Below are 72,089 nucleotides of genomic sequence, written 5' to 3' on the forward strand. Positions count from 1 at the left end.
CCACAAGCTATAATGTTAATGATAACACTGAGTCGCTGTAACTCTTATGTTCTCCACCCCTTAGGATTCAGTTTCTCACAGCAGTTATCCAACTGGTGAGAAGACCAAGCACAGCCACGCGTCCCTATCTTCTGGAGGTAAGACCATGTGGGCAAGATCTTCTGTTCGCATCTTGTGTCATCCGTTCTTCCTAGAAATATGCTCGTCTCACACGTCCGCTTATCAGTCTATATTGGTCTCCCTGGACAGACAATACTTTCTTGAGTGTATTTCCACAAATATGCTAATAACATAACCACATCAAAGAGCACTTGCCCGCGATAGGCAAAGATCCCGAGTTCGAGTCTCGGTCGGGCACACAGTTTTAATCTGCCAGGAAGTTTCATATCAGCGCACACTCCGCTGCAGAGTGAAAATCTCATTCTGGAAACATCCCCCAGGCTGTGGCTAAGCCATGTCTCCGCAATATCCTTTCTTTCAGGAGTGCTAGTTCTGCAAGTTTCGCAGGAGAGCTTCTGTAAAGTTTGGAAGGTAGGAGACGAGGTACTGGCAGAAGTAAAGCTGTGAGTACCGGGCGTGAGTCGTGCTTCGGTAGCTCAGTTGGTAGAGCACTTGCCCGCGGAAGGCAAAGGTCCCGAGTTCGAGTCTCGGTCGGGCACACAGTTTTAATCTGCCAGGAAGTTTCATATCAGCGCACACTCCGCTGCAGAGTGAAAATCTCATTCTATAACCACATCAGCTTCGCTATAAACCGAAACCAATAATACGTCGTGTATCCTTATTCGTATGCATTTCCCTAATACCCCTCATTTCAGAGGACACGGGTGAATGGTGTAATATAGAAATTTGGAACCCATCCTTGCTATAGGTAAGCATCGCTCCGCTATAGGTAAGCATCGCCCCATCCGTTCTGTCCTAGCCGTATGAAAAAATAATGCTACATTATTTTCTGTCACTTCTGCCATATGTCTTAATACTGCTGGGAACTGCTTTCCTGCTAGGCACGATCCCAAGATAAACTCATGCTGGAATTAAATACAGTGCTGAGCTGTCCGTTTACATTGCTTGCTGCTACATGCTCACCTCACCCCTTGCATCACCCAGCCGATCTGCAAGTGCTTGAAACAACCTTGCAATGGCCAACTTGTTACCCAGCAAACCTAATTATTATACATGAAATCTGTTCGCAGTTGCGAATATGGAGAACCTTCGGTTGTATAAGGAAATAACGACGATGAAAATTTGTGCTGGACCGGGAATTAGAGCCGGATATCCCACTTTACGTGAGTCGTCATCTTAATCGCTTTCCCTATTCACGCACGACTCACGGCCAGACCCAAACTTATGTTCGTCGTCGTTCCTGAATGACAACCTATACTCACACATTCATTATATAATTCTCATACAGGGGAGGACATTTTAAATGAAACTCACTCCACGGTATCGACGTGTAAGTACGATATTGCAGTACCTGCGTTGTTAAGAATAACGATTCAACACTCCTTCGGACATGCATGTCATCAGCCCCTTATAGAGCTGATAGTTGATCATATTCGCACAAGTGAATACATCTCATGTATTTCATAAAGTCTGTAGTCGCCGCAGTACCTTTTCATTCGCACATGCATTGCTCTTCTTGACAACACAAGCACTGCTATATCGTAAACCTAATTGATGATGATGATGATGTTTGGTTTGTGGGGCGCTCAACTGCGTGGTTATCAGCGCCCGTACAATTATCCAATCTTCGCTCAGTCCAATTTCGCCACTTTCCTGGATGATGATGAAATGATGAGGACAACACAAACACCCAGTCATCTCGAGGCAGGTGAAAATCCCTGACCCCGCCGGGAATCGAACCCGGGACCCCGTGCTCGGGAAGCGAGAACGCTACCGCGAGACCACGAGCGGCGGACGTAAACCTAATTGTAGCTGTATCTGCCCCACGTCGTTATTCGACATCTTCTTCTTATCACCGGTATACCAAGTTAACTCCATAGCTGACTCCAGTACTCCTGTTGTTTAATACTCCCTGCTATAAACTGTACAGAGTTGCGTGCCATTCTACGACAACCTTCAGCTAACTCGTCCTTTACAGGCTCTGACCAAGTGTATAATTTAATTTCCAAACAGTCTGCTCATGCGCTGTCCCGAACACTGTTTTTAGTAATTTTCCTCCCGCATTTAAGCAACCTCCTTACCTCACACCCACGGTCCATGGTACTATATCCACCAACTGTGATAACTGTGCTCTTAATTTGCCAGTGGTAAACTGTAACTCATGGTACTCCCCTTTGCACTTCATAAAAAGTCATTCCGCTGTGGCTCTTTATAAAGTTCTGAAAAAAAAATCTTCCAATCTCCGAACTTCAGTCCAGATTTCCCAGAGTTCTACTGTTGATTTAAATGTTTACTAATGGCTCATAAGCGAGATATCCGATTGCCTGGTGAACAACACAGCTGATTACAGCTCTTGAACGGCAGTTAAGGGTTTTGCTCCTCTCCTGATGAAGTATGACCAACTCAGGACCATTCCCATCATCCAGGATTTCCTACTGAGGGGCCATCTGAGGAAAGGAACTATCCTTCATTCCCCCCCTCTCCCCCCTCCTATAGCCCGGAGTGAGTAACTAACGACAAGTAGAAACAAGAAAACACAGCAACAAGAACTTGAAAATAATCCTACAATAACAAAAAACAACAAATAACAAAAACCATATACGTGGCAATGACATGAAAACGCAAAATCCACCCGAACACATCACAGTCAAAACGTATCTATAACACAAATATCATAAATAAATCTAACACCAACATAACAGTGCAAAGAATCTGACAATGGAACTAAGTACGTGAGCTCAAAGCACAAGATACTCCTTGTGCCTTGTGCTGTGTAACTTCTAGAGCTTCCTCCTTTCTACCTACTGCAACTTTGGGGACACACTCGATCGCAGCTAACTGCGGTACCTCACCCACCATACGCTTAAATGTTTTCACCCGACTGACGTGCACGACAGACATTTTGGTAGGAAACTGTACCTGGTGACTTCATCGCCACGACCTGATTGAGTCCATGGTATTTGGTCTAGAACATTTTCGTCTTTCTCTTCGGTGTATAAGGATTAGTGGCCAATACCTGCTCCCCTATAGGATAGCATGGTGGTCTGGCCATGTACCTGTTCGGTTGTTCCTGCCATTCCAGAGCCTTTGTGTTCAGCTTTTGTATGTTACTCCACACCTATCGCATTCCCTTCACAAACTTTTACACTGACTCGAACTTAGGTCCTAATTTAGGACTTGATAATGTTCGCATGGCATGGAAAATGTGAAGTTGTACTGGCAGTACACTTAATGAATGTGTAAACCATGGTTCAGTTACATAAATTTCAGTTGGAGGATATTAGAAGGTAATTAGCTGCTTGTGGAACTGCTCTTCTAACCTGTTAAGTAAAATACCTAACTGGTGTGACACTTCTTCATCATCCCTGTACCTTTTTCGGTACGTATGGTGGCATGTTGTATGAATGAAATTGAATTCAGAATGCGAAGGGCTATTCCAAAAATAATTAAATGATGTAGCAGGTCCTTTAAAAAGAAACCATGGAAACTAAACACAGGGATTGCTTGAGAGATCTCAGAAACGTCGGTTCTGCGTAGTGTAGAGGATGGAGGTTGGCCTTCAGCCAATAGGAGCGATGCAGTTCACACAAGAGCCTAGTTTCTGGTAGGTAGCTATGATGGGGCACAGTTAGCTGGGCCGCACTGAGGGCAAGAGGCATTTTGGATTCGCTCCGCCTGTATGATGTAAGATGTGCTAAAAATGCAATATATCATAACTGATGCGGTTTGAGATGTATTAGATTCGTTTGTTGTGGCTACAGAATTATGTAATTATGTCGCAATCGTGATTATTTTGACCGAATGGAGAACTTTGTGGGTGTTGGCTCTAACGGTTTTGTTCTAGAATGAGCCATCACCACCTTACGCTATATCATGAACGGTAGAAGCTAAAACTTTTTCTCATTTCGTTAACGAGTAGAAATATCACTACCGCAGTATGATTTTCTGGGGCAAACTTAACTTTTTCAAGTAATTCTCTTTGTAGCTTACAAGGGAATGGTCAGACTTGTCATGCCGAAACATGTGTTGCTTTTTTTAGCACTGTTATTTAACTGTGCAAAAGGTCCGTATGCAAAATTGTAGCTGCTGACATGAACTGGAAGTCACCTAAAAAAATCACGAACATGGCTGTGTTTCCTGCTTGGCGCTTTCAGTGACGGCTGGCCACCCCGGTAGCTGAGTGGTCAGCGTGACGGAATGTCAATCCTAAGGGCCCGGGTTCGATTCCCGGCTGGGTCAGAGATTTTCTCCGCTCAGGGACTGGGTGTTGTATTGTCCTAATCATCATCATTTCATCCCCATCGACGCGCAGGTCGCCGAAGTGGCGTCAACTCGAAAGACCTGCTCCAGGCGAACGGTCTACCCGACGGGAAGTCCTAGCCACACGACATTTCATTAGCCCTGGAAATGGCGAGTAGCGAGCGTTGTGCGCATGGTCAGAAGTGCGGCCGTCTTATCGTGGCGTTCACTAAACAGGAATATCGCTGCACGGTTTTGGTGGAAAGGGGAAACGAATATTCGTCTCTGTGGCATACACGTCCTTTTAATTTCTGGTACGTATTTCGAAACATACCGTCCTGAAACTGGTTAGAGATGTGAAAGAGTTTCTGTACATGTTCATCTATACTCCGCAAGCAACTTTACGGTGAACATTCAATCTCCCCTCACAGGTAATGGCGAACCCTGTAAATGTTTTGCTGCTTGCCATGGAGATACACCACAGACGCCAAATGAAGCAATCAACAGAAAACAAGCGTAAAGACTATGTGTTGTGCGACATGGTTGTTGAACTTCTAGATGAGCATGTAAATGGCGCAGACATGTGGCTAGAAACAACTGAAACACTCGATATTGCAGATTGTGAATCTACAGACGGCGAAGACACCGACGAAAGTTGCACTCGTGAAGACTCTTCGAGTGATAGTGCCACGTACCATCATCAGTTATCTCCGAAAGTAACACCAGCAACAACAATTACCTTATCAGACAAAGAAAAAGCGGTGACGTATTGGTTGAACGAAAGTGGTAAGAATCGCCTACGTGTCAGTGCTGTTCAAAATAATTATCGCTTTGTCCGTTCTGAACGTGAATTGTATAGATGGAAAAAGAAAGTCGCTGGACGACGAAGAGTCGACTGGACATTGCGACGGAGATAAATGCGCGACTTTTTGAGCTATTTACCGATGCCAGACAACAGTCATTTAGTGTCAGCGATACAACTTTGCGTGATTGGGCGTTAGAGATTGCCAAAGCGATAGGCGCTAAAGAATTTACAGTTTTTCAAAGTTGGATTAGTCGCTTCAAAAGATCACAAAAAATTGTGGCAAAAAAAATAACATAAACAGGTCGGAAAATGAAGTGACACAAATCGAAATGATAGAAGCTTTTCTTGCGAATGCAAAAAATAAGATCGCTAGTTTTAGTGAATCGTAGGTGTACAATGCAGATCTGAAGGTTTTCAAAAAGAAATGCGTGCGAAAAGAACACTGTCATTCAAAGGGGAAAAACATATTGAGGCGATTGCGCAGTCCACGACTGCACTCACCCATTCATACACTATAATGCCCATAATTAGTCTGGATGGTTCACTGCTGCCTAAACTATATGTGTGTCTTCAAGAACCAACTGGACGTTTTGGACCACGTGTCAAAAAAACAATGTTCTATGCAAACAATCTTGTGGTAGACGCATCGAAGTCTGGAAAATTGGGAAATGAAAACGTTAAACTTCTCATGCGTCATGCTTTTCTTCCGTTCTGCGGGAACAAATCTCTTCTCCTTCTAGATTCGTGGTCAGATCATAAAAGGTCTGATTCATTAAAAGCTGTATTTCGAGCCCACCCTGACAAAGAAGTAGAGATACTTCAGATTGCACCCGGCACGACGAACGTAATTCAACCTTTAGACAGAGAATTTTTCCGTCAGTGGAAGGCATTTAACAGAAAACTAACAGAGAAAATTATTGTGTGCAGATCACTGCAATTTCCTGTCTATCGCCGTGACAATATTCTCAAGCTGCAACCAGTAGTATAATATCAATTTTTCTCGCCACGGTTTCAGAATTTGATTAAATATACGTGGCACTCCTCGAAATATACTGATACTAGGCCTGATTCATTCCTAACACCAGCCCAGTTTTGTCTACGGTCATCTAACAACGTCTGTGATTCTCAGGGCTGTCATATGTCGTCTTTGCTTGTATGTTACTGGTGCACAAAAATCTATGTTTTGAACATTGTATCAATATTTCGCATTTTTGCGGTAATTACAAGAAATAAAATTTGGACGTGTTCTAAACCGTATATTTATTTGTGTCTATTTCATAGCTATTTGGAAAGAATGTTGTAGATAACATATCAGCCATATTTGTCAACGAATGTTTAATTATCATACGATCGCTTTCACTGGGGGAATCAGCTCACTGCTGTGGCAAGAGAGCGGCGCGTAGCTAACGCCACCTTGTCCCTAGATGGCGTTGGTATAACGTAGCGAGAGATGTCAGGGTTGTACAAGAGGCAGTTATAAGCGCGGAAACCATGCGACAATAATGTCTTACTTCATAAAATTGTTTACAGACTTCCAGGTCATGTCAGCAGCTAAAATTCTGCATACATACTTCTTGCAATGTTAACTCACAGTGGTAAAAAAAGCAACACAGGTTTCGACATGACAAGTCTGACGATTCCCTTGTTAGACGCGAACACATACTCGCGCCATTTCCATGAGGCACCTTCGCTGTGAGAAATGAAGATTTTTGTGACCAGAATAAAGTAACAAATACTTGCTGCAGGTAACAGAAAACGGATCGCTTTTTTTTTTTTTTTTAGAAAAAATCATTTTGTGCATTTTGGCGGTTTCCTTTGGGTCTTACGTATGCGCCACGTGTACACACCTCGTGTGAATGGGCGCCATAGCGGCTATAGAATCTCCGTTTTGCAACGTTTAATTACGTTGAAGGGTTAATATATTGATTCCAAATTAAGGGAGGTACGTTTTGTGTAATTATGTTATTTTTCTATTGATTTTTGTGTGTGTTGATGCTATCAGTTTTCTTCTTTTGCTGGTATTTCTGTGGCAATATATAAATGCACTGTTTCATGGCTCTTTAAGAGCAATTTATTGAAAGCTAATTTTGTGAATATTAAGGTACAGTGTCTAGGTGTTTGAAACAGCCATGTGAGTGGTAATGATCTGAATAGTTCCTTTATCCCCTATGGTTCGCTTGCAATCCGATCTAATTCACAATCATCTGACTATGAAAATAACTTTCAGTCAGCTTCCCCCCCCCCCCCCCTCATACCCACTCAACTGCAATTGATTGGCGGCGTATTTAAAGACAGAACACTGTTTTGGCCGTTTCCACCAGCGCGTATTTGAATTAGATGAGAGAGACACATATCACGTCAATCACGTCATTCCCACTGATGACGCACATGCATATTACCACAATTGATCAAAATTAGTGTCGTCTAAATTCTGTAACGCGTCTCGAGCGCAGATGAATATTGCGTGTACTCAGGCATTTCAGTATGTAGCTTCCCAGTGCTGTGTGATCGTGCTTTCGATTTAATTTATGCAGCTATGATATTTCGCATAATGCTTCGCTCTATATTTCAGTATGTTGATGCATGAGAATGTTCTGCTGCCCTAGAGAGAGAGAGACAGAGAGAGAGAGAGAGAGAGAGAGAGAGACCGCTACTCCACACCACCCAATCTCCTTATAGCGTAATTATAGAGTAAGCGTAAGAGAACAATCAGAAATTTCATCACGTACCAGAGGTAATAACAATGTATGCTAATGAGCATAGTGCATGTTCGCATATGTAGTATATTTTCAGTTACGTGAAATGTATGTTGTAGCTGCAGACAATTATTATTCCAGATGTTGAAATACGTGCGAATTCCTAAGGGACCAAACTGCTGAGGTCATCGGACCCTAGACTTATACACTACTTAAAATAACTTATACTAAGAACAACACACACACCCATGCCCGAGGGAGGACTCGAACCTCCGGCGGGAGATCGAAATGGTTCAAATAGCTCTGAGCACTATGGGACTTAACATCTGAGGTCATCAGTCCCCTAGAACTTAGAACTACTTAAACCTAACTAACCTAAGGACATCACACACATCCACGCCCGGGCCATGATTCGAACCTGTGACCGTAGCGGTCGCGCGGTTCCAGACTGTAGCGCCTAGAACTGTTCGGCCACCCTGGCCAGCTTCCGGCGGGAGAGGCCGCACAATCCGTGACATAGCGCCTCAAATCTCACAGCCACTCCGCTCGGCTAGTTACCATTCCAATCCCAATTACTCGATGATCATTTCACAGTTGTGAAGAAATAGCAGGCCGCTGTATAAATCTCAAGTGATGCTAAGTTAAATAGCTATCCCCCCCCCCCGCCCCATTGAGAATTCAGTAGAAATTTATTGTGAATAAAGCAAGCGGTTACCGCCCCCATTACTGAGCGCGTTTGTTTTGCGCTCGTGCCGCATGATCCTTTGCATAAATTTGTCTTTGTCATTAATTAAAATTAGGGGCGCTGTAATTATTCATACAACAGAAAGAAATTTTCACGAACACTTAATCTCAGCACCCAGTGCTCAGTTCACTCAAGGCATTCTCTCAACTGCTTCATATCTAAGCGCAAAGCATTTAAAAGAAAAGTAAAAAGACACAGAGAAGTATGCAGTAACCTTGCATACGCTGTCTTCGGTCTATTCTCAAATGCTACTTCTAACTTATGGTAACCACTTCACACCAAAACCTACATTCTTCGTTACAGGCAATGGTTTATTATGAACAATTACTATGTTCGCTCTCCAGGGACTGTCACTAGGTTCCGTGAATGTATCTAGTAGTGGCTGCTCAATGAACTCTTCTATTAATGACTGAAAATGTCCAGTCAGACGACACGTTTTCCTGTAGATCGGGGTACTATCCACTCTTGGAATGTTGAGTTACTGGTAATCTACCATCCGGAAAAATCAAGTCGCTGAACTTCAACAATACTTTTTCTAAAGCTGTACAATCTTTATCCTTTAAAAAAAGCCTTGAAGGCCCGTCTTTACCAATCAGTCTACCGGCCGTTGTTAGTATTCGTGACGGTGGCCCTATTTCTCAGTCAAGTAGCTCCTCATTTGGTTTCACAAGGGCTGAGCACACCCCGCCTGCCAACAGTACTCGGCAGACCAGGCGATGACCCAAATGAGTACAGGCCAATCCCGACAGCACTTAACTTCAGTGATCTGACGGGAGCCGGTGTTACTACTGCGGCAAGGCCATTGGCAATCACTATCCTTCAAGCGACCCAGATTCTCGAGCAACGCTGCCGTGTCAATAGTTTGCTTATGGCTGCTATCGAAACATGGCCTATCAAAGTCTTCTTCCTCTAATACTTCCAGAGTGACAGTAACTATACCGTTTGACAGACTAATCTCACATCTTCCCAAATTATTTGTGTCAACAGGAACTGCGTATGCCCCATTAACACTGCTTGCTCGAGCCAAGCTTCTGCACACAGGACAGTGTTCTTTACTTGAGATTGGCTCGACCACATACAAAGCCCCACAAGGCACGTCAGTGACCACTGAAAACCACGCTATCTTTCCCATGAGACACGGCTTCGTTTGCAACTGTATCGCCCAAGTTAAAAAGAGTTTCACTGAACTCAACTACGCGTTGTTAAAGATGGATCCTCGCACGATGTTTGTCAAGAAAATCCAGTACATGCGTCACTGAATATTCTTCACCCACGTAAGGCAAACTTCCACATCCTCTGTAGACTTTGCTTCCCCAGTAGTAAACTCAAATAAGGTCGTATCCAAGGACTCAACATTAACTTCGCCAACTGCAAGTAAATCTTATCGTGGTGGCCCCATCTCCTCCTGCTCACCACTTCCAAACTGATAACGGACACGTGCGCCCCCATGTCTACTAGAAATCTCTCTTCCACACCACTCACTAAGGCGCATTCTGTCTGTGCAGTAACTTGTCCGGTGCTACCGTTGATTGTGACTGCTTTCCGAGGGTCAAAACTCCCGTTTGAGTTTAATGCCCGGTTCTTCCAAAGGTGCTTCCCGTTCTTCCTCCTGCGACAATCAGAAACTCGCTAGCCCACTTCCCCACACAAGTACCTTCCTGCCTGCTTACACAGTTTCTTCATGTGGCCGTTACTTCCACACCTATAGCATTTAACCTGTGGAATGAAAACATGGTTATGAACACTTTGCTTCGTGGCAAAACGTGTTTCACCCAGACGCGCGTCAATTCTAAGAACTGCTGTTGAGTCATTCGGTTTTTTAATACGAACTCTTTGTGACACTTCTGCGGGAATTCCGCGCAGGAAAATGTTCAGTGACCGTTTTCTTCCTTATTCTCTTCCGCGTTCTGCATGGACAAATACGATATGAGCAGTCACTTTACGAATTCTGTCTGAAAAGCCGGCCGCTGTGGTAGACCGGTTCTATACCCTTCAGTCCAGAGCCACGCTGCTGCTACGGTCGCAGGTTCGAATCCTGCCTCGGGCTTGGATGTGTGTGATGTCTAGATGATGATCTGAATGACACAAGAACCGTAGCCTTCACTGACACAGAATCAAAATCAAATCAATACACAGTACAAAAGAGAAATCCGGGAAGTACAAGTTCAGCTGACACAGGTAATGCAAGAATTACGTATTTCAGAGGACACTCGCGCTCCAATACGGGAAGAGGGACATAGAAATACGCAACAGCCACAAATTAATAACACAGGGAATTTCGGTAATTATGAAAGGAATTGGCAAGGTGGACCGAATTTTGAGATGGAACCGCCGACACGACGTAACAATGACCGATATGCTACTCGCCGATACGATGACTTTGACTATAAGCTGTTCATTACTACACGTAAATTCAAAACGTTTAAGAACTCTGCCAACGACATTCATCCACAAGAGTGGCTCCATCAATTCTCTCATTGTTTTCCTCCCAACTGGTCATTGGAGCACAGATTAGAATTTATGTGTGGCTACTTGGAGAATGAACCAGCTGTAAGAATGCGATCGGTCATTCACGATTGTCACAGTGAAGGAGATTTTTATCATGCCTTCCTCTCAGCGTATTGGTCTCAAGCTACACAAGACCGAGTAAAACATAGTATCATAATGATGAAACGTTTCGAACAATCTGAATTTTCCAGTCTTATGAAATATTTTGAAGACATGTTGCATAAGAATCAGTATCTTTCAAACCCATACAGCCCCTCAGAACTCATCCGCATTTGCTTGATCAAATTACCTGAACATTTACGGCATATTATTTTGGCAGGACGTTGCAAAGACGACATTGAAGCTTTTCAGGGACTCCTACAAGAATTAGAAATTGACACAGACAGTCGCCGGATGCGAAAACAGGAAAACAATCACTACAGGTCACATACGTCACAATTCCGTGACGACAGAAACAATAACTGGACACGACAAGGCTATTCTTACAACGCAAATCGTGATCAAAACAGACACCACACATATGACAACCACTGGCAGAGTAATAGTAACAGGGAAAGATCACCTTTCCGCGGTAATGACTATCACAGAGACAATCAGAGAAACAGACAATATGGGAACCAAAATAATTATTATCAAGGGAGACAGAATAACTTTAGACGCAACGGTCCAGCACGCAGTTACGACTCAGGGAGAAATTCTTCACCACGTGACAGACAAAAAAGAAACGGCAGTTTTACTGTGGTGAATGATCAGGACTGTCTTTATGGACTGTGAGAAAATTTTAGCTTTTGACCAACATTGTATTAATCAGTGTGTGCATTTGATATCTTTCTTACCGTAATTAAGAAAAAATTTTTCAAATCTGTATTGGCCACTGGCCAAAAAATTTGTAAAATTTTTTGTGGGGAGCATGGGAGCTATGTAAGTAGGCTGTTTATGTTTTCTTTATGTAAGTTTGCTGTTTATGTTTTCTTATTGGCAACGTTACGTAGCGCTCTGTATGAAAATCACTGGCTGTGCTGTGTGCAGTCTGTGGCTAGTTTGCATTGTTGTCTGCCATTGTAGTGTTAGGCAGCGGCAACTGGATGTGAACAGCGCGTAGCGTTGCGCAGTTGGAGGTGAGCCGCCAGCAGTGGTGGATGTGAGGAGAGAGATGGCAGAAGTTTTGAAATTGAACTGGTATATATATTATGATTATTAAGGTAAATACAGTGTTTGTTCTCTATTAAAATCTTTCATTTGCTAACTATCCCTATCAGTAGTTAGTGCCTTCCGTAGTTTGAATCTGTTATTTAGCTGGCAGTAGTGGCGCTCGCCGTATTGTAGTAGTTCGAGTAACGGAGATTTTTGTGAGGTAAGTTATTTGTGAAAGGTATAGTTTAATGTTACTCAGGGCCATTCTTTTGCAGGGATCTTTGATAGTCAGATTGCGTTGCGCTAAATAACATTGTGTGTCAGGTTAAGCACAGTCGTGTATAATTGTTCTAAGGGGACGTTTCAAGGTTAGGTTTAAGTAGTTCTAAGTCTAGGGGACTGATGACCTTAGATGTTAAGTCCCACAGTGCTTAGAGCCATTTCAACCATTTCTGTCTGAAAATATTTCCACTCACTCATTACCCTTGAAAGTCAAAAAAATCGTGAGTTATTTTATTTTTGGTAAGGCTGGCATAGACCAGTACTTCTATACTTTTGAGGGTTTTGGCACACGGAGGGCTACTACGTCTGACCAACCGCTCATTGCAGCAGTAGCTGTAACATCATTGATGGAAACCGACACATCTTCCGTTGTGTTACCTGAAAAGGGACTGGTAAGTGCGGCTATTGCTGGAACGATAGAGGGGAAAATTTTCCTCTACTGTTAGCCACACTTGTGTTAGAACAGCGACAGTCTCTGTAGTGGTAGCAGCACGTGTTTCAACAATTTTGCGAATTTTACCTCTACTGCATTTAATACCATAAACGCAAATAACCCACTAATACACTTCAATAATTACTTTTCTCCACGTATCATAACCAATCTACACCGCTGACAATCGCGAGCCAAAATGGCGCAACATGTCTACACGTATAACATGTGACAGCTATAATCATAGTGCACAACAGTCCGTGCCCTGTAAGACTGCAGAACTGACACTGGGTTATCGGGTCCACCATGACTCTTAAGACTCCACTGGTTCATGTGGTTTCACAAACGTAGCCTTAAATATCTTTATCCAGTACTCCACACATTAGGTGTAATAACTGAGAACAGATACTGAATTGAACATAAACAGACTGCGACTCATCACACCGCACTGTGCTTTGGCGATACTGATGAACTGGAGATACGCCAAGTACGACGTCTCGTACATAATTTACTAATGTACCCGTTGTTACTGCTGGACACAAAACTACAATGTTTGGGTGTCAATATTTACCCAACAATTACTTCTCTCACCAAACCGGAGCGTTTGAATAGTGGACGAATACCTGCCTATACAACCTGTGCCATTAACTGTAACGGTCACCTGCTGATACAAACTCTAACGACCCAACCAATTCTGGGAGGCTACACTTCACAATGGGTCAGAGAGATAGTGAGAGAAAGGACGGCTTTGCGCCGCGGCATATAGTCAGACAGTGGTAGTGTTGACAGGTGTTTATTCAAGCAGCCCTACACAGACAGCAATCCAGCCAAACTGCCTGCTTGCAAACGCAGCGGAATGAGCCGACGCCCGGCCGACGCCGTCCGTTGTCCTGTGCCGCAGGCAGCAGCTGCCATGATGCCGAGCAGCCCACCAGCAGGCGACGCGGCACGTGGCTCCAGCGGTGAAGAACGAGCGTGGCCCGCCCCAGGTCCTCCAGAGTCTTGCCGACAACGCACCCCCGTGCTTACTCCAGATAGCCATATCGTGCGCTTGGGTGCAGTAGCCGATACCAGATGTCTGTTGCCCCACCAGGGTCGACCACGACGACGGCCGATAACGCCTAGGTGGCTAAGAGGCCTCGAGGTTCTACCTTCCACAGTTGCCAGTATGAGAGTATTTTCAGTCCGTTGGTTGAAGTTCCTCAGAGGCTGGATCCTGGTTGCACACCAACACCCTTCATCAGTGAAGATTACCAAGTCCCATTTCTGCTGCGCCACTGGTAGGCATGTCTCGGCGGAATTTGATGAGTCAGTCAAGGGGCAGGCAGTCGGCCAGTCTTCATCACCAAGAATGGGTCATGGTTTCTGTGAAACTCAATAGTCCGTCTCTCACTCCGCTTCAAGACGCAGACAGAATGGCTGCACAACTGAATGCCTCGAGCCCCTATGCTCCATTATTTAGATCGTTGTAGCTACGCTTCCGACGAAGTCCTACTGGAAGGGGACTAGTAAATTTGTTTCCTATTATTTGTCAGATTTTCCTTGCCAGTGCTGCGCCGAACAAGGGTTTCTAGGTCTTGTTAAAGTTTCTAAGTGTGAGTTCAGCGGTAGCACGCAAGTGCCTCAGTTACAAAATATTACTTCACTTAGCTGTTCCATGTAGTCAACCGCTGACCGGTGTCGCAAACTTCCGTCTGCCCGAAGTATTTTCTCGTAATGTCTACAATACCAGCCAGTGCCTTACTTGATTAGCACATCGGTCAGACTGGTCTCTACCGCTGAAACGCAACAGGAATAAAACATTAAAAATTCACAATTACCAATCCTTACTTTTCTAGAGCACATTGCTATGAACTATTTCGCTACCGGTAGTGCAGTGCAACACCCCAAACGGACACAGAATAATACAGGATAATAGAAGCGCTTAACCTATGTACATAATTTTAAGGGAGCTGTTGAAGGTGTGCGCTTAAAGTTGATGATGTCAGTACAGCAAACTTTAAATTTAAAGAGAAATAAGTTCTGATGCATGATAGTAGTGTTAATGAGTTAATTACTTTCCCTGAAAAAATTAATGTGGTGGAAGGTTGGATGTGATATGTCAAGGCACGTAACCGTTAATACTTTAATGGGAGCCATCTAAAATGACTGTAGGGACTCTACTGTGAGGTGTATTTGTTGAGACATTTAATAATGAAGGATCCATCACAAGACGAGAAGTGATTCGTTCGAAGTTACTAAGTTCTGGAAAATATGCTGATACGCTAATGGCTTCATCTTCCACACAAACTACGCATTTGTGATTCATCAACAAACTATTACTGTAAGTAGTCCTGGATGAATGTTGACTGAAGAGTAGGGGCATGTATACGAAATTGAGAACTGCAGTAATTTAGCTGAATTTTCTATAATTTTATGGAAAGACTTTTCTCAAATTCTGCCACAGCTTCACATGACTATTGAGGTCCCAATAAGCATTCTTTCTCCTCGTTTCCGAAAGTGGTATGAGGTTTCCACTCCTCTTCGGGGAAAAGTCTTTGATGAATCTGGTGAATCTAACTGTAAAGTCCAATGGTAGTACTCACGGGTATTAGGATACACGGTAGGGACCACGATGCGTATGTGCAGTAGCAAGATGAGCCGCTGACGTCAGGGGGCACTCAACCAGCGTTGAGTAGTCTGCAGTTGCCATACCGTGTTGAGTTGTTATTGTATTTACGAGCGAAAACAAAGTTGTTTACGGCGGTGTGAAATTTCATTGGTGAGTGCGACTGAATTCAGATTATGCCGTAATAATTAGTGTTTGAGGGATTTTTTAGAGTAGGTTTTCAAGTGAAAAATAATGGTTTGCTGCGTGATCACCAGTCGTGCTAAACACAGCAGACAACAAAGTAAGCCGTGAATGAAGTTTCACATATTTCCAAAAGGCAATGAGAAGAAACGTAAATGAGTAAATGCTTGTAAACGAGCAGATTCGTTTTCAGTTGAAAATGCTCGTGTATGCTCAGTACATTTTACTGATTCGTATTGTGAAAGGGATTTGGTAAGTTAACTGTTGAATATTTCCCCGAAACGCAAGTTGGAAGCTCGTGCTGTTCCTATTCCAAGTTTACCATCCTATCTTCGCGATTTAGGGCTTAGTAATGAGTCTAGTAATGAGAGCAATATAGGGGCGCAAACACGAAACTACCGTAAAGAAGTAGAAGATATTTTACAGGTAAATATATCACCAACTAATGAAGAAATTACTACTCGACAAGACATTAATCGTGTCAACAAACAAGGGATAATGAGTACTTGCGTCAACAGTTAGTAATTATGGAGACAGAAATAAGACCTTTGGCAAAGTAATGCAGATTTACAGGATCATATCTCTCTTTCCTTCTCTCTCTCTCTCTCTCTCTCTCGATATAGCGCTGAGTTACCTGAAATTAAAACATGTTCAGAAAGTGATTAAGGACTCTATTAACGACTGTCAACAACATGTGGTTTCGAAAGGACAGTGTACTAAATGTTCATCAGAAGATGCTGTAAAGGCTACGACTTTACATTGTCTTATAAAGCGTTATCATTTGTCTGAGATGTATTGAAATATACTCTTCCCCCAAGGTCACTATTACAAAGAAGAATTAGTGTTCCACCATGATCTATTGATATAAGCCTTAGTGTTTGAAAATTCTAAGTTATTAACGAAATTAGAAAAACGGGAAAATAATAACGTGGGAATTTACGTGTAGATATAGGTAAGAAATTTCGTCATCACCTTGATGATCATATCAGTAACGTGGTATTGACTGAGGCATAACAACCTCCTCTAGATTTCTCCGTAATTTAAGTCATCTGCCACCTTTCCATAAGGCGTTTTCTTAGTTTCTGGAATCCAGATAAAACTTATTACTGCACGTAAAATATTTTTCCCGTTTGGAAGTCCACCAAATACGTATTTATTTATCCGAACCTCATAAAACAATCTTATACTCTAATCTATGTTCTAACCCATCTGTTCATTTGTTGGTTTCCCTGCATTCCCCAGTAATACACCAAACCTCTCCGTTGTTCTGTTTTTTAATATTTTCACAAAATAAATCCATATTCAGTTTTTAAGTATTAAAGCTGGGAATACACAGATTTTACACTTTCCCTTTCTTTTAAATTGTAAATTCAGATTTACTTTACAAAAAGAGCTCCTGGCCAATAGTACCTTTCTCTTTTTTTCTTTTCCTTTTCTTCCAGTGATTACCTTAAAGCTCAACTGGTTCCATGATTTTGCTCGGAATTTCAGTTCCGTTGTTTTTAATTTTTTCACCGTAAATTATATCAGTTTTTTTATTAATGGTTTTCAAACTTGCAATATTATGTTCACCTATTCGTTGTTGAGGATTATGATATAGTGAATATTACAGTACCATCATTAAACTGTAGGTTACTGAGATACCATACTCATACTCCTTCTCCGATTTTTACCAATTTTGGGATTGGTGACTATACTTTTAGAGATGTACAGTCTGTTTGCCTGCCCGCCTATTTCCATTCTGACGTTGTTAATATCCCGAAGAACTTTAATAGTCTCTGTAACATTGACGCATAAATAGTCCCGACCAGCCGTGGTTCAACAGCCATGTTAGAAAGCTGCTACGACAGAAAAGAGAGCTTTGCTATAAATTTAAACGTAGCCAAAGACTCACAGACAGACAAAAATGAAACGATTCCAAAACTAGCGTAAGGAGAACAAGCGTGAGGTTTTCAGTGTACTGGAAAGTAAAATTATGTCCACCGACTCGACAGAAAATCCTAAGAAGTTTTGGTCTCACTTTAAATTGGTGTACGAATCTGTCCAGACATTCAGTGACCATAGTGTCAGTCAAATGGAGGACATACAGAAACAACGGCCGAAATTCTAAACACCTTTTTCTACAACTGTTTCACAATGGATGATCGCACTGCATCTCCTCCTCTAAATCGTCGCACGAAGCAACAAAATGACTGATATCGAAATACGTAAGTTACCATGGGACAGAAAAGGAATGAACTTCTTCAAAACAGAGGGAAGTCCACTGGACCTGACGAAATAGCAGTACAATTCTGTATAGAGTATGCGGAAGAACGTTCTAGCAGCAGTGTACGGTAGATCCCTGGAGAAGGGAGGTGTTCCTGATGATAGGAAAAAAGAACAGGCTATTCCGATTTTCGAAAAGGGTTGTCGCGCCGAAGCACAAAACCATTGGCCTATACCTCTGACGTTGGTCAGTTTTAGAATTTTGAAACATGTTTTATGCTCACGGAGACCAAAACGCTCCTCTGTGGGATATACATTGGGTGCCGAAACAAAGATAGTGTAAAAAACCAATTTTCTTTGTTGTCAATGGAGACAAGTCTTCAGACGTACAGGTGACTTCAGGCTTCCCCAATGGAGAGCTATAGGTCCACGGTTTCTCGCAATATGTATAATGACATAGTAGACATAATCGGAAGTGGCGTGAGTATCTTCGTGGATGATTCTGTTGTATACAGCGAAGTCACGAGGCTAGAAAGTTGTAACGAAATTCAGAAAGACATGTTGAGGATGGACGCTCTGTGCAGGGAGTGGCAGCTGAAAAAAATGGTTCCAGACTGAAGCTCCTGGAACCGCTCGGCCACTCCGGCCGGCGGAGTGGCAGCTGACCATCAACGTAAATAAATGCAACGTTCTGCATATACATAGACAAAAAGACCCACTTTTCTATAATTACCCCACTGCAGAACAATCACAGGAAGCAACTAGTTAAATAAAATATCTAGGAGTATGTGTAGGCTACGATTTAATGTGGAAAGACCACATAAAAGTTATGGCAGAAAAGGCAAATGCCAGACTGAGTTTAACTGGAAGAATCCTCAGGAAATTTAGTCTGTCAACAAAGGAAGTATCATACATCACTCTCGCTGAACAGTACCTGAACATTGCTCGGCAGCATCTGTATTAGAAAGGACTGACAGATGAAATAGGAAACCAAAGAACAGCAGTGTGAACTTTTCTGCCCCATGCTCACCTGTTTCGATATCGGTCATTCTGCTGCTTCGTGCGACGATTTAAAGTAGAAACTGCAGTGTGTTCTTCCTTTGTGAAACAGTTTTGGAAAAAGACGTTTAGTATTTGGGCACGAAAGCTTCACAGATATGATCGACCAACTCTATTGGTAAACACTACAAGAGAGGCGTTCTGCCTCACGGTGTGTTTCACTGTTAATATTCCCAGTGCGTCGACAAGTATATTGCTTCCTCTTAGGTTTATTATCTGAGGAGACTATGAAGATAAAGTTAGATAGATTCGAGATCAGACGTAGGCTAACAGTCAATAGTTCCTCCCGCGAACTATTTCCGTCTGCAACAGAAAAGGGGGAAGTGACGGTGATACACAAAGTACCGTCCTCCACACACCGTAGTGCAGATGTAGATGTGGGTGTACTAAAGTATGTCGACACAGCGTCTTGTGTCTCAAGGGCTGTTAGTGCAGATCGAACTTCACGATTTGCTAAATATCCAGTGTGCTACACGATTTTTTACAACTATAACTTTAGCATTATCAAAATTATTAGTGAATATTTTATATAGTACGCAGATATCCCTTACAGACCTATAACTTTTGAATTGAATATCTTACCTGTATCCTTCGTAATGATGTGGAATAATTATCGCATTTCCAGGTTTATGACAACTGTCATCTCCGACAGACAGTTTGTCAACATTACTTTGAATCGACTTTTAATGACTCCTATTAAAACATCTATTAGACATACACTTGTGATTCATACAAATCTCTACATACTTCGTTGACTGACGCCTGTTGCAGAATCAAATGTTGGAATCTTTTTGACATTTGTATGGTGTAGTGAGACTATACTCCGTACAAAGGAAGAAGAGCTCTGACGGTTGAAGTGGTCTTGACGCACATGCTTCACGCATCCACGATGGCCAATCATATCATGAGAATTTGTGTTACTGTGGCAGCGTTGCAGTGTTGCCGTACTGCTAGGAGACCCCTGCTTTAGTCAGTGGTGCCAAGTGCTTCATACAGGATGTACATGTACATTTCACTGGTTTTGCGAGTTTACTGCTGCGTTTGTAGAAAACAGCTTCGTGCAGTGCAGGGAAGAGCAATGGTTCAAATGGCTCTAAGCACTATGGGACTTAACATCTGAGATCATCAGTCCCCTAGAACTTAGAACTACTTAAACCTAACTAACCTAAGGACATCACACAACACCCAGTCATCACGAGGCAGAGAAAATCCCTGACCCCGCCGGGAATCGAACCCGGGAACCCGGGCGCGGGAAGCGAGAACGCTACCGCACGACCACGAGCTGCGGACAGTGGTTTGTTCATAGTCAGGGACAAGTCTCTACATTTCTTTAAAAAAAACCGTTCTATCTGTCTTCCGGAGGGAAGTTCTGAGGAAGAAAGGTACTGATGGAATGCGGAGACATTGTGGCATGGGGATATCAGTTCCTGCTTGAGTTGCTAGAAGTGAATCCGAAGTGTGGTGTCACCGCCAGACACCACACTTGCTAGGTGGTAGCTTAAATCGGCCGCGGTCCATTAGTACATGTCGGACCCGCGTGTCGCCGCCATCAGTACTTGCAGACCTAGCGCCACCACATGGCAGGTCTAGAAAGACGGACTAGCACTCGCCCCAGTTGTACGGACGACATTGCTAGCGACTAGACGTACGAGGCCTTCCTCTCATTTGCCGAGAGACAGTTAGAATAGCCTTCAGCTAAGCACATGACTACGACCTAGCAAGGCGCCATTAGCCTTACCTACTCTGAGAGTTATAGTATAAATGTCTCAAGAAGAACGCTGTATTCATCAGAGAATAAAAGTTAAGTATAAAGCAACTACGCACTTTTCTTGCTACCATTCAATAGTTATCCTGTTTCAGACTTCACGCCCGTCTGCATTAGTTAGCGTGCCTTTCGGCTACCTCCGAGTGGTGTGGCTGTCTTGCTACGCCACAACACGAAGAATGTTATATAGATTGACGGAACATGCGTCAACATGCGTGAGGCACGATTCGTCGGTGGGCAGACGACACGCACCACGAAGTTCGAGTGTGCCAACTGTTAAGAGAGGGTGTCTAATTATTGTTCATGCTGTTGTAAGAATGGTTTTGTACCCGGTGCTACGATAATGTTTCAGAAGAAAGAAAAGGACTGTCCATTACTATAACGAAATGAAGGCAGATACATTTAAAGACTGGTTCATTAGTTGTTTGCTACCAAACGTCAGTTCTGGTGGTGTTTTCGTAATGGACAATGAGCCGTACCATTCTGTACTAAGTACCATCAAATAAAGCACCAACGGTTGCTGCAAGGTCTTTATCAGACACCGAGGTCAACTGCCGCCAACATACTGAAGCCTGTGACGTTGTGCTCAAAGATGATGATTCTGATGATGATCTTGGAGTTTCCATTTTCCCACACGAACAATGAAAGGAACGTTTTCACTCGATATTTTACACGTAAGGTTTTGCATTTTTCTCTACATTGTTAATGTCCAAAATCTATTTGAGTGTGTTTGTGTAAGTAGGTCCACACTGCTAGCGCATGAGAAAAACATTTGATCGGTCAGTAGAATGCTGCTAACAAGAATGTTGCAATGAATCGTGTGGCATTGTTAGACGCTGTAGCCCTGGCTGCCGAGGCGCCGAAGGGTGGAAGGGAACGGTCTGCCTGTTGCCCCGTTTCCCATCCCACGAGTTGTTGGCCCACTGCACTTACAGTGCTGGCGACCACGATGACATCTCTTAGAGATATCCGCCACTGTCCGGAGTATAGTTTCAATATAATGAGTAAATTCCCAAGGCAGACAATTTTAAAATTACCTCCTCCATTGACATCTCTAACGAAAGCTGCTATACGTCATAAAACAGTACAAAATTTTTGTTTGGCATATGAATGACATAGCCGCTCAGGCAACGTTGCCCTAGTGATTTCTATGCTCTGTACACAGAAAAACAAAATCGACTGGTTGTTGGGTTTTGCCCGCAGGGAGTCGTGGCGTGGTGTCATACTTTGCTAACAAGCCCGCGCTGGCGGTGTTGACAGCCGCATATTGTTTGCGGCGGCGATAAACAGGGGTGTGGCTCGGCGCAGTCCGTTAGCCGAATAGCTCCCTGGGGGGCCGTGCCACGTGCCACACCCGCACAACAGGCGTTCGCACGTCGTCACTTGCGGGCGGGGTGCCACTGCGTCACCCAACGGCAGAGGCTGCAAACAAAGCCATGCTCTTTCTACAGCTGCAAGTCCAGCATCCGTAAAAATACAGGGTGAGCACGAAGACTTGCCCTGATTATAACAATTTATTACAGAATAACCGTTTCACATAATAATTTACATTTTATGCCATTACATAGGTTAATGTTACTAGTATTTTTAAGACCACTTACGTTAGTAAACCTCAAAGTGTGCTGGCTTGGTAGCTCGGAGAATGTCGAGACGGTATTCCAGTTCCCGCCAGGTGTTTCGTAACATGTGTTCTGTCAACAGTACCCACAGCAGCTTGTGTCCTAGACTTCAGTTCCTCGACGTCAGTAAGTGGTGTGACGAGGACTCTGTCCTTGATACAGCCTCAGAACAAAAAGTCTAGGGGCATAATGTCTGGAGAGCGGGATGGCCAGGCTGTTGGACTATTCCTTCCAATCCACCGATCCGGACGTTACTCCCCTCTCCAGACATTACGCCCCCTGACTTTTTCTTCTGGGGCTATGTCAAGACAGAGTCTTCGTCACACCAGTTACTGACGTCGACGAACTGAAGGCTAGGATACAAGCTGCTGTGGGTACTGTGACAGAGCACTTGTTATGAAACACCTGGCAGGAGCTGAGATACCACATCGACATTCTCCGAGCTACCAAGCAGCACAAGTTAAGGTTTACTAACATAAGCGGTCTTAAAAAAAAAAAAAAAAACAAGTAACACTTACCTAACGTAACGGAATCAGATGTACTTATTACGTCAAACGGTAATTCGGTTATAAATTTTTATAATCGGGGCAAGACTTTGTGCTCACCCTGTACTTGAATTTCACTAATAGCGTTCATGCCAAACATATCAGCAAAAACAAGTTATTACGGACCAAGCAAATGAATGACAACTTTAGGTATACAGCGGGAATCTATATTAATGAGCGACTGACCTGGAACCTGCTACAGAAGAATGTTGAAGATCACGTGAACCGATAAGGTAGCGAATGAGGAGGATCTAAAGAGAATCGGAGAGGAAAGTAATGTATGGAAAACACTGACAAGAGGAAGGGACAGAACGATACGACATCTGTCGACATCAGGGAATAAATTCCATGGAACTAGAGTGAGCTGTAGAGGGTATTAGCCAATGCAAAACTACCGAATAGTAATATAACTGTGGGAGAGAGAAGAGCTTTAAAACTCCTGAATGACGACGATAGTATTTTGGTTCTCCCAGCTGGCAAAGGAAGCGCAACGGTGGTTATGGATGTGGCCGACTATCAGTGTAAAATTACTGATCTACTGGATCCGCAAGCATATAGGAAGCTGAATAAGGACCCCACTAACAACGTTCTCAGAACTGTGTCGCGGTTAATAAAAAAGTCCTCCATTGAAGAGAGTGTACAGAAAGGTCTCTGCAATTCGGTTGCGCTACCACCGAGGCTTTATGGATTGCCCAAAATTCATAAAGAAAATGTGCCGTTAAGACCGAAACTAAGTGCCTTTGGTTCGCCCACCTACTCGTTAGCCAAGTTTTTGACTACGCTGTTAAAACCACGTGTGGGCCGTTCGGACTCTTATATAAAGAATTCGACACATTTCATCAGCAGATTGAATGGCATAGTGGTCCAGCCGGAGGACATATTGGTCAGCTTCGATGTGATATCGCTGTTTACCATGTTTCCACTTAATGATGTATTGGAACAGCTGGATCGAATTTTTCCAGCCGATATTTCAGAACTGTTTAAGTGTTGCTTGACGACCACATACTTCAAGTGACATGAACAGTTTTATGAGCAAACGGATGGCGTGGCTATGGGAAGCCCCGTAAGTCCCGTAATTGCAAACTTCTTTATGGAGAAATTCGAAGAACAGGGATTAGGTACTGCCAGCAAAAAACCAAATGTATGGTTCAGATACGTGGATGACACGTTTGTGCTGTGAAGACATGGCAGGGAGAAACGAAGCCGGTTCCACGAACATCTGAACAGTATAAATTCGGGAATTCAGTTTACAATGGAGGAGGAGGTAGACGGCAAATTACATTTCCTCGATGTGCTTGTTTTTAGAAACGAAAATGGTAGTTTGGGCCACTCAGTATACCGGAAACCCACGCACACGGTCCGTTATTTGCACCGGAATTCGAACCACCACCCACAACAGAACCGGGGTGTATTCAAGACGTTAGCGGACGGAGCTAGAAGTATTTGTGAACCTGAGTTGATCGCCGCTGAGATGGAACATCTCCACAATGCACTAATGAAGAACGCCGAAAGGAAACGTGCGTTGAGGCAGCCACGCAGAAATCATACTGACGTACAGGCTACTCCAAAATCTAAGGTTTTCCTGCCGTTTGTTAAAAATGTAACGGAAAGAATAGGGACGATCTTGACGAAGCGGAACATTACCGTAATTTACAAGCCCACCAGGAAGATACAGGAATACCTTAAGCCTGCCAAGGACGCTCGCAAACCATTGGAAAATGCTGGAGTGTATAGGATCCCATGCAGCTGTGGTGATGTTTATGTGGGTACCACTAAAAGAACTGTTTCTAAACGTTTGGAAGAGCACAAGTAATATTGTAGAAGAGGAGAAACGGAACGATCAGCTGTTGCGGACCATGCTTTCCAGCCAGGGAACCACAATATTCGTTTCGAAGAGACGCAAGTACTAGCGGCCACAAGCGGATATTACGAAAGGCTCTACAGGGAGGCAATCGAAATCGTTAAACACCCAAATAATTTCAACCGAAAGGAGGAGGGCATGAAATTAAACGGTGTATCGATGCCGGTGTTAAAGAAGATGTGCACCACCCGTCCACTACTGGGTGATGGCAACGGCGATCGACGGCGACGGACAGCGGCCAATTGCACTGACATTGTCAAAACACGTGACCTCACACAGCGGCGCGGAAGCGCACGGACACGGAATTTAGCGGCAGTCAGTAGCGAGCCAGTGGGTGTGTTGGACCTTCCATCGACCTACGGACCCCCTTGAAGATTTCTCCCGCAGTCGGAGACGAAACGTTGGGAATAGAGACAAAATTCATGAACCGACCACGGCATAACAGCCCGGATAATTATAATGGACATGATATTTCCGGCCGTGAAAGTCTACATTTTAGTATCAGACGCCTCTACGGGGAGGAGATGTCAAGAGAAGCGCGACGCCTGGAAGGACTCCAGAAGAAGAGAGTGCAGCTTTTGTGTTCCCTCACATTCCTGAGTCGTTGCAGAGCCGTCGGCGTTATACCGAAGTTTCTGAAGATAAAGCGACTGTTCCATTAGGGAAAGGCACAACACATTTTCAAACGGACTGAGGAGGCCTTACTACGAGAGCGCATTCAGCAGTCCCGACGGGACTTGGCAAGCACAAACTGTAAGTTAATGTCCCTCCATATTACGATCAGTAATAAACTGTGCAGCAGTGACTGGGATAAAATTGATACCATGGGGAAGCGTATGTTGACAACGTCTAGTACACAGAAGAAGAAGTTTGATAATTTGCTACCTAATCAGACTTTTCGGCATTTAGACGTTTCCTGGACCGTTATCAATTTGTCCAAACGTTCGTTATCTGACGATGAGACATCTGTGCTTGCCAAGGGAGGAAATTTTGCTGTTAGTTCGCGTTTTGTGCCGACGGAAGAAATTATAGCCAGTGTAGAAGCAGGAATTCGCAGTGTGGATTCTGTAACAGCTGAAGAAATCCGTATAAAAGCAGTGAGAATATTAGCCAATGAAAAACCGCCGAAAAGTAATATAACTGTGGGTGAGAGAAGAGCTTTAAAACTCCTGAATGACGACGATAGTATTTTGGTTCTCCCAGCTGGCAAAGGAAGCGCAACGGTGATTATGGATGTGGCCGACTATCAGAGTAAAATTACTGATCTGCTAGATCCGCAAGCATACAGGAAGCTGAATAAGGACCCCACTAACAACGTTCTCAGAACTGTGTCGCGGTTAATAAAAATGTACTCCATTGAAGAGAGTGTACAGAAAGGCCTCTGCAATTCGGTTGCGCTACCACCGAGGCTTTATGGATTGCCCAAAATTCATAAAGAAAATGTGCCGTTAAGACCGATACTAGGTCCCATTGGTTCGCCCACCTACTCGTTAGCCAAGTTTTTGACTACGCTGTTAAAACCACATGTGGGCCGTTCGGACTCTTATATAAAGAATTCGACACATTTCATCAGCAAATTGAATGGCATAGTGGTCCAGCCGGAGGACATATTGGTCAGCTTCGATGTGGTATTGCTGTTTACCATGGTTCCACTTCATGATGTATTGGAACAGCTGGATCCAATTTTTCCTGCTGATCTTTCAGAACTGTTTAAGCGGAACATCTCCACAATGCACTAATGAAGAACGGTTATTCGTCTGCCGAAATAAAACGTGCTTTGAGGCAGCCACGCAGAAATCATACTGACGTACAGGCTACTCCAAAATCTAAGGTTTTCCTGCCGTTTGTTAAAAATGTAACGGAAAGAATAGGGACGATCTTGACGAAGCGGAACATTACCGTAATTTACAAGCCCACCAGGAAGATACAGGAATACCTTAAGCCTGCCAAGGACGCTCACAAACCATTGGAAAATGCTGGAGTGTATAGGATCCCATGCAGCTGTGGTGATGTTTATGTGGGTACCACTAAAAGAACTGTTTCTAAACGTTTGGAAGAGCACAAGTAATATTGTAGAAGAGGAGGAACGGAACGATCAGCTGTTGCGGACCATGCTATATAGCCAGGGAACCACAATATTCGTATCGAGGAGTCGCAAGTACCATCGGCCACAAGCGGATATTACGAAAGGCTCCACAGGAAGGCAATCGAAATCGCTAAAAGCCCAAATAATTTCAACCGAAAGGAGGAGGGCCTGAAATTAAACGGTATATGGATGCCGGTGTTAAAGAAGACGTGTACCACCTGTCCACTACTGGGTGATGGCAACGGCGATCGACGGCGACGGACAGCGGTCAATTGCACTGACGTTGTCAAAACACGTGACGTCACACCGCGGCGCGGGACCGCGCGGACACGGAATTTAGCGGCAGGAAGTAGCGAGCCAGTGCGTGTGTTGGACCTTCCATCTACCTACGGACCCCCTTGAAGATGTCTCCCGCAGTCGGAGACGAAACGTTGGGAATTGAGACAATATTCATCAACCGACCACGGCTTAACAACCCGGATAATTGTAATGGAATGATTCATTTCAAAAATTTATTTAGTCGATGATTATCTCTAACTTCCCCTAGAGAAAGAAATAAAAAGAGTTGTGTGTCTAAAATGCACATCGGTTTGTATCACCACCAGCAGCTTCTCTTCGGAAGCTCTTCTTTCCCTCTATTATTTCAACGCTTTCTTTAACAGGTGTGGTCGAAAGTTTCGTCCTGTTCAAACTGTTTAGATGGCATCATTCTACCATGAGAAACACCGGAACAGCATTTCAAAAATTTGAAGTCAAAAATGGTTCAAATGGCTCTGAGCACTATGGGACTCAACTGCTGAGGTCATTAGTCCCCTAGAACTTAAGAACTAGTGAAACCTAACTAACCTAAGGACATCACAAACATCCATGCCCGAGGCAGGATTCGAACCTGCGACCGTAGCGGTCTTGCGGTTCCATACTGCAGCGCCTTTAACCGCACGGCCACTTCGGCCGGAATTTGGAGTCTCTTTTTAAATTTTTAACTTACACATGATTCACGTGTAATTTACAGAAATGTTCGTTTTACAGTACTGAAATCGGATATTTGGCACATGTCAGTGACACCCACGATGCTCTTCCATCTATTATGCATGCATAGCCCATATGGAGAATACTTTCTCCTCCAAATGTACGAGAGTTCCATGCTGTTCTTGAAAAATTGACATAATACATGAAACTCATTCCAAACTCAGTGGAAACTGCTGTACCTTTTGCGACCCATCTAGCATAAATATTTTCCTTTAAAATGCACTTACGAATGAGGTACCAGTAGTACTTGCAGTTTACGTGTCCTCACATGGAACAGGGTCTGTTATATCTAATGAAGTCCACAACCAAGAAAACACCATAACATTTGCAAATAAGACGTTGTAAAAGGTCCAGTTCAATTACAGTCAGCTGGAAAAGAAAATTTGAGCTATAATGTACGGTGTCACAACATTTTGTCGATATCTGATTGGTGGAAAAATTTTCTTTTGACTGAGCGTATAGGCCACTGACTGGTCTTTTTATCAGGTGGACGATGTACCTGACCGTACAGCACAGAGCCTGTAACATAGTCACTACCACTTTCCAATAACCAGTATGAAATTCTTATCGACCTACGGCACAGCATACCAATGCAAACACTCAGTCCCTCCTACCTATGGGAGGTGGTCCGAATTTCGACGCACCTGAAGTTTCTTGTCTTCAGTGCTAGTAGTCGAATGCACTGGAATGACAAAAGGATATTTGCTGTAAGCTTCGACGATAATGAGGCATCTTGAAGCTTGTAGCTTTATCGGGTAGCGCCAGGCAGCTAATGCCCCATCTAGTGTTTTAGAGGGAGACCAAGAGATGGATACACTAAGCAGATTAAGAGGGATATAGGTTGCAATAGGTACTGGGAGATGAAGCAGCTTGCACAGGATAGATTAGCATGGAGAGCTGCATCAAACCAGTCTCAGAACTGAAGACCACAACAACAACAACAGTGTTTCGGAAAGGACCAGCAAATTCAATATGTATATGTCTACGATGGCCTTCAGATCGAGGCCGACTGAAAAAATTATGAACATGGTGCTGTCTGGTTATTGGCGCAACCGCGGTAACGAGCTGTGTCTGTTTATCCAACCCAAGACTTGTACAACGCAGTCGCAATAGCTGCTTGGTTCTAACGATTCCCAACTGACCTCTATGTTATAGCTTCAATCAATAGCAACTCCTAGACAATAATATGTCCTAACGCACTTATCTTTTCACAGTTACGATGTTTTGTAATATACGACATTTCGCCAATGTGGCTTTAACTGATGTCATGTTACCAAATCGTTTTCTGCGGTCTAAGCCTATTTATGTTCAGCATTTACTATGTATTTTAGATTACAGAAATCCCAGTGTAGCATTTCTTGATGCATTACGCTTGTTTATATGTAGTTTCACGATCTGGCTCACTAACATACAGTATTTACATGGAACCAAATATTGTAATGTACCTCTTAGTAAATTGATACTGATATTGCTAGCATGCACTATAGTTTTTATCTTTGACATGGCTTTGTCTTTGACTGTATCCATGACTTTTGGCCTAATTATATCTGTCAATGTGTAACTAGCACGTTTATGAGGATAGAAGGAATACTTAATAAATTTATTGGCATTCTCCTTAAAAGTTACATTCGAGTTTTCTCTCTTAACTGCATTTTCTAAGGATATAGTCTAAGGAAGGAAACTGCTGAAATAAATGAGTATGGAAAGTATATCTATGTTTTAATTTAATGCAGAATTCTGAACGCGAGCTACTGCTGTGAGAAATGAGGCAAGTCCACTGTACCCGATACAGCTGGTTTGGTGACAACTGGCTTCGTTACACAGGGAGTTCAAACACTCACCCCAAGTGCCTACAGCCTCTGGATAGCGGCCAGATGCAGACACCGCAAGGGTGGTAGATCATCCTAGCCACCTTAGCTTTCGCCTGTGCGGCTGCATCGCATGCCAAATGACTATTCCATTCAGCTTCACACTTGTTCATACTTCACTGTCTGACAACCAACTGACTGTTGTTAAGTAATTGAACTTAATCGCTCAGTCGCTGTTAACGATAGCATCTCGGTGGAAAGCAGTAGTAATATATTGTACTATGTGAAAGATTACAGACTTCCTTAGGCTATACTATATTGATCTTGTTTAATTGGCAGTGTTTGGTCTTGAGCAATTTCCAGATAGCTGTTGCATTTCCGTCATACGGGTTGTTTCTGTAGCTCACAAGTTTTTAATTTTATTATCCTGCAAGTAATAGTGGTTCAAAATAATGGTTCACATGGCTCTGAGCACTATGGGACTTAACATCTGTGGTCATCAGTCCCCTAGAACTTAGAACTACTTAAACCTATCTAACCCAAGGACATCACACATATCATGCCCGAGGCAGGATTCGAACCTGCGACCGAGTAAAAGTGGCCCGGACCATTTATATCAGCATTAACGGAGGGTGTAAAGACCTACAGTTACTTCCAACAGGATGGAGCAACTGCCCTTACAGCCGGCCGAGCCTTGGAGCAAATTTACACAATTACACGCCTGACGAGTTATTAGGAGAGATAAGTCTAGTCGCGGCCCTAGCTGGCCACCCATGTCAGCTGATTAGTCAGTGTGCGATTACTTTGTGTGGGGAGCCCACAAGTCTAAGGTGTATCGCAATAACAGTCATAAAGAAGTGTAGCAGAACATTTCGGATGAGACTGCTGCAATTCCGGCAGTCCAGCGTCGATCCGCCTTTAGCAGTTTGCTGACAAGCGCCCAAAAGCGCAAAGAAATGAGTGGTGGTCACTGTCGACATCTGCTACAGTCAGGTCATTACTGCATTTCCTTTCCTCTACTGTGTTACCTTGTACCCTGGAACTCTGTTCTACAGGCCACTTTTATTTGACCACGCTGCAAGTTCATAATGGACAGGGAGAAAAAAAATCACTCAGTTTCAATAAAATTGTCCTAATTTCTTATTTTTGTATAACGAATTGTGTGGTAAATACACAGACCAAAATGTTTGTCATCCACATGAGTCATTGTCTCAGTTCGACGAGGAAGAGAATCCCAACTATTCTGCAGATATGCTCCACCCAGCTGAAGCCAGACGGTAATTATTATAAGCCGTAGCCCTGCCAAACTGTGGGAATGCAGACTGCTTGTTTCACTTGGACAACACACTGCGACCTGGTCCCTTTTGTAGGATCAAGACACAGGGTTTCGTCTCATACGTTCATTGCGTGTGAAGTATTGTACTAAACTGGCTCACTGTTCATCAGCATCACCCAGCGCACAGGGTATAGATGCTATTCTGATTTATTGTTCATCAGCGACACTCTGCAACAGTATTGCCCTAGCGACTTCACAATACAAATATCTACAATTTTATTTCGCTGTTTTATGTGACAACGTCGAAGATGAAACTAATTTTAAGACAGAAATGCTGTTAGTTCTATGAGGCTCTGAATCCACTTCTTGCCATAATATGTCGGCTGACATCAAGGCTACTATGAACAGGTGAGGTCAGCTGGAGTTTTCCGGTGCAGGGATGGAGTCCACAGAATACCGTTTCAGCCTACCAAAGCCCACATTGGCCAAAATACAAGCAAGATACTTGAAATGTGCGTGGAACATTATCGCCACACTCGCCGCTCGCAGTGCAAGAAGCCAGCCACAGAATAATTCTTTCTTCACATTATACGGATTATCCCACACAAAAATCTTAGTCATGACGCGTACCTTCTGAGATTCTATTACTAAGGAACATGTGAAATTACGTTTTGATGAAGATAATATTAATGATTATTACGGTTTTCGACTGGGCACTGCGTGGGGTCCAGTCTTTCTTTTAATCTCTTTACGTCTGTCGCCAGTTGATTCAACAATCTGATCACTGAATATTAACTCCTCGGGTATCCAATTCGACAAAGGGAGGCCATGAAATAACTCCATTCCACATGCGCCTCCGCGTCAGACAATGATCAATATTCGACAGGAGAGCTAAATTCGTCAGAGGTCGGTCGAAGAACCGCGCTACTGTGCCAGTCCTCGTAATGATAACATAGCGACTTACACCAACATTCTCATCTGTGAAACTCATCTGAAATTGGGTTGTTGGTTGTCAGCCGAAATTCTGTTCATCTGGGCACAATCCCCAACCTACACGGAATACTCATACACAGGGATAAAGTCAAGGTGGCGTGCTGTTTAAATGGGTAGTGTCTCTGGGGGCAGCTCTTCTATTAACTGCAATCCAGAAAAAAGTTGGTGTTAGCGCTGCTCACATTACTATTAGTCTCCAGCGGAAGTTGTGAAGTGTAAACGATTGTCTAAGGTTCCGTCTCAGTTTAGCACTGACATGACTAGATATTTTAATAGCAGAATAAACACAGCTTGTGACATCAGTCTCTTGTTTCATGCACCTTTACGACAAACGTGTGTCATTAGATTCATTAATTTAACTCACTGTAACTGACCAGGTCGTGTTAGTACTTTGTTAATGGGTGTTTATAATCCTTAGCAACCGACAGGTCATGCTGACAACTTCTGTTAAAAGTTTTGAAATATGGGTTATTTTCTCGGTAATTGGCCAAGTATTCCTCAAATGTTCCAAATTTTGCATTGTAAATAACGAAAATATATTTCAAAGAGAATGTGTGTGCATTTCTTGTTTGATCGCAGTATGTATTTGGTATCCTGTTTACAGTAGTAACAGTCGAATAGCCTAAACAGCCCGTCTGTATTGGTTTTAGGTCTTTCACAAGAGTGCATGGATGATATTTAAAGATGTTGACCAAGCGATAGAAAGCAAATGAGTTATCAGAAGTTCCGGTAGTTTACTTACATTATAAATTAGGATTTTCTAGTGTAAGGTGATTTGATTTGCGATTTTAGTCAAATTATCTCTGCTGTACGCATTGCTTAGTCACTGCTTTGTGAACCATTATTAATCTTAATATTGTTATCGAATCCACAATAATTGTTTCATGTGACACACAGAGACGGTGACACATTTTACGAATGAAAATAAGTCTACTGTCTGTAGTTTTTTAGGTTTTTTTGCAATACTTGTTTCGGTATTTTCCCATGATCGAGCTTTCATACACAGTCGACAGACTTTAATATTACACACTGAAGCGCCAAAGAAACTGCTATAGGCATGCGTATTCAAATACAGGGATATATAAACAAGCAGAATATGGAGCTGCGGTCGGCAACGCCTATATAAGAAAACAGTGTCTGGCGCATTTTTTGGATCGGTTACTGCTGCTACAAAGGCAGGTTATCAAGATCTAAGTGAGTTTGAAGTGGTATTATAGTCGGTGCGCGAGCAATGCGACACAGGATCTCCGAGGTAGTGATGAAGTGGAGATTTTCCCGTACGATCATTCTAAAGTGTACTGTGAATATCAGGAATCCGGTGAAGCAACAAACGTCCAACATCGCTACGGCGGGAAAATGATCCTGTAAGAACGGGGCCAACAATGAATGAATAAAATCGTTCAACGTGACAGAATGTCAACCCATCGGCAAAGTGCTGCAGATCTCAGTGATGGGCAGTCAACAAGTGTCAGCGTGTGAACCATTCAACGACACATCATCGATATGGGCTTCCGGAATCGAAGGTCCACTCGTGTACCCTTGATGACTGCACGACACAAAGCTTTACGCCTCGCCTGGACCCGTCAACACCGATATTCGATTCTTGATGAATGGAAACATGTTGCCTGGTCGGACGAGTCTCGTTTCAAACTGTATCGAGTGGATAGACATGTAAGGATATGGAGACAACGTCATGAATCCATGAACCCTGCATGTCAGCAGGGTACTGTTCAAGCTGGTGGAGGCTCTGTGATCCATCGGCAAAGTGCTGCAGATCTCAGTGATGGGCAGTCAACAAGTGTCAGCGTGTGAACCATTCAACGACACATCATCGATATGGGCTTCCGGAATCGAAGGTCCACTCGTGTACCCTTGATGACTGCACGACACAAAGCTTTACGCCTCGCCTGGACCCGTCAACACCGATATTCGATTCTTGATGAATGGAAACATGTTGCCTGGTCGGACGAGTCTCGTTTCAAACTGTATCGAGTGGATAGACATGTAAGGATATGGAGACAACGTCATGAATCCATGAACCCTGCATGTCAGCAGGGTACTGTTCAAGCTGGTGGAGGCTCTGTGATAGTGTGGAGCTTGTGCTGCTGGAGTGATACGGGGCCCTCGATTCGACTCTGACAGGTGACACGTACATAAACATCCTGTCTGATCACCTGCATCTATTCATGTCAATTGTGTTTTCCAACGGACTTGGGCAATCACAGCAGGGTAGACACCCTACACGTCCAGAATTGCTACAGAGTTGCTCCAGGAATACTCTTCAGAGTTTCAACACTTCCGCTGGCCACCAAACTCCTCAGACACGAACATTATTAAGCATATCTGGGATGCCTTGCATTGTACTGTTCAAAAGAAACCTCCACCCCCGTCGTACTCCTACGGATTTATGGACAGCCCTGTAGGATTCAAGGTGTCAGTCCCCTCCAGCACTACTGTGGACTTTAGACGAGTCCATGCCACATCGTGTTGCGGCACTTCTGCTTGCTCGCAGGCGCCCTACACGATATTAGGCAGGTGTACACTTTCTTTGGCTCTTCAGTGTATATTTTATGAACAAATATTTACATTGATATAATAAGGTATGAGTTACTTGGAGTTGCAGATAGTTGAAACATGATGAAATATTTTATGTAGTATTTTCCATTTTTTTTAAGTCTAACTGAAAAGGCATGGTATATCTACCAGTTGTTTGGAACGAATGCGAGAAATGTCCGTTCAAAGTTACCGAAAGGTTTTATTCCTGAGCATCTCTGCAAGAGTTACCTTTGTCATAGGGGGTTGTTAAGGCTACCTGTGGAGAGGTTGAAAGCGTGACATGAGAAATGAGGTTATTCTAAAGGTGACACGTGCAGAGGGAAGATACACGTTTTAAGGAACCGCCTACGCGAGTTTCCGTAATCGGTTGCATGGATGTGGGCAAGACGCACCTTTAGGTCAATTATAATATCTGCTCCAACGACAGGATGTTTGCAGCCACTCATTGACACGTATCCGGCTTAACGAATTCAGAAGTTTCACGAAGCGTGTAGACGGCAAATTTCTGTTTTGGCATTAGCTTTTGCAACTGCGCTACTCCCCATTAAAATTGCAACACCAGGTAGGAAAGCAAAAATAATGTTTCCTTGTCGTGCACATACAGTGTTGTTGGATTAAAACGTGATAAAATCTGTAGTTGATGACATACTGTACACTGTTTTGTCATTCAGTACTCACACGGCAAGTGCCATAACCCGATTTTCTAGAAACGTTGCAGTGGAAGAGGAGTAAAAATGTATTTGTAGATGCTCGACGTTCCTGAGACAACTACAGTCAAAGCTTTCGAGGTGCCTTATATGCGTTAACGGCTAAATTGAAAGCCGAGGTAGTGGCGCAGTGGCTAGCGTCGCGGCTTTACACTTTTGTACACCGTGTTCGAAACACGATTATTACTACGATTGCTACTTTTCTTTTGGTTTTTCATTTGTCTACCCATGTTCGTAGAAAATTACTTCACGAATGTTTTTCAATGTATCCTGAAATAACATTGTCCTTATTCGTGTACTAATTGTATGTATAGTGAGTCAATTAAAAATACAGAAACACACTAAATGAAATCGAAAATATTTAAAATTAACCTCGGTGATTTTCCCGTATCTTGACTCATGATCAATTGCTGGAGCCAGTTTTCGGTAAAGTGATCCGAAATTATTACCAGTAGGTGAAATCTTCAACAATGTTAAGGAACGAGACACGAGTTCAAGCCCCGGTTGTGGCACAAATTTTAATTAAGTTCTTCAGTTTGTATGAGTGTTAACGACGTTCCTTTCCCGAATAAGATTCATTCGGAGAAATCTCACTCAGACTATCCTGTCTTCGGCGATGCTAGTGGTGCTCGGACTCCTCTCTTTCGACTGTTTTTACGATCTGTATCGTCCAAGAGCAATCTCCAAATCTTCCTGAAGAATAAAGGTAAGAGTAAAATGCAATAATTAATGTAAGAATTGATATAAGAATGAAATATAAGAACATGAGAATATAAAACTGTTGTAACTCCTGAAATCCCGTATATACTCGTATGCACATACATTATGTACAAAATGTATGATACTTATTGTGAGCATCAATCGTAATTTCACAATTACTATAACGTCTTTGTATTCCCGAACTTGACAAGCAACGTTCGTGTAGTAACCTTCTACGGACATGGGTAAACAAATGAAAAATAAATAAATAAAATAAATATAAACAAACAGATTTAGAACGTGGGACGCAAAAGTGAGAAGCCGCGCGCTGGCTACTTCGTCGCCGTTTCGTGTGAAGTTATCGCCCTCTAAAAGGCATCGAAATTATATCGGAAACTTTGACGATCGTTTTCTCAGAAACGGCCGAATATCTACTGATAAGCCGACACACATGTTCGTTTGTTTTGACTCCACTTCTACCGAGCCAAGTTCGTTGGAAGTCGTATTAATGGACTTGTCGTGTTCTCCTGGTCACTGACTCTATATGATCTTGGATGACATATGGGTAGGCCCCTACGTCACTCCATGCTCCTTTCATCATTGGTATTGGCTGGCGAATGGTGCCGTACCAGTTTTTCGGTAAGATATGACCGCTTATTGTTAATCAGTGAGAGCTATGGAGATCACACTGGTCAGGGCTAGGTCGAACACCTTCCGTGTACAGGTATTTCAGGACAGCATGGGCAATATGCGATCTTGGTTGTCTTACTGGAAAAAAAGAAAAGAAAACTGACATGCAGAGCCCGTAAAAAATGCCATCAGCCTTAAAATGTCAAAAGTTTTACGGCTGCTGCCCAAATTCCCAGATATACCAACCAGAGGTGTTCGTCTGGTGTAACCACCATCTGAGGTACAGGGCTCTTATGACGATGAATTCTGTATGACAACTTAATCTATACTTAGTGTCAAAGTCTGTTCCGCGGGGGGATACACCTTTACGGTCAGATCACTTAAGCACCGTCGGGGGTGACCAGTACTTTGATGGCTAATCGTCCAGGTACACTGCGTGTTGTTGGAAATTTAACCCCTCGCATTTTTGGCAAGGAGAAGAGTAGGGATATTGGCATGAAGTCCCTGATCACCAATCTTTGCGCCAATGCCCTGAATTCAGTTACAAACCTCATCATATTGTCTCATGAAACAGGGGTATGCGACAATGTTGATGGTGATCCACCATTTGGATGGAGACGTTAAGCTCGGTGGGGAACATTGGTGATCTTAGAGAGGAGCAGGCTATGTGCCAGCACCGCGTTTGACTCTCTCCCTTCAATCCAAACACGACACGACACAATGCGCACACTTTTACAATCGTCTGCACTTAACTACATTCGTCTACACACACAATTCAAACACATCGCGACGGAAAGGTGCCTGCTGTCGTGAAGGATAAGGAACAGTTTTCCAATTCGTCCGCTATACCTGCGTTTCGGGGTCTCCAAGCCATTTATGTCATACGACCTAATGGTTTTTTAGGTAATACGTGATGGTGTACACAGAACCTGATCCTGTACAAAAAGTCGGCTTGGTGCTACTGGTGTGTCTAGCGTTGTCGTTGGTCATACAGTTGTCGGCAAGACTTTCGTTGGATCCCAACAAAGGGTAGTGGCCGTATTGCGGTACGATAAACCGAATTTTCGATAGTCCAAGACGCTGCCACTATCGAGTTCCGGCAATTATCGGTAAATCGGTTTCCTCATTACTCGAGGCAAACACAACCTCTCAAACTACCAAAATTAAAATGAGAATTCTACTGCGTGATCTTTCTTTATACATTCGAGCTAGATGGAGCCGCTGTTACCAGCTTTGTACGTTTGGGGAGAAACGTTAATCATTTCCCTATCCAAGTATGGTACATTTAAAATTTGAATGATACCTTCTTCGTGCTGCAATTTTAATAGCTATTATTGTACATAAGAAAACCAGAAACACTTCAAAGTGAAGGTATGATTGGAAGAAGTAGTGGGTAACTTTGATATATCGTATAAAAAATAAATAATTGGCGTTATTACGTGTAGTAAACACAAATAAATATTATAAGGATAATCTTACTTCCACTGCCGGCCGCTGTGGCCGAGTGGTTCTAGGCGCTTCAGTCCGGAACCGCACGGCTGCTACGGTCGCAGGTTCGAATCCTGCCTCGGGCATGGATGTGTGTGATGTCCTTAGGTTCGCTAGGTTTAAGTTCTAAGGGACAGATGACCTCAGATGTTAAGTCCCACAGTCCTCAGAGCCATTTTTTTCACCTCCGAAGACATTGATATTTTACACCCTTCCTGGCAGATATTGGTATTTCAGACTACTGCGCGTTCATGTGATTAGTTTTCAGATTCTAATCATAACAAAGGAAGAAATTTTCTTCGTCGATGTTTGTCCGGGCAGGGAAGCGGAGGTGGTATCGTGAATGTCCGATGACCACACTTTGTATCAATGTTAAGGGTTCAGTCTCAAACTTTCCGGCGATGTTTCACGACGCTATACCAAATGACGCTAGTGAAGATTACCCATCCATGGAAACGCGATTCAGGCACGGCCGACCTCCTGGTGCTATTGCATGGCAACAGCTTGAGTGGCGGCGTCGAGTTTCTGCCACTCTTTTCTCTTTCGTCATCAGCAATACACATGTAGTCGTCTTAGCCACATGTATAATACCGTTTCATACCCGACACATCCCACATACAGAAGGCTGACATTCGGCGTTCAGTAGAAAGATTTGTATCACTTTACAACCACGTACCGTACTTTTCGGTTTTTTGCTGTCCTATGAGTTCTATAACCATTCTGATAAGTATTGGTATTTAGTTAAGTTATCGGGATGGTTCTGATCTAAACGAAAGCTGGAAGCATGAATGGTCAACAAAAACATTGGGAACAAGAGCCCATCACTTTCATCCCACAAAGATGCCAAAAGGTTTTGACCTACCGAGGAACCTTTGGTGCCGCCTCAACGGGTTAAGGACTGGACATGGTTGTTGCAGGTACTTCAGGTACAATTGGAGCTGGATCAGTTCACCAATGTGTGAATGTAATCAAGAAGAGCAGACAACTGAACATCTAGTCCAACGCTCTCCACTTCATTCATACCCTGGTATTCCTGATGACTTGTTCGCTCTCACACCCAGCTTAATTAACTGGTTGAAAGACACGGAATTTAAGATTTAATATTGTCTAATATCATATGTATATTGTATAAAGTCATTTGCTTTATATTAACTGTATATTGTATAAAATAACCATAAGATTAAATAAATAAATCGGGTGTAAGGGATGTATGGCTGTCATATCAGCAAGCTGAATTCCCAGCACTTGTAATCTTATTTTTAAGATACCTGCCGATGTCGGAGTATATGTTGGACAGAAGAGTACGACGTACCAGTCGCAGCCTAATGTATCAACTAATGAAGCCTTCTTCTACCACAGATGATATGCTTCATTTAGGCTTGTAACTGTAGTTCATTAAGCGATAGTGCAGGTTTGTACCTGGCAGAGAAGTAGTTAAACTGCATTACGACATCTATTTTTCACTATTACGATTGTTCAGCTCTTATGGAACTGCAAATAAATGAGTATGTACTGTCATGAACATTCTTCTCTACGTTGAAACTCTGTACCATATTGGAATCGAAACCCAATCTTTCCCTTTCCTGGGGTTTGGGGCCTTCACTTTATCAGCATCGCTGAGGCAACGAGTCAGTCGAGATTCCTTGGCTGCCAGGAAAGCTAGTCCTCTAGTATAACAAGTAGCGTTCAAATGGTTCAAATGGCTCTGAGCTCTATGGGACTCAACTGCTGTGGTCATCAGTCCCCTAGAACTTAGAACTAATTAAACCTAACTAACCTAAGGACATCACACACATCCATGCCCGAGGCAGGATTCGAACCTGCGACCGTAGCAGCAGCGCGGCTCCGGACTGGAGCGCCTAGAACCGCACGACCACCGCGGCCGGCCAACAAGTAGCGTTCGCCATACTGGAATGCATGAAGAAGAGGTGACGAATAGATGAAGTTTTGACTTATTTCGTGAGAAGTTTTGAAATGGTGCAAGTTTTATCGCAATGGTCGAGAAGAGTAGTGTCCAGCGTTGGAGTCCTCGTCCCACTCACAGTTTTGTCAAGAGAATGAGAGTTGAAAAGGTAGTATGTTGACGAAATGGGTTTCAGTAGCACTATGCATCTCAGCAACTCTAATAATGATATCAGTGTCTTCCAGACAACCTTTCTGTGTTAAGAAACCTGAGACTTTCGCTGTTCAAATGATAATGTGAATTGAAAACACACTTGACCTCTTAGCAACAAATAATCCTGAGTTAATAACGAGCATCAAAACGGATACAGCGATTAGTGAAAACACGGTAGTCGTTGCGAGACTGAGTATTGTGATCCTCCAATTCTCCAAAAATAAACGACAAATTTAACTATTCAAAAAGCAGTTAAAAATTCACTTGTCCCCGTCCTGACAAGAAATCTCCACTCCTTCCAAATTAATAATATAAGTGTAGACCAGATGTGGCTGGGATTCAAAGATATAGTATCGGCAGCAATTGAGAGATTTTTACCAAATAAATTAAAAAATGACGGATCTGATCCTCCTTGGTACACAAAACGGATCAGGACACTGTTGCAGCCAGCCAGTGTGGCCGAGCGGTTCTAGGCGCTTCAGTCTGGAACCGCACGACCGCTACGGTCGCAGGTTCGAATCCTGCCTCGGGCATGGATGTATGTGATGTTCTTAGGTTAGGTTTAAGTAGTTCTAAGTTCTAGGGGACTGATGACCTTAGATGTTAAGTCCCGTAGTGCTCAGAGCCATTTGAACCATTTGACACTGTTGCAGAAACAAGGAAACAAACATGCCAAATTTAAACGGACGTAATATCCCCAAGAATGGCGATCTTTTACAGAAGCTCGAAATTTAGGGCGGACTTCAATGCAAATGCTCATAATATTTTCCACAAGGAAACTTTGTCTCCAAACCTGACAGAAAATCCAAAGAGATTCTGGTCATATGTGAAGTATGTTAGCGGCAAGAAACAATCAATGGCTTCTCTGCTCGATAGCAATGGAGATAATATCGAAAAACATGCTGCCAAAGCAGAGTTACTAAACACAGCCTTCCGCAGCGCCTTCACAAAAGAAGACGAAGTAAATATTCCAGAATTGGAATCAAGAACAGCTGCCAACAAGAGTAACGTAGAAGTAAATATCCTCGGAGTAGTGAAGCAACTTAAATCATTTAATAAAAGCAAGTCTCCTGATCCAGACTGTACAACACTAATGTTCCTGTCAGAATATGCTGATGCGTTAGCTCCATACTTAACAAGCATATGCTGTTTTGCTTTTGGCACTGTACCACACAAGTGACTTGTAGCGAAATTGCGTGCTTATGGAATATCGTCTCATTTATGTGACTGGGTTTGTGAATTCCTGTCAGAGAGGTCACAGTTCGTAGTTATTGACGGAAAGTCATCGAGTGAAACAGAAGTGATTTCTGGCGCTCCCCAAGGTAGTGTTATAGGCCCTTTGTGGTCCCTTATCTATATAAACGATTTGGGAGACAATCTGAGCAGTCGTCTTAGGTTGTTTGCATTTGACACCGTCGTTTATCGCCTAATAATGTCATCAGAAGATCAAAACAAATTGCAAAACGATTTAGAAAATATATCTGTATGATGCGAAAATTGGCAGTTGACCCTAAATAACGATAAGTGTGAGGTCATCCACATGAGTGCTAAAAGAAATTCGTTCAACTTTGGTTACACGATAAATCAGTCAATAAAGGCCATAAATTCAACTGAATACCTAGGAATTACAATTACGAACGACTTAAATCTGATGGAGCACATAGAAAATGTTGTGGAGAAGGCTAAGCAAAGACTGCATTTTATTGGCATGATACTTAGGAAATGTTACAGATGTACTAAGGAGTCGGCCTACACTACCCTTATCCGTCCTCTTTTAGAATACTGCTGCGTGGTGTGGGATCCTTACCAGATACGAGTGATGGAGTACATCGAAAAAGTTCAAAGAGGGGTAGCACGTTTTGTACTGTCGCGAAATATGGGAGAGAGTGTCACTGAAATGATACAGGATTTGGGCTGGACATCATAAAAAGAAAGGCGTTTCCGTTGCGACGGAATCTTCTCACGAAATTCCAATCACCAACTTTCTCCTCCCAATGCGAAAATATTTTGTCGACACCGACCTACATAGGGAGAAACTATCACCACGATACAATAAGGGAAATAAGAGATCGTACGGAAATATATAGGTGTTTGTTCTTTCCACGTGCTTTACGAGATTGGGATAATAGACAATTATGAAGGTGGTTCGATACACCCTCTGCCAGGCACTTAAATGAGATTATCATGTAGATTTAGATATAGATGAGTAACTGAGAGAGCGCGTTAACCTTCATGCTCCGCAAGTTCAGTCGTCTGAGCATTTTGTCACGAAATAGATACGGTTCTGGATATTAATCCCCTTTCGGCGTACTTCCTGGAAGTTTAGATCTAAACATAGATCACGATAAGCTGTTGCGACATGTATTTTATTATGGATTAGCATCCTTTTGGTGGAAATTCGGTATAGAGGTAATTGAGGGCGATGAACTCAGTTGACGTACGTGACGAATCTTCCGAATTCTACACTAGTTCCTACACTGTGTATTAGCAAGTGCGCAGCTTAGTTTGGTTCATCAGTACTCTCTGGCTTCTCTTCATAAACGTGAAGTAGCACGGAATGCGGCTTCCTTTGAGAAGATAGGCAACGTAACAAATCCGATCATCATCAACAGCGTAAAGGCTGGCTATCCACGACATTCGCTCCTTTCTAACGCAAGAGAATTGTAGCACTTTGTCAGAAACTAGAACGGATTATGTCAAATAATACTTCCAAGAGAGAGCATGTATATCTACGAGGGTCCACGTAAAAGTCGGTTCTCTGAGTGTGTACTTGCAAACATTCAAATGTTATGCTTCGTGATAATTTTGGAAAATTTTCGTATATAACTTTGTCTTACCACAGGATGCCAAACCTCAATTTACCGGAAATCATCGAACTCACCTATGAAGCGTCGTTAGCTCTTCACTTGGTGACCCTGACTTTCACCACTGTGCTGTCGATCTGCTTTAAACGGGGTGACAAAGCAGGGGTGCCGTGTGGTGGATAGCAACGCTGTAACTGGCCTTCATCCCAAAGCATCGCACAAATTAGTGCAACCGGTGTTTACACAGCAGTAGTTACTGTCTGTGTGCAAAGTCAACACGGATAACGGCTATCGAAACATTTGCGGCAACCTTTCTACCGCTGCCCCGCTGTGCGCTGCCGAGAGTGCCATCCATAACTGTGAGCTCTAACATACATGTTTAGCCACATTATTAGGTTTTCGTCTTATTTACGAGAGAGTGCTCATTATTTATTAAGGAAAATCTCTAAAAATTTTGCAGTGTATTCCGATGTACCTTCATTACTCCGACAGGAATAAGAAAGTAACGAGCAGTGACCTCACACTGGAGGCTCTAACTGACCAAATTTGCTTAATGATGATAGATAACTGCAGCAGCACTTCATCGGAATTAACAAAAATTGCAAACCACGCTGATGCAATGGGTACGATTTACAGGGGGTAGACAGAAATATGGAATAACAGAAATGCAATACGTTAGCACGCCTAATACGATGTAGGAAAACCGATGAGACACTCAAAACAGCTTCTAGTCGTCTCGTAACGGACAACTACGGGTCTTTTCTGGTGTTCAAGAGATTCTTGTGCCATTCATCCTGCAAAATAATGCCCAGTTCAGGTGTCGTCTCCAAAGTAGACCACAAACGCTCAATAATGTTGAAGCCTGGTGACTACGGTCGCGATGCGGTGGAGACGCGGCAGTTCATCCTAATAGTCAAGAAACCAGTCCTGGATGGTGTGAGCTATTTGAACAGGGGCCCTGTCATCTTGAACCACAACATCACCATTGGGGAATTAACTTTGTACCACGGAATGGACGTGATCAGCCAAAATAGTCACACAATCCTGGCTAGTAACCATGGGTTCCCTGTAATGCTACAATATTGCTGCCTAAACCATCAGCGAACTCTCGCCATACTTTAAACTTGGAACATCAACTCGGCCATAAGCTATGAACAGTGTCAATTAATCATCCGACCAGATGACGTTTTTCCATTGTTGCAAAGTCCAGGTTTTATGGCTACGACCCCACGTTTTTCTGTTATGCGCAGTTGTTTCAATGAGAGTAGTTTTCGAATTTCAGCTTGGAACATCAACTTTGCCATAAGCTGTAAACAGTGTCAAACAATAATCTGACCAGATGACGGTTTTCCATTGTTGCAAAGTCCAGGTTTTATGGCTACGACCACAAGTTTTTCTGTTATGGGCAGTTGTTTCACTGAGAGTAGTTTTCGAACTTCAGCTCGTCCAGTATTCCCCGCTCATGGAACTCCGTTGGTGTTGTTTTGGTACTGACAGGAATCGCGCGTGCGACTTTCAGATTTGGTGTGACTTTAGCAGCGTTGCGGCTTACCGGATGATATTTATTTTCGGTTTCCCTGGTATGTGGTATACATCTTCGATATGTGCCTCTTGAAGCACCAAAAACTTCGGTTTCCTTGGTTAGCGAAGCACCAACAATTTTTCCATGTATGGTTCTCTTAGTTCCGATATAATGCATTCTCAATTGCACAGAAGACTGTTTTGACCACTACTTGCAACATACCGAAGGCTTTGCACAGTTGCTGTTCGTGGTCAAATATACATCTAGTGTTCGAGCCTTTCCGCGTTAGACACCGTAGTACATAGAGGAAAAGTTATGTTTGCTGAGTGCAACATACAGGGGTAGGACAAAAATATGGAAGCACCACGAGAAACGTATGTAGACACTAGCCAAGCCTGAAGGTTGCTCTGTTGTACGAGGGTAGGCTGAGAAGTACCGTAATACCTCCGAGTTTTTTATGTGAAAACTCTTAAAGCTTGTTAGATAAAACAAATATTACTAACATTACTTATCTTTATTTTTCATCTCAACATATTTATTTCTCCCTGGCGACGAACACATTTCTCACAGCGAGAGACCAGTTTGTTGAAACCGTCACAATAGAACGTTTGGCTTTGTTGACGAAGCCTCAACCTCTTCTCTGCTTTCACCGCTTCGTCATTACCATAGTGAAGTCCTCGAAGGCGTTTCTAAGTTTTGGAAACAGATGAAAATCGGATTAGGTCACGTCGACCATGAACCCATGGGGTCGGACTTCGCAGATGTCGTAGCTCTCGTGCGTAGCCTGGCATTATCATCTTGAAGGAAATGGTTTTCCATGTGTGGACTAACTCTTCGAATTCGAAATTCGATTACAGCACTCTATTTCTCGTGCACCGACACAGTTACGTTACGCACCATCATCATACGCGCTACAATTCGGAGCCGTGTAGCAGTTAGGACATGAGGAATGAAGATAATGTCAAAAACGATTGCTTCATTTAAAAAATTCTAAGAGTTTTCGCAAAAAAAAAAAAATCGGACGCATTCCTTTTCAGTTTGCGGTCGTATTTGAGCACTAACTGCACCCGAGCAGTATCCTCGTCCTGTGTTTTGCAAGTGTGAGCCGTGATCAGGAGGGTATTCTGTGTAATTGTGACCGCGTTACGTCGAAAATAAGTGAATTCGAACGTGGGAAAATTGTTGGTGCTCATATGGTGGGTGCTTCCATTATTCTTTTTCTGTTATAGTGCTTGGAACCGACCACAAGGGTAGGGACAGCGATAGCTTCATAGATCTCTATTCGTGTTGCTGTCCTTTCTTTCCTTCCCACTGTTCTCCCAAGTGTTTTGGAGACAACTAGAAATTCGTTAACTTTCTTCTGAATGTCTTTGTCATAGCTAAAACTCAATCACAACCCAAATAACTGAAGTGGGATTGTTGTTATAAAACTTCCAATTATTATTATTTTTTACCTGAGTTGATTCTTCCCTTTGAAAGCCATTACCTTCGTCTTGTTGAAGATACACTCAAATTGTAGTATATGCTTTTTGGCTCTGCCTACATGCTGCTCATTCTAAATAATTACCTTCTGTCTTATCTGGTCATCAGCCTGTAGTACAATATTTAATGGCATCTAGAACCCATATCATTTCCAAACTGTATTCCATCTTCCCACTTCATCATCGGGTCGTCAATTTATAAATGAAGTACAGTTTACAAAAATTTCATCCAACATATTCGAGCCTGAACTTAAAATTAATTTCCTATTTACGTATAGACCCTTTGTGGTAGTAATAAGGTATTTAGAAAGACCTTTTATTTACAATATTTTCCACAAAAATTATCTTCCTTTCGTATCCACGGCTTTCTCGTAATTGTTAGTTGTTAAATGCGCTTCTAAATCAAATCCTCGATGTTCTTCAGTAAATTCTAAAAGTATTATCACTACACGAACGTCCCTTCGTGAAGACTGCTTGTTCTTCTAAATTATTACATTACCGACATTTAGCAATAACTGATTAAGAATTTTCGCACAAACTTCATATCCTTCATTTAGTAAACTTGTTCTTCTGTAATTTGCTGAGTCTTTCCTTTTGCCATTTTTAAATGTATGAATGATTTTAAGGTGTCCCATTCTTCAGGTACAGAACAGTTCTTCCAACACATATTTAAAAATAGAGAAAACAAATTTCTAAAATGATTCCTCTGTATCTGTTTAATCTAGCATCAGTAATCATCGTTCTCTGTTTTATCCATATGTTCCAGAAGATTAAAACTCTATTCTGTCTTCTGTGAATGTCGCGTTCAACAGAAGCAATGAATCTTGCCAGCGTTCGCCATGATATCATTTTATTAAATTTGTTTTATTTATTATGTGTTATGTATTTCCTAGCCTACGCTCGTCTATGGTTCTAAATAGGCGATATAAGCAGTTTGTTTTTCTTTAATATCATTGATTATTTCCGTATTCCATATTTTCAACTCCATTTTTGGGTTTTAACTTTATGTTTCCGTAGAACCTTATTATCTATTTTCAGCGTTAATGATTTTAATTTTTCCTTCTCTTCTTCAGTATTGTCTTTAGTTTCAACCATTTGCAATTCGGCAGTGTGTCTTTGTTGATATAAATTCTTTATGCCTTCTTCTTATAGAAGATGAACTTTAAATTTCCAGTTTTGATTTTGATTCTTTACATTGCCTTGTTTCCTCCATCGCTGAAACTACTACGAAGTGATAAGAATATACATTATTCTCTCTAAGGACATCAGTGTCCCGAATCAGAGAGCTTATTTTTTTATTATCTATTACATAACCAACTAATGAGTGTGAGCCTCTTGTGTGTGAGGTGTATTTACGTCTTTCTTTCTAAAGAAGGTGATTATAGTTTTTAATTAACTGAATGTAGCAAAATCTCTTAATATCTTACTAATTTCGTTTACTGTTGTGTCACCAAATGTCTCTACTGTACTAATTACTCGTACTTTTCCTATTCTTACATTTAAGTCTCCTGACATTACCAAATTGTCACTTTTACTCCTATTCTTACATTTACGTCTCCTGATTTTACCAAACTATCACTTTTACTATATTTATTCGTTTGTTTACGCAGTTCTTCATGAAATATTTCAGAATACATGGGTTTACCTTCGTCAGGGGCCCGTAGTCCAGTGATGTGTAAATATCCTCCATCAATTCTAAATCTAGTAATTACTATTCTTTCATTTATTTACTCACAAGGAACTACTCTCCTTTCCCTCTTTTTATCTAAATGCGTATCTACTCCATTCGCTGTCCGTTTCGTTTGGTCGAGTCCACTATAAATTAAAGGTAATTATTTTCATCTTTTGTTCCTCTCAGTTTCTGCTTTGTTTCTCTTACTACCCCAATATTCATTTTTCTTTGTTTCAAATTTTTTATAAGCTCTGATTCCTTTGTATTAAAACCTCCTCCACAAATTCTTTTTCCTTGATCGGTGGCTTGACGTTGTCTTTGAAAAGTATTCGACTTGGTCCTTAGAGATTTATGGGTTGTAAAAGGGACAGTCAAATGAATTCGAGATAGGTGTTTATTATTCCGAAAGTAATTATCTGAAATAATAAAAAATGTAGGCTTTCACGGCTGCTACTGAGTTTACTTAAGATCACGTATTGATAGGGCGTGGTCGATGCATAAGTCTTTCCCCTAACGTTTCAGCTCCACCTGCGGGAAACTTCTTCAGAGATAAATCGGCCTACCAGTGCGGAAGTTTTAGATGAAGAAACTATAAACAGTTCACTCACCTTTTTCCCACCTGTCTCATTCTCATGTGACTGCACCAATCCGGGGGGGACTAGGTTTTAACACTAGCAATACGAGAGTGTTGGGAGGGACGTCATGCCAAATTTTGTGAAATGTTGTAATCTATTGATGTACCTTATGTTTGACATTGTGAAAAAATATTTATTGTTTCTTATAATTCCTTGAACCAGATTTCGTAATTGTTTTGAATTATTCCGTAAAACGTTACCAAGACACGTGTGTCTTAGTGTGACTTTTTGCAATAATTGTGATATTCACATTTTCGAGTTCAGGACCATTCTTACGCACTTATTATATTTTTTTAAATGCGTTGGTATTACTCAGATTGTGCGGATGCGGCATGGAGTGATTTGGTCAGAATAAAGATCTCTTGGCAGTTTGTCACCTTACCAGGAGCAGGCGCTGCCACTTTTCACCTAAGTACGTCTTCTGTCGTCATCAGGAGACTGTGCCTTGTTCCGGTCCTCCCGCTGTAGAGCCTCAAATAATGAGAGCTTATCTTAAATAAACGTTGCATGCAATTTAAAACTTAATGTGCCAATTAAGTTAGATTCATTAAAATTTCATGGGCGATGTTTATAGGTTTAATTACGTTGGCCGGATGAAGGGAAGCTGTAATAACGACCCTAGGTATAGGGGTTACTGAACCCGAATATTAAGTTTGAAGGCATTAGACGTTAAATGTTTTATTAAAATCCACACGATGGCAGCAAATGAGAAGCACCTGTTGCACATTTTGCACGCTACTAACTAGTTAATAGCTGATCTCCACCTCGCACGATTGGTTCCAAAGGACGAGTGGGTCGAGGGGCTGGCTACAGACGCAGGCGTGATCGCCATTATACAGTTGTTAGCATGCAAACTTAGGCATTCTACTGTTTTGAAGTAGTAAAACTTCTAGCACGCCTCACCTCATCGTCACTCTGTGCCTGCAATTCGTTCGGATCGGATCCTGTTGCAGACGAGTCGTTCTGTACCAAACGAATAAGATAGATTGTTAGTAAAACAGCAAATAGGCTAGGACATTCAGCTTGGTATGTTTCTCCATACAGGATGATGTACTAGTTCAGCAAGTGCTCGAGAGCCAAGGAAGTGAGATATTGCGAGTGAAACGCTCCACTTTCTCTAAGCCACGTTTTACGGACTATTAATTTCACCAACCTTGTCGCGATATAACTAGTAACTGACTGCCGCCGTAGCTGCCGCGATGCCAGGTGTTGCCGCTTACCCATCAGACTCTGCAGCTATGCCAAATAAGGAATCTGTGTCCATAATTCAGTTCTCCGCTACGGTAAGTTCCATTCGTGCTAAGTCTCCTCCAACCATATATCCATACTCCAGCCTTGGGTCTTAGTCTTACAGAGTGTTAAGGTGCGTTCTTCATGTCAGCAGTAGGAAAGGGCAAGAAGCAGTGATTCTAGTGCTCACTACCTTGCTTGCAACAGGGAAGACACTACTGATTAAATTTTCTGTTAACAGCTGCCGGCCGGAGTGGCCGAGCGGTTCTAGGTGCTACAGTCTGGAACCGCGCGACCGCTACGGTCGCAGGTTCGAATCCTGCCTCGGGCATGGCTGTGTGTGGTGTCCGTAGGTTAGTTACGTTTAAGTAGTTCTAAGTTCTAGGGACTGACGACCTCAGAAGTTGAGTCCCATAGTGGTCAGAGCCATTGAACCATTTTTTGTTCACAGCTGCCAGGAAACAATATTGTGCATTACCTGTCTTGGGTAGTTAATACTATTGTATTTTCTCATTGATTCCATTTCTGCATACATCTAATTGTTTTGGGCGCCTATGACACCAGATTTTTTTTTTTTTTTTGCATCGTAAAGCAACAAAAAAGTTTACTGAACAATATAACTCTGTTGTTTTCCACATTTGTACTTCTTATTATTTCAGCTTGTTGAATCGGCTATCCTGATGCTCCTTTATTTTTCTCTATGCAATTATTCCAGCCACAGTCATATTCCGGAACAAAACCCCATGCCTATTTCTAAATGATGGATCCGATTGTCAGCTGCAGCAACCGTCAACCGACTTAGCAAAAAATTGTTCAAATGTGTGTCGAATCTTATGGGACTTAACTACTAGGGTCATCAGTCCCTAAGCTTACACACTACTTAACCTAAATTATCCTAAGGACAAACACACACACCCATGCCCGAGGGAGGACTCGAACCTCCGCCGGGATCAGCCAACCTAGCACGTAGGTAATAACAGCCTGATTCATTCAAGCAATGCTAATACAGTAAATTCTGGGCAGTACTGTGAGTTTCGTCTCCAATAGGGGTCACACGCTTAAACCACTCACGGAGGCAGACGGGATGGCATGAATAAATAAAGCAAAAGTGAAATAAAGATCAGGAGCAACGTTCTGGTAGGCCGACAATGTCTGGAACACAATTTAGTTTTTAGATACTAAGGCAGAACTCTCTGTGTGTATTTCACTAGCTTTGAAACAGTTCATTATCATAATCTTCTCCTTCTGAAATCTTGAACATTCCATATCAGAGGGTAATATAGTGGCATAATCTTAAAATTGCTTTCTTCTATACTGTTTTCTCTTTTCGTTTCTTACTTAACTATAACATAGCGGGCTCATATTAGGAAGCCTTTTTTAGATACATTTAACCAGCAGTAGCTCTCCATGCAGCTGCGGTGGACATTACTCGAAAAAATTATTTTAAAAACATTTGGATGGAAATAATCATAAATAATCTCTGCAACTAAATAAGAGAACTCCTGAAGATAGACGTTGACTGTGGGTATTGTATTACAGACAGAGTCCTTTGAGGTGTCACTAGACCCTCCCAAACATGTAAACAACCATGCATGAGCAGCACCTATTGGACGGAGGGGGTCCGATAGCCGATCGGTTCCAGGCATTCCACCAGGAAGGAGGTACACAGCTGGTGTTGTCTGTAGCACAACCATGCCTAGACGGTCAATACCTCTATTCGATCGCGTCCGCATTGTTACTTTGTGCCAGGAAGGGCTCTTAACAAGGGAAGTGTCCGGGCGTCCCGGGTTGAACCAAAGCGATGTTGTTCGGACATGGAGGAGATACAAAGCGACAGGAACTGTCGATAACATGCCTCGCTCAGGCCGCCCAATGGCTACTACTGCAGTGAATGACCGCTACATACGGATTATGGCTCGGGGGAACAGTGACAGCAACGCTGCTTTTCGTGCAGCCACCAGACGTCGTGTTACGACGCAAACTCTGCGCAATAGGCTGCATGATGCGGAACTTCACTCCCGACGTCCATGCCGAGTTCCATCTTTGCAACCACGACACCATGCAGCGCAGTACAGATGGGCCCAAGAGCATGCTGAACGGACCGCTCAGGATTGGCATAACGTTCTCTTCACCGACGTGTTTCGCAAATGTCTTCAACCAGACAATTATCGGAGACCTGTTTGGTGGAAACCCGGTCAGGCCGAACGCCTTAGACACAGTGTCCAGTGAGTGCAGAATAAAAGTGGAGGTTCCCTGCTGTTTTGGGGTGGCATTATGTGGGGCCGATGTGCACTGCTGCCGTCCTCCGACCGATAGTGCAAACATATCGGCAGCATATTGGTGAGGTATTCGTCTTCAGTGACGACAATTCGCGCCCCCATCGTGCACATCTTGTGATTGACATCCTTCAGGACAACGACATCGTTCGACTACAGTGGTCAACATGTTCTCCAGACATTAACCCCATCGAACATGCCTGGGATAGACTGAAAAGGGCTGTTTAAGGACGACGTGACCCACCAACTACTCTGAGGGTTCTACGCTGAATTTCCTTCGAGGAGTGAGACAACCTGGCCCAACAGTGCCTTGATGAACTTGTGGATAGTATGCCACGCCGAAAACAGGTGTGCATCAATGCAAGAGTACGTGTTACTGGGTATTAGAAGTACCGGTGTGTACAGCAATCTGGGCCACCATCTCTGTTGGTCTCGCTGTGTAGTGGTACAACATATAATGTGTTGTTTTCATGAGCAATAAAAATTTCGGAAATGATGTTTATGTTGATCTCTATTCCAATTATCTGTACATGTTCCGGAACTCTCAGAACCGAGGTGACGCTGTGATACAAGCAAAACAGAGAGCATCATTCACCCAAAACAAGCACACATCACATTCGTCGCCTCTTGTCCTTGTACATCCCTTCAACCCATTTTGCGGCAGCTCCTTGCAGAATTTAAATCATCAGCGTTGACAAGTGATCAGACTTACACTCCTGGAAATGGAAAAAAGAACACATTGAAAACCGGTGTGTCAGACCCACCATACTTGCTCCGGACACTGCGAGAGGGCTGTACATGCAATGATCACACGCACGGCACAGCGGACACACCAGGAACCGCGGTGTTGGCCGTCGAATGGCGCTAGCTGCGCAGCATTTGTGCACCGCCGCCGTCAGTGTCAGCCAGTTTGCCGTGGCATACGGAGCTCCATCGCAGTCTTTAACACTGGTAGCATGCCGCGACAGCGTGGACGTGAACCGTATGTGCAGTTGACGGACTTTGAGCGATGGCGTATAGTGGGCATGCGGGAGGCCGGGTGGACGTACCGCCGAATTGCTCAACACGTGGGGCGTGAGGTCTCCACAGTACATCGATGTTGTCGCCAGTGGTCGGCGGAAGGTGCACGTGCCCGTCGACCTGGGACCGGACCGCAGCGACGCACGGATGCACGCCAAGACGGTAGGATCCTACGCAGTGCCGTAGGGGACCGCACCGCCACTTCCCAGCAAATTAGGGACACTGTTGCTCCTGGGGTATCGGCGAGGACCATTCGCAACCGTCTCCATGAAGCTGGGCTACGGTCCCGCACACCGTTAGGCCGTCTTCCGCTCACGCCCCAACATCGTGCAGCCCGCCTCCAGTGGTGTCGCGACAGGCGTGAATGGAGGGATGAATGGAGACGTGTCGTCTTCAGCGATGAGAGTCGCTTCTGCCTTGGTGCCAATGATGGTCGTATGCGTGTTTGGCGCCGTGCAGGTGAGCGCCACAATCAGGACTGCATACGACCGAGGCACACAGGGCCAACACCCGGCATCATGGTGTGGGGAGCGATGTCCTACACTGGCCGTACACCACTGGTGATCGTCGAGGGGACACTGAATAGTGCGCGGTACATCCAAACCGTCATCGAACCCATCGTTCTACCATTCCTAGACCGGCAAGGGAACTTGCTGTTCCAACAGGACAATGCACGTCCGCATGTATCCCGTGCCACCCAACGTGCTCTAGAAGGTGTAAGTCAACTACCCTGGCCAGCAAGATCTCCGGATCTGTCCCCCATTGAGCATGTTTGGGACTGGATGAAGCGTCGTCTCACGCGGTCTGCACGTCCAGCACGAACGCTGGTCCAACTGAGGCGCCAGGTGGAAATGGCATGGCAAGCCGTTCCACAGGACTACATCCAGCATCTCTACGATCGTCTCCATGGGAGAATAGCAGCCTGCATTGCTGCGAAAGGTGGATATACACTGTACTAGTGCCGACATTGTGCATGCTCTGTTGCCTGTGTCTATGTGCCTGTGGTTCTGTCAGTGTGATCATGTGATGTATCTGACCCCAGGAATGTGTCAATAAAGTTTCCCCTTCCTGGGACAATGAATTCACGGTGTTCTTATTTCAATTTCCAGGAGTGTATCTAGCCTCTTGTCTGTGCTTGCTTGTAGTTTCAACTATAAGCGCTTCTTCTTTTTCACGATCATTGTCTTTGTGTAGTATCCCGCGTGTTCGTGTAACCATGTATTCCCCCGCTACTATGCGTAAAGAAAGGAGATCGTTTACTTCCTTTCGTGGAACGTTTTTGGTTTTAAGAGTCATACCTGTATGTCGAATTCTTACGTGCTATGTGCATATAAAATTACCTTCAGTGTCCATTTCTTAGTTTTTATGTGTGCACTGTATACCTCCTTCTGCTGGTCACACACATGATCTCCTCACATTGATTGATTTTGTTGTAGTATAATTTCTGCGCATTAAACCATAACTTATCGTCGCTCTACTTTGCTCCATCTCCAAACATCTTCTACAAGACGACATTCTGACCCAGCAGAATCATGTTTTCAAGCTTTAATGTCTTCTCTTCCCATAAAGGTCCGTCCTTTCCTTTGTTCTTCCATATCGTGCCTATCGTCTACAGTCATTTTCATTCCAGCATATCAGATATAGACCACTAAGTGTAATAAAGATCAAAACAAATGTGCACTTTTGAGGAAGTGTTTTTAGTAACCTCAACACAGTTACTAGCCCAAGACCCAGATTTGTTCGTGGAAAAGGAGTTCACAAACCTCAGTAAATTTCAAAATCCAATACTAAACCATTCCTTCTGACCAGAACTAAGTTTCTAAGACCGTTGGTCCGGGCTTGTTTGGGACATAGTTTTCCAGTGAGCAACAGCACAGAAAGGCATGTTCTGACAGTCAATAGAAAAGTTGTGGGGAAGTAAGTGAGACCTTCTCCCAGCCACCACCAGTTTTGGACGTGCAGTCGACTGCTGTGAAAGTTCTCCGCGAGAAGAGCATAACGATGACGTCACATATTATTGTGACCCTATTTTAGAGTAAATATATTGTTTTGAGTCCCAATATCCCACTGAGAAAGCACGTTTTCCAAAGTTTCTTCCAAATTAAACAACTACTTTTACAGCTGTTGCTGTTTTCTCAGTATGTATACGACAGTTGTGGATTGGCGTTAGAGACTGTAATTCAACAGTTATGTGTATTTGATCTAAAACAAGCATTCCCCATGAACTTAAACAAATATCATTAAATTAGATCAAATGATTATGAAATTAAAGGTCGAAAATTTGCGAAACTTGTCTGAATTAAATTCGTTTCATGCCTTCAGTATAGATATTTTGATACGTTGTATATCATAGAAATTCGTAGGGATGAGTGATATTGGAGTAGTGTACAGTTATTGTACAGTATAGTTCATCACATCCAAACAAAAATAGCAACCCCGCACAATATCTGTACCTTTAAATTCGACATCTCATTTTACAAGATTTATTTGCGACTATCTTTCATCGCTAAGAAGTCCTACAGACACATATCACTCCTACACTACAACGTATATTACACAGATGTCAGAACTAATTTTGGAAACACTTGTATTGTCCCGAAGCACAAATAGAGTGGTTTGGTGGTTTACTGTTCTATATCTCATTACTAAACGAGAGACATAACGTCTGATGAGTGTACCGTTTCAGAAAACAAATTAATTGTGAAACGTCCCCTTAGAACAATTGTACAAGACTGTGCTTAACCTGGCACACAATAATTTTTAGCGCAACGCAATCTGACTTTCAATAACCCCTACAAAACAATGGCCCTGACTAACTTTAACCTATACCTTTTACAAATCACTTACCTCACAAAAATCTTCGCTGCTCGAACTACTGCAATACAGCGAGTGCCACTACTGCCAGCTAAATAAAAGATTCAAACTACTGGAGGCACTAACTACTGATAGGGATAGTTAGCAAATGAAAGATATTATTAGAGAACAAACAATGTATTTACCTTAATATTCATAATTGACATCCAGTCTTACAGATTATCAAAACTCGGCCATCTCTCTCCCCACGTCCACCACTGCTGGCGGCTCACCTCCAACTGCCCAGCGCTACGCGCTGTTCGCATCCAGCTATAGCAGTTCATGACAACAATGGCAGACAACAATTCAAACTTTTCATATAGAGAGTGCTACGTAACGTTGCCAATAAAAAAACATAAACAGCAAACTTACATAGCCCCCATGCTCCCCACAAAAAATTTTTACAAATGGTGTTGGGCACTGGCCAATACAGATTTGAAAAAATTTTTCATAATTACAATCACAAAGATATCAAATGCACACACTTATTAATACAATGTTGGTCAACAGCTAAAATTTTCTCACAGTCCATAAAGACAGTCCAGATTGTTCATCATAATAGTAATTACAGTTTCTCATTAGTAAAAGAAATTGCACACAGAAGTAGTGGATTTCCATGTAGTATTGAAGAAGTAGTGTTGTCCTTCCAACGGAAAGACAGTGCTGACTCTTGAAATGCTGACAGGTAATGGGCCACAATGGAGCAAACCCACAGCAGAGTCATTCGAAGTTCTGACGAATATTGGTAGATAGGTCATCACAGAGCAGACCAACTGCAGTCCTGGTAGAGAGTATGGTATTGGTGGGCCACCAGAGGTGCAGACCCACTGCAGTCCTTGTAGAAACTGTGGTACTGGTGAGTCAGCAAAGGTGTAGACCCACTGTAGTCCTTGTAGAAACTGTGGTACTGGTGAGTCAGCAAAGGTGTAGACCCACTGTAGTCCTGGTAGAGATGGCCAGCAGCCATCTGCTGCGACTGTGCAGGTGCACAATCACCATCGAAGAGTCTTGCAGAGAAGATAGCAAGTCCATAAACCACCACTTGTGCACGCACAAAGTTTTTGGGAATTGTCCTTAGAACCAGCAATGCTGTTATCCAGTCCCTTGCTGAATTAGTAACACACGTGCAAACACTAACAGTCCCTACTTCTCACATATTGTCCATATACTATGACCAACAGAATGTGTGCAGTGAAATGAATGCTTACAAGTTATTAATATGATGAACTGGTGTCAATTACAATTATATAACATAAGAATACAATTACAAAGATACAAAATACATCATTAAAAACATAACAATACAGATAATATTTGTAGTAATAGGGGCTTTACAAAAGAATAGAAATAAACATATACATCAGTGTTACAGGAATGATGACATGAGTACATACATAAAAGATCAGAATAACTTTTGAAACGTCAACTTCACACATGAGCATTAAAACAAAGCAGAATAAATAAAGTCTAAGCATCTTTACAAAGAAAATAACAGAGTATTAGAAAAATTCTACAACATAGCTCTCATCAGCTAAACACATAAAGACAGGAAAAACACAAATACACACGGGTACCCAAACACATAGTGGGATAACACCAAAAGGAAAGGACAACACACAATTACATATTGGGAAAAAACAGCAAAGAGGAAAGGACAGGGTTTGTTTTACTGCAGTATTTTGCTTGGAGATCTCCCTTCATTCCATAGATCGTTCGTCTTATTTCAACCTTTGCTTCCACCAAAAAAATCCTATCTAAGCATGCTTTCTGTATTTATATGTTCACACATTGCTTACCTCATCATTTATTTCCAAGAAAATCCTACCTATACCTCGTTCCTGTATTCTATTCATATTTCTTTCAAAATAATTATTTCTGATTGTACAATACTCATTGGGCCCAAATCTTTTTCATGTAACCTTGCAATGCATACTTTACCTATTCTCCATAGTCAGTTTCTTATATAGTCTACCCCCTCTTAAGCTAACTTAAATCTACTGAGCTCAGATATATACCAAGGGACGAGGCAATGCAGCATCACAAAACACAGTTAATATAAACAGCAATGAAAAAAAACGCAGATTTGCAAAGCAAGCAGCATTAAGAAATTAGCAAAAGTCAAATTCAATAACACTATGCCTGGCAAACAGCAGCAACTTATACCTAAACATGACATAGCGCAAGCAGAAAAAATATTACACTAAAATGGCCATGTCTAATACCTATGTCACATCTTAACATTAGAGTGATGCATCACAAAAACTACCGCTAGTAGATAAGTTACCAAATCATAAAAAATAATTTATGCAATTCCTGTGAAGGGAAATGTCTTTTTGTGCTCCCTCATTTTTTGGATAGATCATAAAATTATTTACTGGATCTGTAGGCATAAAATATTTATATTAGTACATACATTAAATTTTATTTTAACCAATGCTGCAGTGCAGCTGGAAACTTGATATTAAACAAAATATGTAAATAAATACATAAAGCAAGCCATATGGCATTTTTCTCAACTAGCAAGACAATAGCTGTGAAATGTTTCGCATCGTTTCATTAGGCATTTCAGTAAATGTCACAAATTACGAGCTCCACAGTATGCTTTCAGTAGCGCGGACAATGGCCTTCCCTTTCTGTTTTTTTCTACCTGTGCTTCTAACGAGGCACTCAAACTAATGGCTTGTTCTCCAGGTGTCTGACACAGCTGTGTGCCCACGACGCACATGCAGGTGGTCACTTAACATTCTTATGGAAATATTTACGACAGCAGTTTCCACTACAGTGACAGTCTCATATAAAAATATTTCACAGGTCAAGAATTTGCGTTACAAATCTGTAGAGACAAAATCAAATTGACATAACAGAGTCCAAAAAATTTTCGCTTGCATTGTGATACTTTTACGCATTTACACATATTTCATAACTCTCAAAGTACGATTCTTGGTTTTCAACATCCTTTTTCACAAGTTCGCGTCCCTAACCACTATTCATTACTCCTTACCTTATTCGTCGACACTTCTTCAATATTGCATCATAACAGATAAGTAGCATAATCAAATAACTCATATAGCATCAGCCTATTAATCATAAACATACCGCAACAGCATAATACACATCGTCGTCGTAAAAATAACATCATAAAACCTCAGTCAAATCTCAAAATCGTCGTAGCTTCCTCCAATAATTTCAAAACCTAACAAAATTCTCTGCTCATGTCAAAAGTGTCACCTGCCTCCAACGTACTTTAAAATCATACTCCCTTACCAAATACATCATTCAAAGTTCTCATAGTATCACAATGGTTCCAAAAAAATATGAACAGTGCACAAAGTACAGACAAAGTACAATTTCTTAAGTGTGAAGTAATCCAACTCTGTAATTGCGTAAACATGTGTCACTGACGTAGTAAAAGGATGTTTGTTTCTCTGTTAAATGATCAGATAGCTGTGTAATTTATGTGTTAGAGAAATATGGTACCGATGTGTTAAATTGTATAAGCAAATACCATATTAGCTAGGGCTCCTTGTGCTTGCCAAACACATGGTACACAAAGTAGGCGTGTACCCCCCTGAGGTTTATTGTAATTATACCCTCAGGTGTTACAGATTACAGCAATGGAATGAAATGTATTGCGAAAAACTTTCTTTGTAATTCAAAAATCTTTAAAAATAAATGTTTTAAGTACAAAATTAATCACTCAAATACGTGTCCTGTAGCGCTAAATGTGCGTCTTGCTGTAAGATAATCTCTGGGAAGTGTCGTAGTTATTGTCCTCCGAAAGCTAAGTTCTGCAGAAGTCAATGTACTTACCTCATGATAAACAAAGTGAAATGCTTTGCGTATAGATAACTTAGTTATTACGCTTATTGCCGTGATGAGGAAAGTACTGTGCTGTAACGTATTGTTGTCCTACGGAAAAGGCTGTCTCCTTGTAGCAATAGCACAAAAGTCACCACTAAAACATGTCTCACTTTATAGAAGAATTCAAAAAAAACTGTGCAGATATAAAACAGATACACCGCAAAAGCAACATTGTAAATTGTCACTCATTAGTAACATCGTGATATAATCGTGTAGCTGTCAAAGAAACCAAATACTAAGTCATCTTTAATCTCACAGAAAGTACTTCAAATCCTGAGTCCACTCTCAAGCAAACCAAAATGTTGCATGAAAATTTCATTAGCAGTGCTGGTAAATGTTCTAATCGTGCAACTAACAAGCAAGAATGTACACACACAATTACACTGTGTCGTCTGTTCGCAATAACAATGCATTCGTAATTTCTGTTTAAATAATTTCTCTTGGTTCTTGACTGGATGGTTAGTTAGCTTTAAAACATAGTTGCATGTTAACAGTTTCTCAGTGTGACAAATTGTACAAGTAGCGTGAAGTGAAAATTGCAAAGACTAAGTTAAAAAGCAGATTATCTGTCAATAAATGGTTTTACATGAGAAATGTGGTGTAAACCTTTACTCTTCCTAGTACGCAGAGTTTCAACTTCAACGCAATTATCATGTGGTATACGTCGGATTCTGTAAGGTCCATTGTAAACTAGAAAGAATTTGTGACTCAAGTGTTTCTTCTTACGTGACAATGAATAAGCTTTAATGAGAACTTTCTGACCAATATATAATTTCTTTGCATTTGCTTTACCGTGTAGTTTTCTCCTTTTGTCTGCTGCAGATTTTATATTTTTTAGAGCCAAATCAATTATGTCTTTGTGTCGAAGTTTACGTGTATTCGGGAAAGGTACAAGCTCTCTGATTCTGTTCGGAGGTTCTTCATTCTTCAGTACAAGAGTAGGTGGTAAAGCAGTGGAATCATGAGGCATTTCATTCAGCACATTTTGAAATAAGTGTAAATATCTGTCCCAATGCTGATGCTTTCTGTGACAATAAAGTCTGCAAAGCTTATTGATTTCTTTCATAATCCGTTCAGACGGGTTACAATGTGGTGAATACAATGAAATAAAAACAGGTTTGATTTTATGATTCCGAAGCATGCGTGACCAAACAGCAGATCTGAATTGCGGTCCGTTATCTGAAATGACTTTACTAACGTGTCCAACTTCACGTAAGAAATTTTTAACAAAGGCGTTGGATACAGACCGTCCAGTGGCTTTACGTAACGGAGTGAAAGAAACAAATTTTGAAGTAAGTTCAACAGCGACTAGAACGTACGAAAATCCATTCGATGTTCTGACAAGGGGTCCCAAGAGATCAACAGCAGCAAATTCTTTTAATTTAGAAGGAATAATAGGAAATAACGGAGCACGATGTGAGATAGTAGATGGTTTCGCCTTTTGACAAAGTTTACAAATAGACAAGACTCTTCGAATTCGCTTTTCCATATTGTTAAAATAACAAGTCGTTCGAAGAATATGATAACATTTTCGTGGGCCAAAATGTGCGTAGCTGAAATGAATGTACCAAATGAGCTTATTAACAAAATCGTCTGGAATGCAAAGTACCCATAGCTTGTCATCAACAGTGCAGCGTTTGAAGAGTATGTTGTTTCTAACCAGGTAATAATGCCGAATCTGAGTGTGTGTCTTTTCATGCCATTTACTTTTGATATCTTTCCAAATCGGATCTTTATCCTGTTCATGAGCAATGTCCTTTAAAGATGTGGTGATGAAGTTTTCAAAGGCGACTTTCTGGATGTAAAGAATACTGAAATTTTTCTCGAGGTTGCCTTCTGTGTTACTTTTCTCAAGCCCAGCCGGTGCGCGTGACAGCGCGTCCGCAACAATGTTCTCCTTGCCGGGAATGTAGACTATTGTGAAGCGGAATTCTTGCAGAAACAATGCCCAACGTTTTAACCTATCATGATTTAATTTTGAAGACATAAGAAATTGTAATGCACGATGATCACTGTATACTTTTACGTGCTTACCAGAAAGAAAGAAACGGAATTTGTTAAATGCCCAAACGATAGCTAAAGCTTCTAATTCAGTAACGGAATAATTTTTTTCAGATTTTGTTAGCACTCGGCTAGCAAAAGCAATGGTTTTCTGAACAGTAGTGTCATTTTCTATGGCTTCTTGAAATAAGTGGGCACCAAGACCGACTTTAGAAGAATCCGTGCTAAGGCAGAAATCTTGTGACAGATCTGGATGAGCTAGTATTGGCGCGTGAAGTAACGCTTCTTTCAAAGAATTGAATTCCAACTGTGCTTGTTCGTCCCAGTTCCAACTAGTATTTTTTCCAGTGAGAGAACAAAGTTTTGGTGTAACTAGAATTTGCATATTCAGAAAACGACGGTAAAAATTTACGAGACCTAGAAAACTGCGGACTTGTTTTTTTGTGGATGGAACTGGAATGGCTCTGATAGCTTCTAACTTTTCTGGATCCGGCTGAATGCCTTCAGAAGAAATAATATGTCCCAAAAACTTCACCTTTGACCTACCGAATTCTGACTTTTCCAAGTTAACTGTAATTCCAGATTCTGCAAAAATACGTAACAAACTGTTGAGGATGCGGTTATGTTGTTCCCATGAAGCTTCTGCTATTAGAATATCGTCCACATATAAAGTGATGTGACGTTTTAAGAACTCAGGTAATATGGAATTTAGCCCCCGAATGAATGCCGCTGAAGAAATGTTCAAACCAAAAGGAAGTTTCCGAAACTGATAACAAACGCCGAAACAAAGGAAAGCTGTGTATTTTCTGCATTCTGGATGAAGTTCGATCTGATAAAAGCTGGATCTGAGATCAATGGAAGATAACACTTTTACACCATTAAAATTTTGAAGAAGTTCTTCCATCGTCTGCGGCCTGTCTGTTTCAGGAATAATGATAGTATTGATTTGTCTCGAATCTAAAACAAGCCTGATCGATCCATTTTTCTTCTCAACAACATGTAATGGATTGTTGTATGAGCTTACTGCAGGCTCAATAATGCCCTCGTCAAGCATAGATTGTATTTCTGTTCTAACACGGTCCCTATAATGTGCCGGAATTACGTATGGTCTAACACAAAATTTAGTATGCTCACGAACACGAAATTGGTATTGAAATCCCTTGATTGTTCCTGTTTTGTGAGTAAAAACTGTGGAATGTGCTTGTAAAATCTCAAAAAGGTCCTGCCTATCAGTGTCATTACAATTCTCAATTGTTTGAATTTTATTCTGAATTAACTCATTAATTTCAAATATGCCGTCGATATCATCCCTTTCAGTACTTGCAGAGTGATTGTTGGTGTCTACTTCCGTAGAAAATTCCGAACTGTTGTCTAACAGAACATAAAGCCGATTAATTTCCTCATCATGGTTTGAGAGCCAGTCTTCAAATTTCAAAGCTATTGACTTACCTTCTTTCTCTAAACTTATTTCAGCATCGTGAAAACTTAAGATTGCTTTGTATTCATTCAAAAAGTCTACTCCCAGTATAATTTCCGTCGACAATAATGGAACAATAAGGAAGTTCATAGAGAAGCTGTGGCTTTGACAAAAGAATTCTAAATTGGTTTGTTGGCGTACATCTACACTTTTTCCAAAGATTGCACCTTGTAATTTAATCTTACGTAACGGAAGTGTGGGGCAATCGTTCGCTTTGTTGCATTTGCTAAAAGCTGTTTCGCTAATTACTGAAATGGGACTGCCAGAGTCAAGTACTGCCGTAAATTTTACGTCATGTACAGTAATGTGAATCACAGGATATGCAATGGTGTTATATGTTACGTCGTGTTCCTGGAGTAAGATGTCCCTAATGTCTTCCATTTTTACGTAATTACTAGCTACGGCAGCTGCGTCATCAGTTTCATAAGTACGTCTTGTGGCTGCCAGTGGTGTGAGTCATCGCCTATTGTCTCTTTGTTGGCGCGCGTCGTTATTGGGATTTGGAGACCTAACTTCTACAAATTCATCATGACGAGAGTGCTCTGCTCTGTTTAAATCTCGCCAGTTCTGATGCAATTCAGGTCTGTCGTTACGATCATATCGTCTGTCGTCATGTCGGTAGTTTCCATAGTTTCTTTCTTGTCGGTCACATGGTGGAGAATTTCTCCTTGAATCGTAACTACGCGCTGGACCGTTGCGTCTAAAGTTATTCTGTCTCCCTTGATAATAGTTATTTTGGGTCCCATATTGTCTGTTTCTCTGATTGTCTCTGTGATAGTCATTACCGCGGAAAGGTGATCTTTCCCTGTAACTATTACTCTGCCAGTGGCTATCATATGGGTGGTGTCTGTTTTGGTCACGATTTACGTTGTAAGAATAGGCTTGTCGTGGCCATTTATTGTTTCTGTCGTCACGGAATTGTGACGGATGTGACCTGTAACTGTTGTACTCCTGTTTTCGCGTTCCGCGATTGTCAGTGTCAATTTCCAGTTCTTGTAACAGTCCCTGAAAAGCTTCAATGTCGTCTTTGCAACGTCCTGCTAAAATAATATGTCGTAAATGTTCAGGCAGTTTGATTAAGCAAATACGGATGAGTTCTGAGGGGCTGTATGGGTTTGACAGGTACTGATTCTTGTGCAACATGTCTTCAAAATATTTGACAAGACTGAAAAATTCAGATTGTTCAAAGTGTTTCATCATCATGATGCTATGTTTTACGCGATCTTGTGTAGCTTGTGACCAATATGCTGAGAGGAAGGCATGGTAAAATTCTCCTTCACTGTGGCAATCGTGAATGACCGATCGCATTCTTACAGCTGGTTCATTCTCCAAGTAGCCACACATAAATTCTAATCTGTGTTCTAATGACCAGTTGGGAGGAAAACAATGAGAGAATTGATGGAGCCACGCTTGTGGATGAATGTCGTTGGCAGAATTCTTGAATGTTTTGAATTTACGTGTAGTAATGAACAGCTTATAGTCAAAGTCATCATGTCGGCGAGTCACATATCGCTCATTGTTACGTAGTGTCGGCGGTTCCATCTCAAAATTCGGTGCACCTTGCCAGTTCCTTTCATAATTACCGAAATGCTCTCTGTTATTATTTTGTGGCTTTTCCGTATTTATATGTCCCTCTTCCCTTATTGGGGCGCGAGTGTCCTCTGAAATACGTAATTCTTGTATTACCTGTGTCAGCTGATCTTGTACTTCCCGCATTTCTCTTTTGTATTGCGTATTAATTTGATTCTGATTTTGTTTGAATTTTCTTATTTGTTCATACTCTTCTGTGTCCGTGAAGGCTACGGGTCTTGTGTCATTCAGATCATCATCTACCTTTGTAGATAAGTTAGTGACCTGATCCGAAAGTTCAGCTACTTTCTCCGATAGTGAACACATTTCCTCAGTGTGTTTTTCTGAACCAAGTTTCAGAGTGTCCATTTGTGTTGCAATCGAATCTACTGTGTTCTTTAAGTTGTCCTGAGTTTTTGCCAGTTGCGTAACCGAATCGGTAGATGCAACTGAGTCAATTTTAGCCCACAAGGTCTCATGATTTTCATGAACAATGGTTTGCAGCTCTTTTATGGCTGCTTCGTGATTCTGTAATGCATTTTCATGTCGCGAAAAAATAGGCTGAAAATGCTCACAAATTTGTGTTTTTACGTCATTACAGACTTTTTGACATTTCGATTCAATGTTATGTAATTCAGTAGTTAAATCTTCACGTGTTTGTTCAAGTGTGGTGTCTAACTTCCGAAGATTTTGTTCCATTGTGTCTAACTTTTGCTGTGTTTGTCTCTGGTGTTGTTCCATTGTGTCTAACTTTTGCTGTGTTTGTCTCTGGTGTTGTTCCATTGTGTCTAACTTTTGAAGATTTTGTTCCACTGTGTCTAACTTTTTAAGATTTTGTTCCATTGTGTCTAACTTTTGAAGATTTTGTCCCATCTGTCTCTGATTTTGTTCCATTTGTTGCATTAATTGCAATAATAATGTATTAGTGTCTGGAATCTGTTTCTCTATGCTTTTTGACAGTGCGTTTTCACCGGCCGCATTCACATTTTGACAAGCAGAAAATGTGTCTTGACTCATTTGAGAAAACGGTGAGGACGCAAAACCTGAATCTACAGTATTTGCAAAATTGTGTCCTATCATTTCGGATTCCTGAGGCGAGCTGTTGCCGACCGATCGATCGATAATGCTTCCCTGTTCACTACCTGTTTGACTGTCTACGCCATTGTTTGACGCCCGCTCCATTTCCCTATGCACAGTTACCAAATTACTACTTTGAACATTAGTTAACTCATTACACAGTGGCGCTAACACATTGCTTTCGTCTTCACTGTCGTTTCTTAGTTTACTTTGGAGCCGAGTGTTACGTTTTTCACACGCCATTATTGAGACAATATTTCACACGATAACACACAAAAACACAATTTGAAGAGCAAAAATAAGAGAACACATTAACATAGCACTGAAAATAATATCTAGTTAATTGCAGCAGCGAAATACTTGGCGCAAAGCTACATGCATGCCACAACTGTTTTACTGTACAACAATGAAAGACTGCAACTACAAAGGAGATTCTCTCTACAATTACGCGCTAGCAATAAACAAAAGCTACACTAAATACACAAACTACAAGAAAAAATATCAGAAGATTCCAGTGAGGTATCCTAGGCTAAGGGTCGACATATGAAACGTCCCCTTAGAAGAATTGTACAAGACTGTGCTTAACCTGGCACACAATAATTTTTAGCGCAACGCAATCTGACTTTCAATAACCCCTACAAAACAATGGCCCTGACTAACTTTAACCTATACCTTTTACAAATCACTTACCTCACAAAAATCTTCGCTGCTCGAACTACTGCAATACAGCGAGTGCCACTACTGCCAGCTAAATAAAAGATTCAAACTACTGGAGGCACTAACTACTGATAGGGATAGTTAGCAAATGAAAGATATTATTAGAGAACAAACAATGTATTTACCTTAATATTCATAATTGACATCCAGTCTTACAGATTATCAAAACTCGGCCATCTCTCTCCCCACGTCCACCACTGCTGGCGGCTCACCTCCAACTGCCCAGCGCTACGCGCTGTTCGCATCCAGCTATAGCAGTTCATGACAACAATGGCAGACAACAATTCAAACTTTTCATATAGAGAGTGCTACGTAACGTTGCCAATAAAAAAACATAAACAGCAAACTTACAATTGGATTGTTTGGTGGATTACAGTTATATCTGCTACTAATAAAATCAGACAACTTTTATTTGCTGTAATAAGATGGCAGCAGACGCCAACATTACTTGATCATCAACGTGACGGTAATGTAGGTTAAAAGTACAACCACTTCTGATTATTTAGCACTGTAACAACATAGCAGTTCTAGCCGGAGCACGTTGCCCATCCACTGAATCATTACTGTGTACTAAAACTACCAGAAACCACGAATGAATGGTCTTGAAGAGCCAAGACTAGTTTCCCGTTGTTTCAGCTGCTGGCACCATCGCATTAACTGAAAATGGGAGACAACGTTTCAGGACACTGGGTGTCTTCATGTCGAGGTACGAAAAAGTTTTAAATACAGGTTATGTCTTGCTTTTGAGGGAAAATCCCAGCTTTATCGACTGATAGTTACTCTTGCGGAACGACCGGTGGTCTTGGGGTTCGAATTCCGTCGCTGCTTACATTTTGATTAATAATTAGCATTGGCGGCCGAAGACTTCTGGCATAAAAAGTCACCTTTATTCTGCCAACGGCCTAGTTAAAGAGGGCAGAGGAGCGGAAAGATGGATCAGGGCACTCTCTTGTCCTAGGGGTGCGAAACTGCTCCTGAAGGCGGAAAAATCAACGAAGATCAACGGCATGAGGAAGCAGAAGGTAATGGAAACCACTGCTTTAGAGACGCGTAACGTGTATCCACAGGACATGTGTCCGCCCCCAGTAGCTGTGTGGTCAGCGTGACAGACTGTCATTCCTAAGGGCCCGGGTTCGATTCCCGGCTGGGTCGGAGATTTTCTCCGCTCAGGGACTGGGTGTTGTGTTGTTCTAATCATCATCGTTTCATCCCCATCGACGCGCAGGTCGCCGAAGTGGCGTCAAATCGAAAAACCTGCACCAGGCGATCGGTCCACCCGACGGGAGGCCCTAGCCACACGACATTTCATTTCATACAGGACATGTGACCTGTAATTGAAGAAGTGTCATGATTATCTCTCCTTTAGCAAAAGATTCCGGAGTAGTCCCCTATTCGGATCCCCGGGAGTGGTGGCCAAGGGGGAGGTTACCATGAGAAAATTTGAATAATGTACGAAATAATAACATTCTACGAGGCGGGGAGTGGAATGTCAGAAGCTTAAACGTGGTAGGGAAACTAGAAAATTTGAAAAGGGAAACACTCAATCTAGATATAGTAGGGGCACTGAAGTGTAGTGGAAAGAAGACATGAATTTCTGATCAGATGAGTTTAGTCCAATATTAACAGCAGCATAAAATGGTATAACGGGAGTAGGATTCAATATGAATAGGAAGGTAAGGCAGAGAGTGTGTTACTGTGAACAGTTCAAATGGTTCAAATGGCTCTGAGCACTACGGGACTTAACTTCGGAGGTCATCAGTCCCCTAGAACTTAGAACTACTTAAACCTAACTAACCTAAGGACATCACATACCTCCATGCCCGAGGCCGGATTCGAACATACGACCGTAGCGGTCGCGCGGTTCCGGACTGTAGCGCCTAGAACCGCTCGGCCACTCGGGCCGGGGTGAACAGTTCAGTGATACGTTTATTCTCAACAGAATCGTTAGCAAACCAACACCGTCAACGATAATTCAGGTATACACACCGAAGTCAGAAGTTGTGGATGAAGAGATAGATAATTTGTATGAGGATATTGAAAGGGTAATACAGTATGTAAAGGGAGATGAAAGTCTAATCGTCACGGGAGACAGGAATGCAGTTGTAGGGGAAGGAGTAGAAGAAAGGGTTACAGGTGATGTGGGCGTGGGACAAGGAATGAGAGAAGAAAAAGTTTAATGGAGTTCAGTAATAAGCTTCAGTTAGTAATAGCGAATTCTCTGTTCAGGAATCACAAGAGGAGGAGATATACTTGGGAAAGACCTGTTGATACAGGAAGATTTCAGTTAGATTACATCATGGTCAGACAGAGATTCCGAAATCAGATACAGGATTGTAAGGCGTACCTAGGAGCAGATACAGACTCGGATCACAACATTGTAGTGATGAAGATTAGGCTGAAGTTTAAAACATTAGAATCATTACGCAAAGAAGTGGGACACGGGAGTACTAAGGATTGACGAGATACGGTTGACTTTCTCTAAGGCTAGAGATACAGCAATAAGGAATAGCTCAGTAGGCAGTACAGTTGAAGAGGAATGGACATCTCTAAAATGGACCATCACAGAAATTTGGTAGGAAAACATAGCCACAAAGAAGGTAACTGGGAAGAAACCATTGGTAACACAAGAAATAATTCAATTTATCGATGGAAGGAGGAAGTACAAAAATGTTCCTGGAGACTCAGGAATGCTGAAATCCAAGTAGCTGAGGAATGAAATAAATCGGAAGTGCAGGGAGGCTAAGAGAAAATGGGTGCATGAAAAATGTGAAGAAATCGAAAAAGAAATTGTCGGTATGACTGACTCAGCATAGAGGAGAGTCAAAATACCCTTCAGTAACATTAAAATCAGGGGTGATAACATTAAATTCAACGGGAATTCCACTGTTAAATGCAGTCGAGAGAGCTGATAGGTAGAAAGAAAATATTTAAAGCCACTATGAGGAGGAAGTATGTCCGATGATGTGATAGAAGAACAAACAGGAGTCGATTTAGAAGAGATGCGGGACCCGGTATTAGAATCAGAATTGAAAAGAGCTTTAGAGGACTTAAGATGAAATACGGCAGAAGGGATAGATAACATTCCATCAGAATTCCTAAAATCGTTGGTGGACGCGGCAACAAAACGACTATTCACGTTCGTGTGTAGAGTGTATGAGTCTGGTGGCATACCATCTGACTTTCGGAAAAACATCATCCACACAATTCCGAAGAAGGCCTGAGCTGACAAGTGCGAGGATTATCGCAAAACACCTCATGCATCCAAGTTGCTGACAAGAATAATGTAGAGAAGAATGGAAACGAAAATTGAAGATGCGCTAGATGACGATCAGTTTGGCTTTAGGAAAGGTAAAGGCACTAGAGAGGCAATTCTGACGTTGCTTTTAATAATGGAAGCAAGACTAAAGAAAAATCAAGACACGTTCATAGCATTTGTCGACCTGGAAACAGCGTTCGACAATGTAAAATGGTACAACATGTCCGGAATTCTGCAAAAATTGGTGTAAGCTATAGGGAGAGACAGCATATTTGAGGAAGAAATTTCTGAGAATGTTCGTCTGGAGTACAGCATTGTATGGTAGTGAAACTTGGACAGTGGAAAACCGGAACAGAAAAGAATCGAAGAATTTGAGATGTGGTGCTACAGACGAGTGTTGAAAATAAGGTACATTGATAAGGTAAGGAATGAGGAAGTTCTGTGCAGAATCTGAGATGAAAGGATATGTGGTGAACACTGATAAGGAGAAGCGACAGGATTATGGGACATCTGTTAAGGGAAGTGGGAATGTCTTCTGTGGTACTATAGGGAGCTGTAGAAGGCAAAAACTGTAGAGGAAGACATAGATTGGAATAAATCCAGCAAATAATAGAGGACGTAGATTGTAAGTACTACTTTGAGATGAAGAGGTTGGCACATGTGAGGAATTCGTGGAGGGCCGCATCAAACCAGTCAGAAGACTGATGACCCAAAAAAGAAAGTTACTCTTGCACGTATGATACTCAAAATGATTTATAAGTCCCCTGTCAAAGTTGATCCTGTGTATTGTGTGTACAGTAGTAGTAGTCTGCTTTGGGGATATCGAGCTACTCTGCAATAATAGAAAAGAGTTGGTGAAAAGGTAATTTCTCCCAGTCAGCTTAAAGTCATGCGGTCATGTGATTTTCCGTCCCCGACATAGGTTGTGTCTTTACACCAATCGGTTGTATAAAATCAGTTCAGTAAGATGAACCATCTTGGAGACGTGAAAGAATGGCACAAACGAGCTAGCATGTTTGGCTCTGAGCACTATGGGACTTCTGAGGTGATCGATCCCCTGGAACTTAGAGCTACTTAAACCTAACTAACCTAAGGACATCACACACATCCATGCCCGAGGCAGGATTCGAACCTGCGACCGTAGCGGTCGCGCGGTTCCAGACTGTAGCGCCTAGAACCGCTCGGCCACTCCGCCAGGCTAGCATGCTTGGAAGCTACATAACGATAACGTGAATGAAGTTTCCCCGCTTGTTTGCGTATCAACGCTTTCTGTCCAACATGTCTTCAGGGACTGGTGTACCACTCGCAGACATGTAATATGGCGTAAGAGCAGAGACAAGATCCAGATCTCGTCAATGACAATTAATTTCAAACCCGAAAGAAACTACTGATGTCAGTGAACGCAGCCTATCTCATCCAGTTCCTAAGTGATCACTGCAAAGAGAACTGCACACGAAACGACTTTGATCACAACGGTACATAAAACTGCACGTCTTCAGTGGGCCAAACTACACAGAAACTGGATAGCAGTTGGTACAGGCGTGTACTGTGGTCCGATGTGTCGTGATTTTGCCTTTTTTCCATTTCATTACAGCCGCGGAATACATCGATGGTTCAAGGATATTTAGAACCCATAGTGTGTAGAGGGTGTCACTGATTCTGCAGGGTATTGTGTGACGTTTTGGCGTGAATTTCGTAACGTTAAGGCTACCGAGAAAGTGGAACGGGTTATATAGTTTCCCATTATCGATGACCACATGCTGAGCTTCTTTCTACACCTCCGTGATTAGTGTACGGTGTGTGTGTGTGTGTGTGTGTGTGTGTGTGTGTGTGTGTGTGTGTGTGTGTGTATGTATATACACAGCTGCATGCATAGGTTCCTGGTTTTACGAACACTTATGCGCCATGCACCCTGCTTCTCTTCGACTGGTCTGCTAAATAATCTGATCTTAATCCCATTGAAAGTTTCTGGAATTAAATAAGACAGCAGGTGAAATGTAGCTACCCATATCCCTGCAAATTTAAACTTCATGAGATGTCGTCATCAATTTTGTCTTCGGTTAGAATTAGCATACGTGAAGAAACTCGTGAACTCTCTTACTCACCGAAACAAGGTTCAAATGGTTCAAATGGCTCTAGACACTATGAGACTTGACATCGGAGGTCATCAGTCCCCTAGACTTAAACCTAAGGACATCACACACATCCATGTCCGAGGCAGGATTCGAACCTGCGACTGTAGCAGCAGCGCGTTTCCGGACTGAAGCGCCTAGAACCGCAAGGCCACAGCGGAAGGCCCGAAACAAAGCCATAAGTAAAGTTACAGGCAATGCAACACACTGTTGTCTGGGTCCGACTTATTTTTTTCTCCGATGTGCTTGCTACATGATCACTCTGCCATAAACCTTAGTATACATGTTTCTGGTAAGCTTAATTTCCCGGTAGG

The 72,089-nt window shown here is 42.3% G+C and overlaps 1 non-coding gene across 1 annotated transcript; it reads left to right on the forward strand.

Annotated features, from left to right (window-relative positions):
* The first annotated feature begins 584 nt into the window (after nt 1-584).
* On the forward strand, nt 585-659 carry Trnap-cgg (transfer RNA proline (anticodon CGG)). The gene has a single exon. It is a non-coding gene; the product is annotated as a tRNA-Pro (tRNA).
* The last annotated feature ends 71,430 nt before the right edge of the window (nt 660-72,089 follow it).

The sequence above is a fragment of the Schistocerca cancellata genome, chromosome 1 (genome assembly GCF_023864275.1).
Source record: "Schistocerca cancellata isolate TAMUIC-IGC-003103 chromosome 1, iqSchCanc2.1, whole genome shotgun sequence".
In the NCBI taxonomy this organism is placed as follows: domain Eukaryota; kingdom Metazoa; phylum Arthropoda; class Insecta; order Orthoptera; family Acrididae; genus Schistocerca; species Schistocerca cancellata.